The following is a 70983-nucleotide window of genomic DNA, read 5'->3' as shown; positions in this document are numbered from 1 at the left end:
CACCTTTTTTTCCTTCCTCCTGCTCCCCACACAGGGAGGTCCCAGGGCTGACCCAGCCCCATTGCTCTCCCCATAGCCCCTCAACCTCAGGATGGGTAACACCAAGCTGCTCGCTCTCACGCATGCGTACACTTTCAGCAGATGTTTTCCCTGTTCTTCCCTACCCAACTCCTGTTGCAGATACTGTGGGATGTATTTTCCTCTTGACCTGTGATAAAATTATACCCCTGTCCCCGGCCAGATATGAGTTCATGTTGCCAACTTTTTTTAGGCACCTTCAACAATTACCGTGTTTTGTTGTGCTGGGTTTTTTATGTCAAACCTACATTTAACTCAGCCCCCAAAGTTCTGGTGGTGCCTCACGTCCAAGCTGTGCAAGAAGGGGATAAACACCAAGCTGTGCGAACCTGGCTTTTTTATACCACATTTCACTTGCTTACCCCTCTGGCCACCCACCCCCAAGTCACCTTCCTCCTCTCCAGTGGCCCCGAAAATGGCACCAGTGCACCCAACAGCACTCGCTGCCAGAACCCTGACCAGACCCCAAGTCCTTGTGTCCTCCAATAGCCCTGGGTTGAAAGACCAGGTCTGCCCCCTAAGTCCCTTCCAGAGAGCATCCCATATCATCAGCCAGAGTGTCCAAGCAGCTCTGCCTTTGTTCTGCAAGGAAAGGAAAGCCCAGCCCACACACTGTAACCTTACAAAAAGGCTTAAAAAATCCCAACCCCCTAAACCGATAATATTGAGGATTATTGTTTGCTACACCATAGGTGAGAAATGGGCTGGGGTTGGGGGAAGTGGCTGCCCGAACAGTGTTATAAGTGCTACTGTGCATTTCCCCAAATCATCATCTCTCCTGCGACGCTTGGTCCCTGGAGGCAGCCAGGACAAGAAGCAGCAGGGCAAGGAACATAGGGAAACCTGGCCAGGCTAAAGCTGGCACCCGCAGGCTACTGAGGAGGTGGCTAATTCAGACAAGAGGTCTGGCAGGGCTAATGAGAAGACACAGGAATATCACTCTGCTGTTTGACAAGTTGGACTGTGCAGTGTTCATAAGGCAGAGGTAAGATATGAGCACAGACAGCAGGACAGATTAGAGATGCAAAACCAAGACAGAAGTTGGAACGGCAGAGAGTGAACTGATGATGGAGGCACATAACTGCTGCTCTCTTCCACCAACTGAGCCATCTCAGCATTGAAAACTCAAGAAATCAGTATTTAAAGAACAACAACAACAATAACACACTGTTCCCTCTTTTTTTCAGTCCAAGGTATTTTCATAGTGTTTATGTTGCTGGTGCACTTTTCTCTTGGTGACACCCATGGGTTTTGACAGCAGCACCAAAAGAAAAGGATTAATGAGTGAACTGGAGGAGGAGAGACCAGAATGAGAGCACAACTCAAGGCACACATCTCTGTCCCTTTCCCAGACACTCAACACCAGCTCCTGCCTTATGCTTAGATCCAAATCCCTCTGCCAAGCACTTGCTGGTGACAGTTACTACAGTGCAGGGCTGTGTTTTCAATTGGGAGCAGGCAGGAATGCCTCCTATTCATTTTCCCTGTACATGCCACATTAGCAACAGGAATTACCCAGTGCCCAATCCCAAAGGACAGATTCCCACACTGCTCCTCTAACAGGTGCTTAGCCTTGCAAAGCACCCAGATTCCCATGTCACAACCTGCTTTGCAGGTAGACAGACCATAGCTGGTGGCTGTGGGCACAAAGGGGAGAAGCAGCCTGGCTGTGGCTCCTCTGCACATGAAAGGAATCTGAGCAAAGGCATCATGCCTGTTCCCTGAAGTCTGAGTAAATATTACCCGTGTTTCACAGCATTAAAGTAACACACAATGCAGTAGCTACTGGTAACATTTTAGGTGTTTGAAGAACAGCATTGATATTTCAGCTCCCCCCAGCAGCAAGCCTCAAAGCTACAAACACTGTGGTACATGGCAGATGGAAGTTAACGTCATGTTTTTCACAGTGCAGAGGCGCCAACAATACTGGTTCATGCTAAGCTTTTAAAATCCGCTATTTCTTCTCACTGTTAGAAAAACACATCTTAGGTGCTTGAGTCCTGGAGCTCTGAATTACAGACACACACAGGGCCCCACTAATGCTAGACCCCTGCACAAGACCAGCAGCCCTCTGCACAAGGGTAGGATCATAAACCTGTCCTCGGGTGCCACCATGGAGCTTCCTTTACAGCCAGAGAAAACAAGCACTTTAAAGTCACCCATCATTTGCCCTATTTCAACCACCTATTTCAGACTGAAATGCAGCACAGACTGCTTGAGGTCTCCGTGACAATGCCAAAGGAAGGTGACCAGCATGCTGGTCTTGTCCTACCAAGAAGATGCACCATGCTCTTGCCCAATACACATAGAAGGCAAGTTCCCGAAGCCCTGTCTCTCGCCACTTCCGATCAACACTGCTGGCACAGGTACCAGGCAGCCTAGTGTGGCTGGGCTCTCATTAGTTCAGCACAGACAGCAGTAATCATAGTGACAGCAATGGATAATTATGGCTCCTAAAATTTCATTCAGAGTACAATATCTTCTACAATCATTCCCTGCTCAGAAGTCAGTCCACTGGGAGGTGGGAGCAGTGTGTACTTGTCAATCACAAGCTGGAAATGGAACAATAACAGAGCCTTAACTTGAAAAGCCCTCTCTAAGCATCTCTCCGCACTCGCCCCTACTCCACCTGGAATTGCAGATATCTGTGCCAGACTCCGGCAAAGCAGCACAGTGAGAGTGCTCTTGGGAAATAACACAGCAATGATCTGGGGCCAGGTATGCCCTCACATCAGCTGGCAGCTGGTGTGACCTCCTCTGAGCTGCAGGTTTGAGATACGGCCAGCTGCAGTGTGTGTCCTTATCAGAGGTCTATAGCTTCACAGTACCCTGATCTCTTGTTGGAGGGGGAAAATACATCATAAGGAAATGACTGATTGATATGATTGTAAGAAACAGGGACAGCATGAGTACAAACGGGTGTTGAGGAGGCACAGGCTGCCCAGAGTGGGTAGAGAGGTCAGGTCAGGGCTGGCAGCTCGAGGGATAGACATCTGTAGGGACAGCCTGACCCTCCTCCCGGGAGGGCGGTCAGCACTCCTTTGGTTCCTGTACTGTCATTATGGCTCACTTAGTCTAAATTTATCACTGCTTGGTGTAGCTGGGCAGGAAGCATTACCACAATCCCCTGGGAGCCTGGAAAAGCTGCATAGACACTATCAATGCAGCCCTGAGTAAGAGACCAGCGGCAATTTGGCTCATACCTCCAATGGACAGAAGCCAGTTTGTAGCATTTTCCCCACTATAAGCTTCATCACGTGAAGCTGCTGAGCAGCTGTGAGCTGGGGCAGCCCAGCCTTCAGCCAGGCTTCTGGGTACACTACACTCAAAACTCTATTAGAGAATACAGAAACATGGTCCCCATCAATGATTAATCATGTGAGCAGAAAGCCTGCTTCATAATCAAAGCATCATCTGTTGACAAAACCTGTGCACTCCTTGCATACGTGTCCTGTGCCAGGCCCCATTGGAAAGGTTACCAGATCCTTAATGTGGCTGGGAATGAAAAAACATGTCTCCAAATTTGTCCAGTTTGCAATGAGCTAAATCCCTGAAATGCTTGAGCTGAGATGTTCTCCCCTAATGCTGGCATCCTTTTCCTTACTCATCTTCCTTTAATCTTCAGAAAGTTAATAACTTTTTAAAAAGACCAAAAAAGACCAAAAAAAACCCCAAGCAAATATCCACTACCAAAACCCAAACAGCCCAACCTCCCCCCAGAAAGCAGAGAATTCTCAACTTAAATACAGCCATAGAAAATAAAAGCAAGACAGCAGAAGCACTTTCCAACACTCAAAAAGACCTATTACTTCATATGCAAATTTCCTCCTGTGCTTACAAAGTAATTGAACCCTCATTGTTCAAAACCCAGCCCAAGCCCAGCTGTAGGACCACATCATGCATTGGGTGAGTTTCCCTTTGAGCTGAGCTTTTTCAGCCCAGCACCCACACCATGCACAGCCAAACTGCTTGTCCCACAGCAAAGATGGGAGCCAAACCTTCCAGGAAAGATGGTCAGGGCAGAAAAGGCAGGAGAAGTCCAAAGCTGCCTGCTTCCTTGGAGTGTGAAGGACAGAGGAGGGGGAGGAAGGAGGAACCCAGAAGTTTCCTTGATTACCCACAAGCACCCTATGCAGGTGTAAAGTCTACAGATTTCCAATAGCTAAGGAACCCCATTGTTGCCCGTCTGCCCTCTCCAGCCAGAAAGGCACAGTTTTTCTTCTATTTGATTCACCAGGAGCAGCCTCATTTCCAATGCAAAGATGCTTAGCTGATGATCTAACTTCTTATTATTACACAACTCCTGTAGCCAGATCTTTCATGATATTCCAAATTGTACAAGGGTCTATACAAAAAAAACCCACAAACAACCCAGAGAAGTTATTCTACGCTACATAGGAATGTATGTGCCTATGTTAAACCACTTTCAGTGAGAAACAAGTATTAAATCCAATGAAATGTTTCTTGGTTTTCCTTAGTTCCTAAAAGAGTGTCTAAATACTGGTGGGGTGGGGAAACAGTATTTTGCATATCAGAGGGACAAAGGAAAACCTGGAATGGTTAACTGGAAATACTTTTCCTGAAAAAAACATGCGAGGTTGTAGGTGACAAATGACAAAGCCATATGAGCACTCCACCAGCAGCCAAAGTGCTGGTGTGCATGTTTCAGGGGGCCTGTGTACATTGCACTGCCAGCACACTAAAAGGCCACTCAGGAATATTGCTCCAGCACTTGACAGCAGCCATCCCCAGTCCTGAGACAGGAATCTGTATTTCACACAGGAACTGAATCTTGCTGCTTTTAAGACCTAGATTTAGAAGACATTCTATTTATTCACCCCAGCAATCAGTTCACCCAATTCAGATACTGGCTATAGGACTGGACCAACCGTTCACTCTCAACAACATGGTGACTTTAACACTCTTCCTTGTTTGATCTATTCATGAAGAAAGTTTCCCTCCACCCCCCAATTGTTCTTTGTAATTCTGTACCAATCAGCTTAACTGAGCACACTGTAAATGACAGACTGAAGTCTTATACAACAGACTAATTCTGCTGGACAAGTATATTCACACTCTGTTAGACTTCCAGCTGAATTCCATGGTACACCTCCAAGGAGTTACACACATGTGATTGCACATGCTGATGGCAACGTTTTGACTCAGGCTATTTCCTCTTCACTATTCCCACTGGAGACCTCCCTTACCACACAATGTTTTTTTTCTGCATGCTGAATACATGGAATAATATCACACAAAAGATAAAGCAAGCAGAAATCTTAAAAATGCTGGTAGAAATGAATACTCGATAAGCAATTACCCTTGTGCACATAAGTAACGCTTCTGCATAACCACTCACAAACAAAAAGATATGGAGATTTGATAACCAAGCAAGGAAGACTGATGCAAACCAATGCAGGCAAGGTCCTGGCTGGGGAAGCAGGGTCAAGAACTGCTGCCTGTTCCCACCCTATGCGGTCCCACTGCTGGAGCAGGTACACAACACCATCACGATTTATTACTTTTTTAGTAACGTCAAGGCTCAAGTCATTGACAAAAGCTTCCCTGAGGGTTTCTACTATTTCTGCCTCCTGAAATGCCTGCAAGCCTAGGCACTGCCTGCCTTCTCAAGTCACGTATGCTAACTGTAAGGTGCCTGTGTTGCTCTGCCCAGATGTAATTACATGGTACACTTCGTGGCTTTCTATAAGGAAGTGGCATCATCACCTCTGTCTTCCGGCAGGCACCTCTCCAGAGGCAGACCAAATGGGAATGCAGAGCCATGTAAGGACTTCCTCTGTCCGCCCAGCCATGCAGGGTGGATCCCTGGAAACATCACCTCAGCTTACATATCAGGGCATCCTCTGCCTTCAGCAGGGTCTGGGCACAACTCACTGCTCACTGGAGAAATTGGGCCAGCATCATAAAAACTGATTCATTTCACCCGTAGCCCTCTCAGCATTGTGGGTTTAAGCACTTCATTACACAGCCCACATTCAAATCTTGCCCATGCCCACTGCTGTCATCTTTTCATATGACTAATGCGCTCCAACTCCAGCAGGTAAGCTCAAGACTTTCCATTCCCTCCAACACCAACTTGCACAGCTGAAAACCAGGTGGAATAAAGGGAGGTTTCAGTTTGATTCTCCTCCAAATTTTAACTTTTAATGAAGCTGAAACCCAAAATAAAGCAAAAAGAGCTAGTTTAGCATTAATGCAAATAGTATGCTCGAACAGGCACCATCAAAAAACACTCACTTTAGTGAACTTTTCTATAAAACCTATTTCCTAGTGTAGATCCATTAGTAAACGCAGCCCATGATGGCTGTGTGCTGTACAGTGGCAGACTCGCTGCACAGCATCACCAGTGCCAGTGCCAGCCATCAGCTTTCTGCTGAGCTAGCATGGGCTGGGGACCAACACCAGCCAGGCTTGCTCTGGCTGAGCCTTCCCTGACCCGTCTTCAGTGTGTGTTGGACCAGGTTTAGCTGTGATGGCCACTTCTTTAGCTGAACAAGTGCTTATGGCCATGATTCCAACACAAGGATGCAGCATAGTGAAGGTGGTGCCTGCACAGAGCTCTTTGTAATCCCCATTCACGTCCCGAGCACAGGAAGACAGACATCCGTGCCCACACAGGGTGCAGCATCCTTCTCCTTCCCACCACCTCATCCCATGGTAAAACTATAATTTGATTCCTCTCCCAACAGCTATTTTTGGCTTTTCAGCACTGAAATTAGTATGATTTGTTCAGACGGGAAGTTGTTGCTATAGCACTAGAGAAGGGCAATTGGAAATGAACACTGGTCTTTGATTAAAAGACAGACATCTAAAACCCTTTTAATAAAACATACCTAAACAGACATATAAGAGAGGCTTATCAAAAGAATGCTTTAACCTTTTATCCTGACTTCATTTAGGCAAAAGACAAGGAAACCACTTTTACAACAGTACTGTATAATTTACCAAAGGCTTTCTGTAATGGCAAGGAAATGACTGAACAAAGCTTTTTAAATAAAAGAAAATAACAAGAAAAAGATATCAATAGAAATCGAAGCTCTACAATGTGAGACATATCTTGAATATGCAGGGTAAACACAACCATGTGGAGTTATCTACGAAGCCTTCACGCAAAAAATAATTTAGAACCCATACAAAAGAGTGAGATGGTTTTGTAAGAATCCAAGGAATTGACTGAGGACCAGTCAGACACATGTCTTAAAGCAGCTCAACTACATCAAGGCTTCCCTAACCCCAGAAGTTGCCTAAAGGGGAAATAGGCCCATGTAAATGTCTTCTGTATTTCTGGTGCTGGGGGAGCTAGAGACAATGGACATCTTATGGCAAGAGTGTTTTTCTCTCCTCACTCCTCTTTTTCCCACCAGAATGTCCCTGTCACCTACTCATTCCACTCCCAGTTCACCCCATCTCCCCTTTGCTCCCCTGTCCCTGATACTAATTCAGTGACCTGAGCTACTCCAAAGAGGCTTTGGGACTGCAATAAAACCCACCAGACTGTTTCATAATGATGCTGCCCGAGTCTGAAAGATATTTGTCTCCTTTTGTGTCCTTTTCCCTTCATGTATAGTTAATTTTGTTTTGAAATAAACATTTCCCACCAGAGAACTAAAACGTGCAGGGTGTGGATTGCCTTCTAAAACTGCTCCCATCAGGTAATTCACAAGTGGTATTTTTAAACCCATCGCTCACTGAAACACAGACATTACACCCACCCACCCACAGACACTTCTTTGTCTTGTGAGAGGCTGTAGGCAGCGAGACGCCACACACGCAGATGGCACATTTGATAGGAGCCTGACCTTCAGGCTGTCATGAACACACCCTCCTTGGTATTCATTTATATTTGAGAAAAAGGCAATTGTGCCAAGTTGAGGATGCACATGACGAGGAAACAACCCGAGGGAAGACAGGAGCAGTTACCCAGGGCACAAGCTGGGGGCACCATGCCATGGCAGGTACTGAAACTCTCCTGTGCCCTGCAGACCCCCGAGAGAAGCTGCCTGCTCCAGGGCAATGCCTGGCTGCCTTCAGCCAAGTGAAAAACCCCCAAGAGATGCCACACCAGAGCTCCCAGCAGCAGTGGAAGCTCCCTGACATGCTACCTTGGAGGCAGGGTAAGAGTGGCCCAAGAGCATGGCCTGGCTACTTTAGCTATACAAAACCACACTTGGGTTATGTCAATTCCTGAGCGAAAGGGAGGCAACATTAGAGCTGAAATAAGCCACTTGCAGGCTGTATGGAATCTTAGCAGTATAACCAGGACCACAACAGGAGATGTCAATAGTCCAGGCTAAGGCCATGTTATTTCTGAATCAACGAGGAATAGATTCAGTGCAATGTTACACAATTTTCATGTCTCTTTATGGACAAAGGCTTTGCTGCTTGTCATCACCAAAGATCACAGCACTTATTAAACATACAGTCTTGACAAATTCCTTTGTGAGTCTTGACATGCTTTTTACATCAACTTCCCTGTCACAAGCAGATACGGCTTTTTTCTCCACTCACATTTCTTTCATGGCGCTGCCAAACAGCTGCAGAGCTGCTTCACATGGCAGTCGAGTTCCGTACTGCATGAAATGGCATCCATCCGTAATATGAAAAGCATTTGAACCCCTAGTGCTGAGACTTAAATTCCTCTACAGGCAGGCTTAAGGCTTTTACTCAGTGGAACATCAGCAGCAAGGTAGATGAGCCACAACAACACCTGATCCTGTTCGCACAGCAGTCTCTACTGTGTAACTGTCTGCTTCCGCATCACCCTTCCCCGAAAGCCTCTAACTGCACTCGTGTCTGCAGCGATTAAGTGAAATAACCACTGCCTCCCAAGCCACCCCTGAAGATTGCGCAACATTAGTGCTTTCAGCAGAATTGCCCTTAAAATACCTCCAATCTGTGTGTGTCATTATTACAGCAATGTACAGATAAGAGCTTCACAGTTTAGAGCCATGACTACCTCTTGATGGTTTAAGGATTTTTTCTGTTCTTTTTTTCTTCTTCTTTTTAAGAATTTGGTCAAAAAAAAAAAACACCCACCATTTTGAACAGTATAGATCATTAGCTGAGTCTGTCTGTCTGAAAGGCAAAAATAGCCATCCCTCAGTCTGAGCTTTAAAATAGCTCCTCCCCAATGGGAGTCAAATGTTCCCTGGCTGGGACAGATGTTTCTTGCTCTCCCTCTTTTTTAAACATTTAATTTCACCTTATGTAGGCATTGTGGTCAAACATGACACAGTCCAGTGCAGCAGCTCACAGGAGACAGAATGAGAGTCTCTAATACAGTCACTGCATCACGCCTCGAAAGACAAAAGCCTGATTTAGCAGCATTACATGGGCAGCCTCATCAGAGCCTTGTCCTTTTTTGGATCAGTTCCCACTCATCGTAAATGCAACTCGTGTCCATACATTCAGGCAATAAGAGTCTTGGCTGGTGCTTGTTCTTATCTCAGGCATCATGAAAATCATACATAGAAATACATTCAGTACAGCATTTATTAAAGATAGATCAAGAAATAAAGAGCACCAATACTGAGAAAGGCAATATATGGTTTTGACAAATCAGGATTGCTGAAGGACTGGAAAACACCATGTAATAAAATAAAGGAATTATAATGGGCAAGAAGACAGAACTCCTGCTAAACGGATGATGGAGCACTCCTGGACTAGTGTGTAAGATAAACTGTGAAACCACTTAGCCTATATAGCTCTGGAACCTGTTTCTAGATGTAGAACTTACTGAAAAACAGGCTAAGAACACACAAGAGGACTTATAACTTAGTCTCGCTGTGATTTTCTTAACATTTTTAATGATATACCACACTTTGTTGAGATTTTTCATTGAAAACCTCTTAGGAGGTAGCTCAATTTCAAAATATCATCAGCTTATATGCATTTATTATTATGCTCTATCTTAACAGATGCTTGCTAATTTTGAAAGGACCCAGGACATTGTTACCTCTAATTGAGAAGGGCAGCTTTTAGAGTCAAAAAAGCTGTGCTGAAATTCAATTTTTCATAGTATAAATATTTCAGTCCAAATTCAGAACAAGGAGCCTTCTGAAGGCAGTCAAGTTTTCTTTCTTTTGAGGTAAAAAAGAAGGAAGAAATAATGTACTACTATTACTTAGTCCAGAGGATGTAATATATATGCATATATACACACACATATATATTGTATAAACACTATAATTATCAGTGATTTATTTTCAGTAGATAATTTAGAAAACAATGCAAGCAAAATACTTGGGCAAGGTTTCCTGTCAGATGTCTGTCATAAGATACCTAAAGAGCCACAACTGGCAATACACTGACATATCTAGACACTCTCCTGCCTCTTCAAGAGTAAGGGTCAGGAAACCTCTTTTGTTATTCCTTTGGTGCAGCACAACTGAACTGAGGTGGAACACAGCTGGTCAGAGGCACCAGCTGCCTCCTTTTCCTAGCACTGTCTCCATCCAGTTTTTCTACCTGGCTAGCTCTCAAGAAAACTAAACTCTGCATAAAATGCCCTTATGTTTCACACCAACTCAAGCAACTATTTCCAATAGGAAAGGATGAGCAGTAGCTGTCAACATTTCCAGTTGGAGCTGCTACAGGCTGTGGTCTTTTGAGAATCTAAACTATTTGTATAGGTATCCAAAATGAAGGCTACTTCACGGGCTCATGAGAGGCTTAAGGTGTACCATTTGGTAAGGAAGTTACGCAAAGATTTCCCTTAATTTCCTAATCACCTGTTACTTAATAACTAACAGACAACCACAGATGCGCTTAGAGCCCTATCAACACCATTTGGCAGACCTAACAATCTGGGAAGCCATGGCACACACACATCAGCACTGCATGATCAGCTCTGGCTGTAATTAGACTATTTCGTGTCTGTCTCTTGTTTTGTGGCTCTTTTTTTCCCCCTTCAGTAAAAGAAAAACCAGGGACACCTAAGGTAAGCAGGGTATCACGGATACAGCCGCCCGTGTACATGCAGTTTCTTCATCTACTGTAGAAGCCCCACCTGAAATCCAATTTTCTTATATTTTTTCATTTCAGGGTAAAGAATATTTGATGGAACAGTCAAATTTTACTTGTGAATGAGAACTAGCACCAAGGTCAAAACAGACTTTACATTTTAAAGTAACATAAATTGAACCCTTGTACCTGGTGTGGAAGTGGACGGCTCAACACCACTCTCTTGTGGGCAGAGATCTGAAGGCCTATGGCTGTGCCAAGCATGTAGATGTGCAGATGGCTTCAATAAAAAAAAATGTCTTTTCAGTCTAACTTCCTCTTCCCCACAGTCAGTCATGCCCACAGTCCTGCTCTGCCAGGGAATACAAGGCAAGACAGACATATTAATAAATGCAATGCAAACTTCTCAGAGCTTTTCCTTCACGCTTTGTTTCAAGTGTCCATTTAGCAGCTGTCACAGTGAGACACTGAGAAATCAATTTTTTTTCACCTCCCTGTACTCATTTGTCTTCTTTCTTCCATGTTTAATCTTTCTGTGTTGTTTGCTGCGTATTTTCCCTTTTGATTTCCTCTATATGCAATTTTTTTCCTTCCAATAGCCATACTCCTCCTCACTACAGGTTAGACTTCCTAATATTCACCAGGAAGCACTCATTTTGCCTGAAAATACTCTTAAGGAGAACCCCGCATGTCCAGTTTTCCCACCCTCCTGCTGGAAAATGCATGACTTCACCCTAACAGAGTAGGCTGCTGTCCTGGGTTCAGCTTAAACCACGACAGCTGCAATTGAAGAGCCAATTCTAAAACGGAACCAGCATTTCACGTGAGGTACATCAATAATTGCACAGTATAGCAGACAACCAAAATGGGACACACTGATGCACCAATCACAGCGACATATCAATACATCTCTAGCACATGTTGACAGAAGCTCTCATATTCGCTGCTAACTGCAATGCATGGATCAGGCAATTTGTGAAAATATCTAGTCTTAACTCATTAAATCATGGTTTAGGCCAAAGTCTAACAAAATAAGAAAGCGTCTCTCCACTGACACAGGTGCTGAGATGTGTCCCATATTTTTGTGTCCAGCGCACAGGCTCCAAGCACAGCACAAGCATAAATGGAAAACAAAGCAAAGATCAATCCAGGACCTCTGGCGTAATACTGGTGTTAAATGAATTCATGCCCTTCTATTGTTAAGCCACAATTGACGCAGCCGTATACCTCACTAAAAGGTTATTTAGCTATCAAACACACTAGTGCTCAAGTCCTTCCTCCCAAGTAAAATAGAGGTGAGGACAGGATATAATTATTCTACTTCCAAACTGAATCATCTAATGAGTCACAACAATAATAATTTCTAGGTTGTAGTTTTCCTGCACAGCAACAACTTGGCTTCCCCCTCACTCCTATACTTTACCATGATGGTACAGCACCTCTTTCTGGTGAGAGAACTATCAATGCATAAAATGAAAGGGTTTCCAAAAGTTATACTACCTGACACAGTGGGAACGGCTACAGACTTCCTTGCTAGTACTGATGGCTCTGAGACAAGCTCAAGTTGCCTGATGACACCCAGAAGACAACCAGGCATCTTTTCCTAGACAAAGCATTTTGTCCCCAAAGGCAAACCCAGAAATTTTAATTCAATGAAACATTTTAAAAACATGCAACAAAGCTGATAAAAAATGTATAATTCTTCAACATCCTCAAAACCGAAACACTTCCTGTCCTACCATCCTATAAGCCCCAAGAAAGTTGTTTCAACACAGAAACAGGCAAAGCTTAGAAATCATATACATATAATAATACAATAATAACCTTCAAGCCCAACAAATTTCAGGTTCAAGTTCTTGCACAGCTCTTGGCAGTCTGGCACCTTTTTTATGAATTCACAGTTTCAAAGCAGTGTTAATAGCCATTATCTGAAAATCTTATGAGAAAAAGAGCTAAATACTTTACTAGTGTAAGATTAGCAGTGGTGCATTTGTCCTAATTTCTGCTGAGCTACCTGAATATCTTTCTTCTGTCCATACCTGGAATATTTAAAAATCACAGAAATCCATTTATCTTTGATTCTCCAATAAAGCTAATCTGATAGTACAAAGAGGGATGCTCCTGGCACTCCACAAAGTTTCGAATAGATAAAACCAATCATCTTCTAGTAATGCACAACAAAAGAAAAAACAAACAGGAAGTTCTGAAATATCACTGCTCCTTTCAGACGCTGACTGGCTGACAGACCAGCACAATTTCAACTCCAGTAGGCATGAATTAGTTTCCAGGCAAAGAAGCAGAGATAAAAGATGAAAGGATTTAAAGAATTTCTTATGAAGTTTTTGTCAGTTTTGTTTTGTGCTTGGTCTACAGAGAGAGAGCTCAGCTGCGATTTCAGCCTCTTTTTTTCTTTTAATTATTTTATTAACAATACACTTCACTATTGGCCACACAAAACATGGTAAATCTTCACACTGTAACTTGTTTATCTCATCTAACCATCTTCCCAATGCCTATTGCCTTTGGGGATGAGCAGAGTACAAGCTACTAAAACTGCAGCCTTAAAATAAAATGTTAAAACATTATCTAAAATGAGGGACTTTTCAGCATTTGCATTATTGTTGTTACCATTCACACACTTTATTTCATTTTACTTTGACATCTCTAACAATTGTGTCAGTACAATATGCAAAGCAATCTCATTAGTAAGACATGATACTGGCAGAATGGGATATTGGAGACCTATCTGCTGACTTTACTGCACATGCCACTGGAAGTGCCTCTGTTCTTACATCGGTGCATCCGATCCCCTATTTCTGATCTGAGAACCTCCCAGAAAATTTTCCAGTTTGGGAGGTGCATTTCATGGAATAATGAAATAGGAAATAAAAAAGTAAGATTAAATTCATTACTACTGAATAATTGCAAACCCAAGAGCCACAAAGCATCTGCTGCAGGCAGGGATCACTTGGAGTTTTCACACTTACACCAACTTGCTCTACACCATCACTATCAAACATGCAGCACAGCCATGGCAACAGCTTCAAAATAGCTAACTCCTCAGACTTATGCAAGACACACCAACCAATCCTATTTTTCACATTTTTAGTTTAGAGCTTGGCTCTTCAGTTCTCACCTTCTTCCTCTTTAGAGGCTTACACTTCCATGTACAGTACATCAAAACAACACTGAAAAGTCTGGCAAGGGCAGCATTCTCTGTACTTTACTTTTCCTCAGGCCCACAGTATGACCACCTCAACTGATCACTTAGTTCAGCTCTTCTGGGGCCAGCCAATGCAGCAGAAACTATTGCACCCGCTCCCTTTGGCTCCCCTCCCCACAAAAGACTAGATACGTCCTTCCGACACAACGGCTGAGCTCTGCTGGCCTGGAGCCTGGGAACACTGAATGGTCCCTCTGATTCAATTAATTCAGCAGGATCACACTAGCCCATTACCCCTGCCTCATCCCATGGAAGTCTAGGAGACTGTTTCCTCTAGTTCTACCAAGACCCATAGAGTATCATCTTCCTTCATTGAAGCTCACAGCACAACACACTCCATACCAGACACCAAAATTCATCACAAGAAAAGCAGCAAGATTTTGCAGGGCTCAAGGATTTCCAGTTCATCAGTGGCTAACCAAGAAGGAGCACCTCCTCTACTGCTATGGTACTGTTTCTTCTTTATTTTCAATTAAAACCTTAGAATGCCTTGTACCTAACCCTCTGCAAGCTTCTTTCACTTACTGTGAAATAGCTGAATACTCTATTTCATAGAGTACCATTGTTTAAGGATAAATAATTTCAGATATTTACGTCTAGAACAGGAAGAAGTGTTCTTTATAAGATAAAACACCAACTATACGGTTATTGTGTTGAGGGACATATTCTTTATCTTACTGCTGGGACCATTACTTTCCCTGTGATTCTGCAAAGCTATAAAGCATTATGCGATGGTCAAGAGTCAAACAAAATTCCTGCCTTGTGCAGAAGCATACAACCATCCATCTGAAAGCCACAGTGAAACCTGCTTTCCCAACACTTGCCACAGTCTCATGTAATATCAATTCAGGAATCTCAATCGAATTAACATAGCCACAAAAAGCAGATTCATCCTTCTCTTTTCCATAATGGAGAGGAGAGAAACTGCGTCTGGTTTTGAAGAAGCCTTTCACAAAGAGTGTTGTTAGAACTGGTAAAAACCTCTACTGAACAGGGCATCCAGGAAAGAAATGCAGATTCTGGGATATGACAAAGCCCACCAATTGATATCAAATATAGAAAATACTTCTGGCCACTAAAGAGGTCTCATTTTGAACCTTTTTCTAATTAAATTAAAGCAGCTCTTTTGGCTTGAACTGGATTTAAACTACACAGGGCTCTGAAAAACATCTAGATCTGAAAAAACCTCTGATCTCAAGATGTAGAAAATAAAATCAAACAGCAGAAGGGAGTAACAAATCAAACAATTATATTAAGTTAATGTGATTCATTTATTTTAAGACTGTTTTAACATGTCCTGAAATACTTTGCTTTGGGGTTTTGTGCATTCAGGTTTTGCAGCTGTAAAACTGGTAGCATCAGAGGGATTAATATTCATTAGCAGCTATTTACTGGTACAGAATGAGTGGAGTAGTTTCATGCTTTGGTATTTATTTTCTAATTACAATCTCTTCTTGTACTCGGATCAGATTTCTGCCTCAAACTCTGCCTTTTATTTTTATATACGTACATCCATGAACCAGCTTATACACATAAATAACATGTATGCACACACATGCTCCCACAAGACCTTTTGAAACAGACCTACATATAAGAATGTACTGTACCAGTCACAATTTTAGAGTATCATTTGTACATCTTGGTTATAGAAAGAACAGATGTTGCACGGAGAATTCCCCATTTCCACACTCATTAATTTTCCCTTGTACACAAATACTTGCACGCAAACTCCATCCACTCAGAGTATTAATGCTGTGATCATCACCTGGCTATGAGGACTAGATCTTCATAGCATTTATCACTGAGGCTGTGGGCATCAGCCTTTCTTGCTAACAAGCTTGACATAGCACCGAGCAGAGACTGTTTGCAATAATTCCAAGACATCCAATTTAGTGCAGTCCAGAAAGTTTCAATGGGGTAATTAAAATTAAATAAATAAAGAAAAATCGCATTACATGGCAGGGGATTGGGCAGCTTCATCTTCTAGAGTTAGGTCTAATGACAAAAGCCTCTGCAGTTTTCTGCCAAAGTTAGAACTGAAAGTAGGTCAGTCTATGTGATTTCTTCTGTTAAACATAAGGCATTTGTCACTTTCAGGTACAGCCTTTGCAAGCTAATCATTTCTGGGTGGCATTTCCAAAAGTGAGAGACCCTATTAGATTGCAGTTGAATTAGGCTGGCTATCTTGGTGGCTGACAACAATGCTGAAAACAGAATACAGAAGCAGCAGGGAAGACTGCATTTGGCATCTCTCCTATTCCTGAAATTCTCTCTAATTTTCAATTAAAGATGCAGACTCCCTGCTATGAGCAACGAGAAGCAGTAGACCTCAGTGACATTCCTGAGTGACTGAGCTAGACTGCTATATAAAATACATGTGATCAAGCACAGCTGAGCATCGGCAAGACTAGCAGACATGCCAGCTACCAGTACTCCAGGCCGTCTAGACAAAAATAATGTCACTGATAAGTATTTCAAGTGACTGCTGACACACTATTAGAATGGTAGCCCTTGTGCAGTCATCCTGTTAGGGAAGTAATCTCTTTGATCCCCAGTGTTCGAGTTTCAGCAAAGATAACAGCAACTGCAGAACCGTGAGGAGTGACACAAACCCTGCGCAGTAGTCTCCGCAGCTGAAGGCTGAGGGGCACAAGCAGTCATCTCAGTGAAAACTTGACCCAATGAGTTCTAACCTTTTGGTTTCCCAAGAGGAGACACAGAGTCATGAATCTTTAAATGGGACTTTTTTTAAAAGCACTTACCTAAACTAACATTGAATTTGTGAGCTGTGTTTCCAGCTCTCCTTACTGGAGGGAAAAATGTTACTTTTTGCAAGTTCAGCAAACCACATAGATGGATAATCATTCAGTAACTTCATCATTTGCAGATGTTTGCCTACCTGATAACAGGCTGGGACTGACACTCGCCATTGTCCCCAGGCCCTCAGATGCATATAGAGATGACAATGCAGGGTTGCTGTACGTAGCCCATACTCAGAGAGGCAACTCCTCTTCATAAAGCACCTCCACTCAAGTTCTGGCAGAAGCTCTCACAAGCTGGATGTACTTCACTATACATGAAGTCTGCCTTCAGGAGGCAGACTGTACATGAAGACTGTCTAACATGGCCCACTGTATCTATGTTCAGTAAGACTTGAGTTCACCAGAGCCCTCTTAGAACCATCTCAACTCAGCATCTGTGCACTGTCCTCTGAAACAGGGTCATTCAGGGGTTAGTTTACTCAGAGAAATGATCACATCCACATCAAGCAGGTTGCTTCTCCTGCTATTTTAAGCTGAGCTACTTTTACGCCTGCTAGGAATCCACTGCAATGGAATAAACAACTCCTAGCTTTTGCCTTCTCCAAGTTTCAGGCAAAACATACTCTTCTTTCTAACCCTGAAAGTGGTGTGGAGGGCATAGTGTGGTGGGCTGACCCTGACTAGACATCAAGTGCCCACTAAATTTACTCTATCATTCCCCTTTTAGAGAGACAGGAGAGAGAAAATACAACAAAAGGCTCGTGTGTCAAGATAAGGACAGGGACAGATCACTCACCTATCACCATCATGGGCAAAACAGACTCAACTTTAGGAAATTAGTTACCAATCAAATCAGAGTCGGATAATGAGAAATAAACCCGAATCTTAAAAGCACCTTCTCCCACCCTTCCCTTCTTCCTGTGCTCAACTTTTTACTTCCAGTTTTCTCTCCTCTCTTCCAGTGGCACAAGCAGACAGGGGATGGGGGTTGTGGTCAGTTCATCACCTACTCTCTCTACCACTCCTCCCTCCTCACGGGAGGACTCCTCACACTCTTCCCCTGCTCCAGCTTGGGTTCTCTCCCACAGGAGAACGTTCTTCATTAACTTCTCCAATGTGGGCCCATCCCATGGGCTGCAGTCCTCATGAACTGTTCCAGTGCAGGTCCCTTCCATGGGGATTATGCCCCTGCATTTCTGGCAAGTTGCCTGCATGACCCTCAATCTAACAAAACTTGCCTTGAGCTGAAGTGACTGCCCATATACAGTCCAGTGAGGCATTTTGCATATGCTCATTAATGGCTTTGTTGTATTCTGTCTTTCCCTCTGAAAACATCTTAAACAACTAATTGTGGATGCCAAAGAGATAATAGATAATTAGATAAGAGACAATTTGAGGACTACATCAGTTAACTGCAAGAATAATGGTTTGCATACCACATATGCCCCACTAATGAAGTATTTTGCTCTTCATTAACTAAAAGATACTGACATTAAACCATCTATAACACAGGGACCTTTCAAATCTAAGCACAGCAGTAGCCAGGATGCTTTTGCAAGCTTCTACACCACAAATTAATGTAATGTTTAAAGTCCTTGCTTCTTGCTTCAGCAGTCTGGCTCCCACACACACAAGCTCCCCTGGAATTCTCCTTCTGGGGCTTAGAGTTCCTTGCCCTCCCCAAGAAAAAACATTTTAAAACCATACTTTGAGCCTCCTGTGTTTGAATAAGGTTGGCCTAACTGGCTGAAACCACTGCCAGCTTCTTCATACGCCAGGGAGTTTAACCAGCAAAACATACAATGTTCTTCAAGTAAGGACACAGTAATACCCATTTCATTAGGAAAGGCGGAAGCAATGAACAAGGACATATGGTATGCGGAAAGTGAAAATATTTCAGTGGGCAAAGGTGGGGCATGAAGACTGAGAATACAATTTCCAAGGAAGCGCAGGCACTAGAATGAGAGAAGAAACACAAACAGAGTGAAAATCCTACCGATTACATTTGAATACAGAAAAAAAGAACAGGAGGAAATTACAAAGAATAAGAAAGCAATACAGTTAAAAACAAAAGGGGAGGGGGGCAGGGGACAGAAACAATAAGACTTATTTTTGCTTTTCTCAGTCATACAGCTACAGCCATAGATTCTTTCAGTTCATGTGCACTGCAAGAGAAGAGAAAATTTACTGGTAACATCCAAGATAAAAATGAGGTGCTTGTTTTTCACTCACATGAGGATAATAGCATAGACTGAGGAAATTCCTAGTGCATTGCACCATTGCACGTTCTTCCAGCCAGTAGTCTTGCACACTGCCATACAGCAGAGTTGGTTTTGTTGCTTCCAAAGTAGGACAGCACCCATCCATCCAGCAGCTTGGACAGCACTTCTGGGCTTTGAGACCTGCTGAGCAGGACTTCACCACTCAGTTGTGACTACCGCAGCCACAAAGGAGAGCAGCCAGGAGACACCTTGGCCACAGAGAAGCCACAAAAAGGTATTGTCTCAGAAGTAAATAAAAGGGACATTTTTCACAAAGTAGCTTCTGAGAAGGGTACATAAGGATTTACAGGGCTGAATCTGTGTACATTCATAACTCTGGCTTTCAGTAACATCACTAGAGTTTGTGAACACAGCATACAGCTTAAGCCCTGTAAGAGGACTACGACCAACGTATCCTTTAGATAGGCTGGTCTAATACCTGAGTTTACACACAACTGAACACCGAGTGGAAATTCTGCAGGTCTTCAGATTAAGCAAGTTAATGTGGCCACTACATTACCTCCACCAGTCATTTATAGACCATTATACCTAAATCCTAACTTTATTTCTTCTTATGTTATTTGCAGAAAGGAAACCTGTAAACCCTACCACTGTACCATTAACTATTGTCCTCTACGAGATCTGAAAAGCATGAAGGCTGTAGCTCTCTTCATTTGTCTTGTAGGACCAGCTTTTGCTATTCCAGTAAGTCTTCATCACGCTATTATTACTAGGCAGTTAATTTCCCATTCTGTGAATATTCTATGTTATCCCATTGACTTATACAAAATTCTTACTTAAGTGCAGATAATGAATATATTTGTCTATTGTAGAGCCATCCCTTAAACTACAAACTCAGAAACCATGGACAGAAGACTCTAGAAAAGGTACTCCTCTTGTTCTTTAAACATTAAGGGGCAGCCTATATAACGAATCTCAAATATATAAAACACATTAGTACATATGGAGTGATGGCAAATTTTAGGCAAAAAAAAAATGTAGGGCCCTCATCTCATGAATGAGCACCAAGCAACTCATGTCTCACATATTACATAGTTGGAAACAGAATAGGACAAAATCTAAAGCTCACAACAGAAGTTTCACTAATTTGAAAAAGTTACCTTTAATGAATCCTCACATATAATCATTGCACCCACATTTGTACAAACTATGAGCTCCACTGGCAGTTGAACTTGTGGTTATCACTGCTTCAGTGAACAAGGAGGACATGATCCTCTCTTTATCACACCAAGTGATCAAATGCAGTCTCAAACATGTAATTTTATCTACCTTAATTTAAATTATTCACAACACAGAGCATTGGGTACAGCTCATCTTGGAAAAGTACACTGTGGCTGACAAGCCAGATACACAGCCCTGATGGTATTGAGAAAGATGACTTCAGCAGCCCCATCCCATATATGCATCCTAATGACAGAGCTTTTTCATTCATGGTTGACTCAAATTAAAATTCCTTTTTATTGCACCATTCTAGTGAGCATTTGTGGTTCAGACACAATGGACCTTGACTCCAAGCCAATGAATGTTTTGGAACAACAATATTCAGAGCATGCTCTGTAGTAAGAAAAGCAAAATTCCAACTCCCATGTTCACCTTTTTCTTTAATTATCAATTATATCCCACTCTGGGAAGCTTTCCAGATGCATTGCATGTCAATCCAGATGATGCTCTGCATTTAAAAAAAAACAAAAATTCACTTTCCTTAATGAAGTATTCAGCAGAACAAATTAAGAAGCATACACTAGTGTGTGGCCTACAGCTGCGTCCCAGAAACCACTCAGACATCAGACACCTGCATCAAAATAAAACATTGCAAAACCAAACAAATCATCAGTTCCAATACGAAACATCTATCAAAGGCCAGCTGTCCCCTAACAGTAGCTAATTACAGATAGATTGATTGAAATTTACCATCCTATTAAAACTCAAGTATCTTCACAGGTAATCGAGCTCTAAACGTTTATTATACCCTGGGGACAGAGGTCTAACAAAAACTGGCAGCTGAAAGTCACATCTAGGCACAGCTCTGCTTTGAGGCTGTGGCACATAATGAGGCTTCCTGTCAAGACATGAGCCACATCTTCGTCAAACTTCTGCTATACATACAGACACACACAATAGACAATCTTAAGGACCGTTTGGCCATAAAGTTTCTAATTCTATAGAACTGGAAGCCCTTCACAGAAGACTGGGTTTTGCTTAAATTTAAAGACATGTAAAAGTTATATGAAGCAGTGCCCCAAACTCATGTAAACTCATATAGCAGCAGTTACAAAACACATGTAAGAAGACCAAAAACTGATCTTGAAACTTAATTTTCAAGTGTTTTCACATCAGCTTGAGATGCTTGGTAACACACAGATCACTTTTTCTCAGGTCTTCAAGAAATGTGCATTTAATCTGGAAAAGCTCTTCACTGAATTTCTGTTAGATCTGAGCAAATATAAATCTTTCCCTGAAAATTTAGAGTGGGAAATGACAGTGAATACACATTGCAAACACAAAATTGTAACACACTGAGATACCACCTTCACATTAGGAAACAGGATACAACCATCTGCCAAAGGCCATATTAATGTGTCTAACCCTACAATTTATAATATTTCTGTAATAATTTGTTAGTGTTCATTTCCAAGCAGTCATGACTCTGCCCACAGTAAAGGAGATGCTATTCCAGCAACCTGGGTACTGGGAAGGTCTCATCTTCATAAATAAGACATTCCCCCTCTCAAAGCTTTAATGAATATCAGCACCAGATGCCATACTGTAGCAAGCAACAAGCAACAGTAAATATCCACGTTAGTCAGAAATACATCTGGTATTGTTGCTATTGGAAGTGCCTATACTCACCCAGCAGCTGCTGTAATGCTAATAGTAGAAAGCCAATTGCTGCAGCAAGAGCTATGAGTCATTTTAATACCCGTTTTTTCCCTTAGCATTTGAACCTTTTTCACTGAAGTTACTAGTTGTGCCATTGGCTTGACAGCATGTATAAATGAGCTTAGCAAGTTTACAATGCATTAGTTGCCATCAAATACAATAGTTCCCAAAGAATTCAACTAGGAAGCAAATATGTATCAGGCTCAAAGTAGCTTAATACACTGATTAATAGTTAAGATGCAGTGCACTCCTCAGGAATTGCTACCATGACACCTTGTGCAAGGTGGTCTCTCCCCCTCATGCTCTTTTCCTATTTATTTGTGCAGAAAGACTAGCATCACATCCTATTTCTCTGGGGTAACTGATATTTACAGCAGCCTGGAAGTGCCTGAAGTTATGACACTAAATTACTACATTAGTAAGCATTTTGAGATCTCACAAGACATCCATATGCATCTATCTTCTATGGGATCTTAAACAGAGTTGCAGAGACCCCTTTAGAAACTCCATCAATCAAAGAAGGGACAGATAACCAAATTTGCTGAGAAATAGAAGTGACATCAGCTGTGAATTTCATGCTCTGGGCTAGCTTAAAAGGAGCTTTTATAAGGAATACAGTCAGTGTCATGCTTTGCAATACAAGGCAAAAATGAAATAGCACTGACTTAAATAAATTCCAAGATTTATTAATTTACTTGGTTTTTATTTGTTTGTTTAAAGGCTGAAGATACTCACCTTGAAGCCTCAAAGGAAGAGATCACAGGGCATGCTGACAACAGTGATTTGGTGCCCAGCTTCAAAAGCCTAAATCCAGAAGTATCGGTACCAGATGCTGAGCACATAGGTGAGCTCCAGAGTACTAGAAAACAAGGAAGAACTGGTAGTGAGCATCAAGTGAAAAATGCCCTAAAAAGCATCAATTTCCTTGTGATGCACAATAAACCAGGTTTGGCTTCCAATAAGCAGGACAGTGACTCTGGAAGCAGCAGCAGACAACAGTCCAGCTCTGAGCATTACCAGTTCAGGAGGCAAGAGAAACACAGCAATACAGCTAAACCACATGTTCTGGGCAATGCAGAAAATCCAATGGATGCTCTCAGTCTTGATCATGAGCATAACACATGGAAATATAATAAAAATACAGTTGGCCTGTCTGAAAAAAACAGTGAAAGTGATGAAGAACATGTGGAAGAGGAGGAAGAGGAATGGGGTGAAGAAACCGATTACATAGATACAAATTACAAAGGCTACCAGACAAATCAAGGTAACCAACACAAAATACAGCAAAATGAAAACAGTATGCAATCTGATGAAAGCCTGAGAGATTCCAGTCAACCAATCCAGACGGCCAAAAGACATGGTGAGAAATTTGACCTAGAGGAAGAAGAGAGGAAGAAGGGCCAGAAAAGGCCCTATAAAGAAGAAATCCTCTCTCAAAAACCACGCAATGAAAATCAGGATGACAAATGGCAAAGCCAAGAGAAGAAAGACGATATTCAAGTAAACTATCAGAGTGATCACAACACAGTAGTGAACAGACAAGATATAGAAGACGGTAATGTTGACGATGATGGTCATGACAGTGGTGATGTTGATAGTGAGGAATATCTCAGCAATACCTGGAAAGCAGCAGCCTATGAGGAAGAGGAGAGAATCCACAGTAATGAGCAGGAGAGCACCAGTACGGAGCACGAAAGGGAAGAAACCACTAAAGATAACACCGCAGTTTTTAGAGAGACTGAGGATTACAAGGATGTCAAGATTAAAGACCTTATTAATTCTGAACAAGATGATTATGATTATGCACCACCTAATTCTGACAGCAACCAGCAACTAGAAATTACTAGCTCTGTTCAGAGCATGAATTCAATGGAAAGGGAAGATAAGGTAAATTCTCTTTAAAATAAAGTTTGAGTACTACAAGAAGGAGGGGGGAATGACATTGTGAGTCCCAAATTTATATTCCTGATGATTGAAATGATATCTTGGATAAAAGCAGGTGTAATAATTGATATACAGAAGTATCATCTCTCCTCTAATTCACTATTCAACAGGCTCATACCACATCACTTCACATGTAACATTCAGATGAATTGTACCAGAAAGGAAGCGACCACAGCTCATGTAAAAGCTCCAGACCTGATGGGCTGTATGACAAAAGATACAAATAAGTATGGATACACAGATATAAAACCTGGAACTCAGTCTCAAGCCATCTACAAGAACATGTAGTGACAGAACAAGGGATAATGGCTTTAAACTGAAAGAGGAGAGATTTAAGTTAGGTATTAGGAAGAAATTCTTCACTATGAAGGTGGTGAGACACTGGCACAGGATGCCCAGAGAAGCTGTGGCTGCCCCATCCCTGGCAGTGTTCAAGGCCAGGCTGGATGGGGCTTTGAGGGACCTCGTCTAGTGGAAGGTGTCCCTGCCCATGACAGGGGGGTTGGAACTGGATGAGCTTTAAGGTCTTCTCCAACCCAAACCATTCCCCGATTCTGTGACTAGGAAATGCAGGGCTAGAGTTCCTGGAATAATTACTGTGGCTAGAGCACTTGCACAAGATGAATGATGTGGGCTTTGTCGCTTCAGACAAAGAAAGATGCTGCACCCAGATCTCCCATACACCCATCAGCAAGTAGATAACCAGTGGATTATCAAGGTGTTCTTCAATAGGAAAGGAATGAGTTTTTCTATTGCTGTTAAATAAGGACCTAAGCTCCTGTTTTTTCCTGTCCACCCCTACTTCCCCCACCACACTCCAAATAACAGAGTACCTTAATACCACCAGAGGCTTTATGCACTTCTCGCACATTTTGCATAGCAACCCCTTTCTGCTGCAAGCAGAGCAAACAGTGCTTCAGTCAGCTTTCTATTTGTTCCTGAGGAAAAAAAGAATGTCCAAGTATTTTTTTCTTCCCATGGTTTACCACAACTTCTGCTTATGTCTCTGTGACTGCACAGGTTAAGTCTACACGTGGTTCCTATGGCAAGATGGAAAGTGCAAGCAACAGGACTGAGGAGGCTTTCCTGGGTAAGCCACAAGCAGAGCCATCATGTAACTGCTAACTCTCTGCAGCTGGGGAATCTGCTGGTCTGCATTTCTTTTCTGCCTTTGGCAGCACACGATTTCACATGATTGAATTGCGCGTAATCCTGCATCGCAGTTATGTTACGAGAGAATCCCTTCCATACAGCCTTGGATTTACTCATTTGTTTGTGAAAATCATTTGTAGACAGCGCACAAATTTTTGTGTCAGTTATACAGGAGTGAGAATTATTTTGCACTGAAAATATTCAGTTTCAGAACAGTAGCTTGAATTCAGCTTGGAGTGGGACAAGTGCTAGTACCAGATTCGGCAAGGACAGATACGTTTCAAAGGAAGCCAGAAGTGAATGTCAGTTGTTACAGACAAAATTGCTTTTTCTGAGAAATGTATTTCCCCATCAAACTTGGGACTGTTCACAGTCTCACCAAGAAAAAATAATTCTTATTAAAGTTTGGCTTGCTTTATTCAATACAAGATCAGTTGCATTTTAACAAACTTTATAAAACACCTGACTTCTTGGTGAATATTTGGCTGTATTTTGCTTTGACTGTCAGTAGTACCTGACAGAAATGTTTGGTTTCATCCTGTTCCTTCTAACTCCCTCTTGCTATGAACTCCAGACCCATGTAGGAACTTCCACTGCAAAAGAGGTAAAGTGTGCCATGTGGACAAACAAGGGAAACTCAGCTGTATTTGCCAAGATCCTACTGCTTGCCCTTCCACAAAAGACTATGAGCATGTAAGTATTTCATTCAGTGCACAGCATGGGGAAAAAACAACTAAAATGTTTAAAAGATAACACATTCTCCTGCTATTATTTAGAATAGTTCTGCCCTAAAAAGCATGCAGTGGGTCTGGGTGATTCCAGTAATTGTAAAAGCATGAAGTACCCAAACTCACTGATTATAGCTTGAGTATAATAGGAAAACACGTAGCTTATTAGTACCTAAAGTGATTTGCTTCACTTAGTCTCTCAGTGATCATAGATTCCCCTGTCACTATACGTTCTATTTATCTGGTATTTTAGAGCATATACAGAACGCTACACATGTCTAGTGCAGTAATCCTGTACTACCTAAGAAAGTATATTACTAACACACAAAAATAAATTCCAAGTGTGTCAAAACAGGGTAAGTACAGACAACTAATCCTTATGTAGGCATCTAACAACTACAGTTTTCAATACTTCTGATCACACGTATTTCCAGCTGCTACCCCATAGGTTAACAATACTTGTATTATTGCAATGCCTGTATGAGTGACCAGAATTTTTCTCAACAGTGGTGGTGGTGGGGCGGGTTTGTTTTTTCACTCCTCCTCTAGGTTTGTGGTACAGATAATAAGACTTATGATGGCATATGTCAACTCTTTGGCACCAAATGTCAACTTGAAGGGACAAAAATGGGACGTCAGCTGCACCTGGACTATTTGGGCTCCTGCAAATGTAAGGCTTGTTTTACTGTGAAAAATTCACCTAGGTATAAAGAGCCAGCAGTCTTAACTACCAGCTAGCCATAACTTACCTGCTTTCTTCCTCCGCTCTCCCCCTTCTGCATCATTTATCTGCTAATTAAGACCTTCAAACCTTAAACACGTCTAAAATGTCACCTTTTCTGTAATTAAGGGTATTAAAGACGTCCCACTTTTGCTTAGACTGATTTGTTGACAACCCTGTCTTCCCGCTGCACTGTCTTACATGCTCCCATTGCTATAGCATCTGAAGGTGTTTTTTAATATCTCAACCAGAAAACCAATATTTACAGACAGTTAAAAAATTATAATCTCAGGTCCCCCAAAAAACAACAAAACATCCTAAAACTACTTAGATGCCAGATGCAGAAGCCAGGATCTAAAATCCAGAACTGATTTCCAAGTTGTTCAACTGCTGCATACCCTGGGAGGAAAGTGCACTCTCAGCCTTACTATTCCTTTTCTGTCAAGATCTTTGCTTTCACACAACTGGCTAATGAGAGTTTCACTGCACATCTCTGCTCAGAAGCTCTACAGATATATAAAAAGTTGTGGTATCCACAACTGGTTAAGCATGTGCTCCAAAGAATTGTAGATTTATAACTGAACCCATAGGTTGCTTTCCCAAATTTATGCATTAACAGCTCCACCAGTTTTAAGCTTAACTGGAAGTTTGCTAGTGAGAATCAAATCTAACTTGGCTCAGAAATGCCTGAATGGGGACTTAACAGATCACTTGTTAACAAAAGCTTTCCTGTTTGCCACAGACATCCCACACTGTACTGACTATGAAGTGGATCAGTTCCCCCTCCGGATGCGAGACTGGCTCAAAAACATCCTTATGCAATATTATGAACGGGATCTGGATACTTCTGGATTTCTAACTGAAAAGCAAAGGAATAAGGTCAGCAATCCTTTTCAAATGCAGTAACATTGTTAGAGCTGGACTAACAATGTGAAAAAAGTGATTTCACATTTTCTCCCATTTCTATGAGTTCCCCCATTTCCTATGAGCATTCCCTTTCTGGTCAAGGCAATTTAGACTCAATTAGATTAAAAAGTTGCAAAATACGTGCCCTCAACATGCATTTAAGCTGAGACACATTTCTGCTATGAATGCTCCTTTTGTCCAAGCAAATGAAACCCAATTATATTACTTTGAAGTCAGCGTCTACAGACAAGAGGCAGAAAAGTCAGAATTAGCGCATATCTAGATAAACACTGCTCGCTTGAGAAGACACCAAACAGCTTCTGTTCAGGTACGTTCTTTGTGACAGATCTCTTGGAAAGATCAACCAATACATAGATAAGAATGACTCAATTCATGCAGTCAGTGCCATTTTCCAAAGGACTTGAGGAAACCAAGCAGCCAGAAGATAGAGCTAGGTATGGATAGCTAACTAATTAAAATGCAGAATAAGAGGGAACAGCCAGCCAAGAGCTCACACGTGGAGTCCCACGAGTTGAAAGGAATTGTGCCATTCAGCTTTTGTTAAGTAACCTGGAAAAGGAAGGTAGGGGACAAAGTCTGCCGACAATGCATAGGTATTCCAAAGTAAGTAAGGAAGGAAGGACTTAGGCTCACCAGGAAGGAAACTGCTCAAGTATCTTAGGAGACTGGGCAGTCACACAGGAGGGGTTCAAGACAGAACTACAACAGAGAGTTCAGGGGAGCCTCATGGGACAGGGAATCCCTGTGCTGAACTGACCAAAAGTAGCTCCTCTTCTGTTCTTGAGACATACCTTGTACTTGGCCATCAATACAAAATACCTGAAAATAAACTCAACAGTTAAGGGTATCATTTGCACTATTTAATCCAGCCACACCATCTACACCATGACATTTAAGGACTATAAAATTACACAATTCTGACATTCAGTTTTAAGAGAAAAGAGATGCCCTCTACCATCCAGTAGATCTGTAGCATCATGCTACACTGGCTTAAAATAGAGTAAGCATCTATTACCATTGTGCTTTTGTTTGTTTGTTTTAAAGAGAATTATTTATGTCAAGTGAATTGACAGTAGTTTGGTTTTGAAGATATAGATGTCATAACTGCCTAAAAAGCTGTAAGTGTTAGAAATAGTTTAATTTACACCAAGACCTGAGCTGCTCTAAGTCCAGCGTAGGATATGCATGCAGTAGGTCACAGCAATTTTATATAAAATAGGCTTGAGTAACACCAAAGACTACTTACACAGTTATCAAGAGAGACGCTGACCTACTCAGAACATCTCATACTAAATGGTACAAATAAGATGATTTCTGAAAGGCTTATTTCATGCCAAAAGCTGAGTTGCTTGCCTCAGAACAGAAGATCAAGAACTGGTAAAATTTGTTTCATCTCCTACCAACCTGAGGCTACTGCCCTGCTTAGCCGAGTCTGACAATTAGACCACAGGAATTTCACTTCCTTTCTACTTAACTACAAAAGCTGACACGGAGAGCAACAAAAATTACCTGAGGTAAGCTTTTCATGTCGTGTATAGTCACAAACACTAAACCCTATTTCCTCTGTGGTATTTTATCACGTTTCATTTCTCCAAACCACCTCCTTGCTGGATAGTTCTCTTCAGGACAGATCTTCACCCTTAAATAAAAAACCCCACCGATTTCTCTGTTGTGTTCAGGTCAAAAAGATCTATGAGAATGACAAGCGCCTCACAGCTGGCAACCACGCTGTTGAGCTGCTCCTGCACGACTTTGAGAAAAATTATCACATGTATGTGTATCCTGTGCACTGGCAGTTCCATCAGCTTGATCAGCACCCTGTTGACAGGTAAAAAAAAAGATCTCTGTGGTTCAGATTTGCTGCTGAAGTTCAGGCTGTTTCACTTTTCTAAACTACTCAAAGGATTCTCTATCTGCAGGACCAGTCCCTCAGCTGATAGAAGTCCATATCTCCCTCTTTTTAAGGAGGCATTCATCTAACACAGAACCTCCCTCATTGTTTTGCTGAAGCCATGTCTTAGGTCAGAATGTGGTACCCTCTTGCCTTTCATAATCATTATACATTACACCTTAGGGTCTATAGTGTCTTCATAGCTACTAATACCCTGATCCTGAAAGAAAACAAGGCTCACAAGATTCTGTTATTACTGAAGCTAAGAGCAACAGGCTAAGTACAAAGGGCAGAGGCCTGTCAGCAAGAATTCACTAGTGGTATACCCATAGCTTTCAAATAATGCCACGGAAGTCTCACAGTTTAAGGAACACATATGGTAAGACAGCACCAGTGTCACAGTTCAGAAGAAGCCCTCAGCTTCTGAGAAAGTGATTCAGATTTCAGGCTTTTAGTCATGCTACTCACTGCCAGAATTCATGTTTCCAGGCTGCAGGGTCCCAGTACCTCATGCTGATCACACCTACTGTCTTAGAACATAGCTAAGCACCTTTGCAAGCTGATCTCCTGAAGACTAACAGCAAAACTCCACAACTTCTTCTAAAAAAAACATGTTAGCAAACAAATTGCAGTAAAAACATTTTAGTTTAACATCAGGTATAGAACAGCATTGTAATGACCTGGGACAGATTCACTACGGAAGCAGCACAACAAAATCCACCAGAGCACTTGTGTCAAAGCCACCAGTCATCTTCTAGCAGCTTAGATCATCTTTGATGATGCTGATGATTTATTAATGAAATACAGCTCTACATACCTGCTCTTTCTTTCAGATTATTAACACACTCAGAGCTCGCGCCTTTGAGAGCCTCCCTTGTTCCCATGGAACACTGCATAACCCGTTTCTTCCAAGAGTGTGATGGAGACCGTGATAAACTCATTGCTTTGAAGGAATGGTGCCACTGCTTTGGGATTAAGGAAGGTAAACCTAGAAGAACAGACAGATGTATAGGACAAAATGTTCCCATCAATACTAGACACATTTTCAGACCACAACATATGGGATTGTAGCCAGAGGCTCATGGCTGTTGTGCACAGAGGCAACTGGAACAGTAGCAAGACTGCAAGAGGTTCAAGGTTCTGAATTGCTATACAGATAGGAAAAAAAATCATATTTTCCATGAGGAAAAATTTGGGAAGCAGTTTGTATTAAATATCAAATAATTCCTGTGTGATGTCGGAACCTGTATGCTCCACATGTCTGTCTCTTAGAACACTCTATTTTACTCCTTGGTGCCAAAGGAAAGGCAAAGTGAGCATGTGTTTTAAATGAGTGATCAAAACATACTGTTTGAAAATGCCTTTAAAGATCTCAAGCCAAGCAGAGAAAACTACAGAGATCTCTCACTGATCAAGTAACTATGCTCACTTCTAGATTGCTATATACAACACAAATGCTGTCATCACACAACAGTTGAAGGCCAAACCATCTATTTCACCTCATCTGTCAGCTGCAGATGGTGCCCACCAGACTGCACGCATCAGTAGGCTTAGGCAGAGGCAGTGTCAGTTTCTGAATCCCAAATACACTTATGCATGTTTGGTTCAGCTCAATCCACATCCAGACTTCTCTAGCAAAGTGAAAAGCTAGATACCACTGTGCTGGTGATGTCTCTAGAATTAAGCAGCAGCTGAACTGAAGCTGGCAAGATAACAATTTGAGATTTACATACCTACATTTAATGTAGTACATTCTTTTGTAATCCACTGTCTTCTGATCTAACCCTGAGTGACAGCTGAACAATACTGCCAGTCATTCAGCAAGGGTAGCAGTAGCACAGGTTAATCCTAGCTATGTGACAGAAGGCCTTTGGTGAAACGTGCAGACTGAAGTAATGTGTTCAAAATCCTACTATCAACTCCCTGCTTTTAAGTGGAAGCTGATCCCAGCCAGACATGCAGAGCCTTCACTCTCCCCAGAATTTTTCCAAGTCTTCTGATAACAATTTACCAGTCACAAATCACACATGGAAGTAAGCTGTGAGGAGTTAATCATAATATGCATGTACTATGCCAATGATTGTTCATCCAAAGAGGGGTTTAGGGTCAGTTATTTGTGAAGAGTGGGGTGGAAGGGATTCTTGTCTTACAAAGAGATCAAGGAGACCTAACACTAGAAACAAAAAAGCACCTATCTAGAAGGGTCTAAATGGATGTCTCCTGGATATGATAGCAGCAAGCATATTTGGATTTTTGTTAGGGATAGCATTCCCCTACATGAGCCCTCTGAAACTTTAGTGTATCCTTTTTTTGATAGTGATACAGCATAAAAATGTGTCTTTGGCATCAAATGTTACTAAAGTTTTCTTCTTTGTTGCAGAAGACATAAATGAAAATCTCCTGTTCTGAGCCTGGCTGAATAGAGTCCAAGTGCTGCACTAAAACTGGTGAAATAGGTGAATTCCATTTCTTTCGGTAATTAACAGCTTCAGAGTTTTCAAGACACAGGTGGCATAAGGTTCACTGCATTCTTATCTAACCCAAGGCAGTAAAGTATTATATTCAGTAACAGCAGAAAAAAAAATTAACTACTCCAAGTGGTTCATAGATAACTAAGCATTCCCCCGTATGTACTCATGATCTCTCTGAACCAATAAATAGTACTAAGCTGATGACTGAGCTGTTCATAAAACCCTTCAGTAGAGTGCTAGGATGTGGATTTAACTGTACACTTAAGAAAGTTAACTTGAAACAGGACTTGTTTCCTTTATTTACTGTATCATCAGTTTAACATTCTGCATAGAAGCCTCAAATAAAAGTCTACCTAGATAACATGGGTTTTGTCAGAACTTTGTCAAAGAAAGGTTATCAAGGCAACAGTTCAATGGAAATTTCGTTTTAGATTTAAGGCAAGTGAAGAAACTAGAGGGTACATCATATATAACACCAGTCCTAAAACTGTAATTCCTAAAATGCATGAAGAAAAGCCAGAGCTTTTCCAATACTTCTTCCCCCACCTCCTGAAATGCAACAGTAATAATACCAATGCCAAACAGCTGACAAACTGTGTAAAAAGCTAATTGCATGAGCATGTTGATGCGCGTCAAGACAGGCAACAGGCCCACCATCACAAGGAACAGAGGATATAAACAGCTCCAACACCTCCTTGTTCCCCTTAGTAGGCACATTCTTCCTGCCTCCCACAGAAGCAGCAACTACTGCTACCATTTCTCCTGAGAAAAAAATGTTATTTATTTCACCATCTCCCAACTTCGTCTTTCCTAAAGTCAGACACAATTTAGGCATAAAAATCGTGACAGGATGAGATTATTCCTGAATCCCATTCTCTTTGTGATTTTAAGCCAAGCACTTCACTAAAAATGCTCCAGGCATGCTCTGCTGTAAGCAAGAAGCCCCAGATGCTATTCCTACAAAGGAAGGTCAGAAAACACCTTTCGCTTGAAGCACACCACCTTTCAATGAAAAGAAAATGGAATTCAGAAATGCTGTTTGGGTAGCTTAAATAGTGGAAATCTGCTTGCCACTTGTTAGTTTGTTCTTGAACCAGCAAGGACTGCTAACCTGTACAGATCCAGTCTGATGCCCTGGGAAACAATGAATCAAGCTTTGATTACTTTCAACACAGTAATTTCTTAAAAGCAAAAGATTATTTCTCTCCAAAAGCAGTTTCACAAACAGCTTCTCCTATGAGCCGGATTTGTCACCCACTTCACACTCTGTAACATCACACAGCACTGTACATAAATCAACCTCGATTACGCGTACAAAAGCATATTCCCTGTCTCGCCCAACCTGTTTTGAAACTCTGTGATGCTGCCACTTCAGCTTTTTCATTGCAAGGCACAGAAAAGGAGTATTTGCTAATGTAAGCAGAGATAGATGCTACCTACAGTCACAGTACAAGACAAAATTTTCACGTGACCTCATGTAGCCTGTGAAGGGGCAAACACCACCAGTATTTAATCTACAAATTACAAGAGCACTAAGAGTAAGGATGATAAATGAAAGCAAGTTTCCCCATCCATACTTTAACTACGTTATTATTCTATATTAATTTAAAAAAATTTTAATCTTTATTATTTCTTCATTTTGTGAAGTAGATAAGACATTGATGATTTTATTGATCTTCTGTAGACTTGGTTGTTTCCATTTAGTTTTAAATGAACCTAGATTAAAGCATTTATGATGTTTTAGTAAGACCACAGAAGAAACCAAATGTGCAGGAAGAGGTGAGCAAGGACTGAAAGAAAAATTAATAACTCTTAGCATTACTTTTTCCTTAGAAAGTAACATACGTTAACTCTAGAAGATTTCCTGTGTCTCCCCATATAAATGTGTATGGCTTCTCCAGATTTCATTAGCTAATTGGGAAGAAGTGGTGTTGAAAAGGAACAAGCTCTAAAAACATTCATTAATTAAGCAGGATGTGGCCAACAGTCTCAACAAAGCATGAGCATGTCACAGTACCGTTAGAGAAGGTAATTCCAGACCATGACATTTACCACCATCTGACTTCAACACATGGCTCAAAATTCATTAAGATCCCCTCCCCAGGTCTCAACCACAAAATCAAGCTGTCACTGTCACCAACTCTTGACACACAATTAACAGCAATTACCCCTGGAATGAAAATATAGGGAGACATGTCAGCAACTGTTGTGCAGCTATTGTTACCAGCATAAATGTCACAGAAGGCCCACATCAGCCTCCTGACTGCAAGTGACTCACAAAAAAAAAACCACCGCAATTTACAAGATTATACTTTAAGGTTGCTCTTCCCAATGATCCTGTTCATGGCACAGTCCTCCTAACAGCCATAAGCAATATGAAGAGAAGAACCTTAAAACCCAGCTCCCGAAGTTAGTCATCAAGTTACATCCATCAACAGATACTGTTACAGATAGAGACATTCAGATGTGAATACCATCCATACTTTAAACTACAGAGCAAGAAATGTGAAAGCTAATCTCTCAGAAAAATCACTGAAAGGACACATTAAGCAAAACTCAGAAAAGAAATGTCATTTTATTATGTAGCACTTCAATCGAGTTATTATTCAGGCTATCCTCCCACAAGTCTCTCATCCTGTATGGATTCATACACTTACAAGAAATGAGCGCAAAAATACAGAGCTAAAGTGGAGAGTCTCTGAACTACAACCAGTCAGACTCTGTGTTCTCATGCAGATTAGCAGATGATATGAAATTGTTGCAAATAACGAAGACAAAGCAAAACAAGGTAACAGTTCTACATTCACATTATTTCACATTAGGTAAGAAATCAAAAGAAGCAATCTCAAGGTCTCTATTTATCATTGCCAAGTGTTTTAGCCAGATGAATTCTGCAGAACTGTCACTGAAAAGGACACCGTCATCTGTTTCAGAGCTGGAAAATGTATTCTCCCTTTGATGTTCATTGGGTCTTCATTTACATCACTCATGGCACTCAGGACCAGGATTCTCACTCCAGTGGGCTCCCCATTTCTCAGTCACAAGCTTAACGAAGTAGCTATGACTTGCATAGAGCTTGAGCTTCTCAGTTATGTCAACCCACTTGACCATTCCAGCATCATCACCTGCTTCCAGGGGCAAATTATCCAATGTCTCACCTGTTCACAGAACAAGAGTTAGGACATGATACTGCATCTTCTTTCCTGCTTTTTCTTCTCACAACTGATCAGCTCCACCCTTCCACATGGCTCTTTTGCAATCTTCAACTACTTCTCAATCAATTAAGTTGCTCACTGTTTCTGTGCCAGAAACCTTTTTTCATACTTGCACTATTTTAAACCAAATCCGAGTAGCAGAGATGGTGTTAACTCCTTGTCACCACTCCTGGGGTATCATCAGCAGCATAAGTTAATAGAAATCATCATAACAACATGTACTCACTACCACAAGTTTAGCTAATCCCTCTGCCTTGGTTTGTTTGTTTGGCTAACATCTGACTGCTTCCTTTCTCAGGCACTGTTCTACAGGACAAACTGAATTCTGAAACATACATGCTTACGGAAAACCAAAATAATTAAAATTTTACTAAAGGCCCCAAAATCAAAAACAGTACTTAAGGAGGGATGTAGAGAAGCTTCTGAATTGTTCTCCAACGCTTCTTACTCTGTTTCCAAAAAGAATCCCAAGGACTTCAGACAACAACCAAATAAAGGCTTTTAAAAGTATTAGAAAATGTGTATTAGAAACAAAAAGGAACAGTATCTTTGCAGTTTTGAGTGCTGATAAATCAAGGACCAGTGACATGTGAAACTTCACTGGTATCTATTACCCAAAACACAGTGGAAATGTCATTAGATGAAGTCTCTGACTTGTTCACCTAACTAGGTTGACTTACCTTAAAGGCAAAAGGTTAGAATCCACATTAACAGAGAAATCTAAAAGCTAGCAACTTATGCTATGCCCACTCCTACTGATTTATAGAAATAAAATAAAGTCCAACAGTTACTCTGGCACAGTAACCAAGATAAAAGGTCTCAGAGCAGTTACACCAACAAAGCAATAAATGCGGTGAGAATCTGCCAGGAGCCAGATGGAATGTTCCTGAAGCACACACTACCTACTAAAGAAAAAATATCAAGAGAAACAGACTATCCTCTCACCCCAGACTCATTAAAAAGGAAATAAAATGAATTCAAGGTAAACAGTGACAAGAAGAAATCCTTGTCCAATGTCCAATCTCCATATGAAGACTGAGCTTCTTAAGGCACAAAGTCCATAGCTTAGAACTAGCTAACAAACAAATGTATCATTTTCAGGCGACGTCCATATGTTTCATCCTTATTTCATACAACCCTATTTCAAACCAACATACAGAGTAAAAGGCAACTAAAAGCACATATGGAGACACCCACCAGTTTCATCATGATAGTTCACAGCCTCTGTCTCCATCCAGGCATTATCAGTGTTACGAGGGTCATCCACATATCCTCTGTATACCTAAGGCCCCAAACAAACCAAAACAAGCTCAGTGTCAAACAAACAAGGTGGAATGTCTAAGATTTTTTTCCTTTCTTCCTATACATTTGCCCTTACACAGTTTTCAACAGTCACTTCCTACACCCTGACAACCCCAGCATCACAGTTTATTTCCATTTTAGCAACACTCTTCCAAGCTCCACACAGCTGTGAGTTACATGCATAGCTCAAGAGGCTATCACAAGAGACACAGAGCTCACCACAAAGTGTTCCTGGCTGAACAGCTTGTGGAGTTGCTTCTCTAGTTCCGCTTTCTCCTCAGGCGATTTCTGCAAGGAATTCAAGGCCTCCTCCTCAAATTCTCGCTTCAGGGTAGCGCTAATCTTCTCCCCTGGGTCCACCATCCCCTTAAAGGGGAGGGGAGAAAGAAAAAAAAAGAACACAAACATGACTATCCCTCTGATTCCACTTGGACTTAATCCCCTTTAACTGGCTCTTAGTATATTACATCCACCTGCATCATACTCTGGACATGGGAGGAACTGTACACTTAGCTGTAAAGTGAGAGCATGCACGCCCTCCAAAACCCGCAATGGATTAAATTATGCCTACATTAAGCAAAATACATGGTCAGAATTAAATACAAACATTGCCTTGTAATGCAGAAACAGCAGAAGGCATCCCACCTGATGGTTGGGCAAAGTCAGTTTAAGGAGCCTTTCTCCTCACCTCTGTACACAAGGCTGCTCACCAGAAGGCATGCTTTTACTGAACACACACAAGTTATCGCCTCATGTCCTTGCCACAGCAGGGAAATGTCTACTGTTACCAGAACTTTGTTCTTACCCCTGGAATGGCCCACTCCCCACAGTCTCTCCTCTTGATAGCTACAAACTGCAAGATGTTTCTGCCAGTAACTGGATGAGCAACTTTATTACCACTTCCATTTCTCTTCCACCTGCAGCAAATGACAAACAAGAACATGCTTTTTGGCCTCTTGACATGAGGGCCTGGCAGAGCAACAGCGAAGCAACTGCACTGCCATCTGTGCAGGAGCAAACAAAGCAGAAAAAGAACCGTCATGGGGGGCAGATGATGGATGCTGTCTGGCACACTCACAACCCAGGGCAAACCACTTTGTTTTCTGCACACCTCTACCAACTGCATTTTCCTCAGCCAGAAGATCAGAAACTGCCCAAGAGCCACACTTCTGTAACTATACTGATAGCAGCAGCTCCTTTGAGAGCTGCCTCCAGCACATCCTACTAGCTGCAACGCTCCCCAAGCCTGGTGCTTATCCATAATGAGAGGGTAAGTATGCCTTCTGCTAAAACTGAAAGTACATGCAGACTGCAACACCACGTCTAAACTGCTTGCCCAGCACAAGCACAATGCCACAAACAATTCCTTACTGAAGACAATAGTAGATAAAAACTAACAACAGAATCACAGAATAGCTAGGGATGGAAAGGACCTCAAGATTATCTAGTTCCAACTCCCCTGCCATGGGCAGGGACACCTGGCAGTAAACCAGGTCACCCAAGGCTCTGTCCAACCTGGCCTTGAATAGCACCAGGGATGGAGCATTCACAACTTCCTTGGGCAACCCATTCCAGTGCCTCACCACCCTCAAGCAAAAAGCTGTCTAAACAAATACAAAAATCAAACCATCATTTCTTTTACTTTCAACAAAACAACTTGGTGGCATTGACAGCCTTCTGAAAAGGGAAAGAACGAAAATGCATTACACTGATTTTCACAATGGTTCCATCTTCAGCATGGCCCTGCTTTGCTTGCACCTGCATTAACTACACAATCTTTTCTGAATGCTTTCTTTGCGTAAAATAGTCAGTATGTACACACAGATCCTCCTAGCAAAAGCACCATTAAAAGAGCATATACTGACAAAAATATATTTTTAAAAAAAAAGGACGCTAACCCCACCTCCTCCTATAATATACTAGGCCAAGTTAGTATTCCTTACAAAGCAAAAGTAGGCACACCGCTTTTGTTTGCGGTTAAGTCATTGTAACAGAAAAACCTATCCCTGTAATTTAATATGCCTCACCTAAGGCCTTTTGAGATATTATGTATACAGTATTGAAGTATCACATAATCCTTTCAGTTTTTACATTCATTACTAAAGATTATTTGTAAATTGCATTTCTATTTTATCCTCCTGTACTATTTTTTCCCTTAAATCTGTTTCCTCAGCATTTCAGAAACTACTGCTTGTCATTAGCAGCGAGTCCTTATTCTTCTTCAGAGACCAAGGCTGAAAAAAATAAAATTAGGAAATTTTTACTCCAGATGTCTATATATCTCTCCATTCAGCTACCCATATCTGAATGAGCTTACACATAGATAAACACATATAAAAGGCCTATGATAAGTAATAGCCTGTCCAGAGATGCAATGAAAAAGCAAAATGCATGGGTTTTTTATTTCTACTGCCAGGCAGCTTTCTGTCACCTGGCCCTTACCTAGTTACAACAGGATCAGCAGCATGGTTTGGTCCCCAGCGCCCTAACAATCCTCTGCCTGTGAGGCCAGTCCTTCCCACCGGATTTCTGAAATAAGTGGCACAGTACATTAAAGACATTTACTTCTCCATGTTCAAAATATGCTCCAAGTATTCTAAAAAAGCAGCTTTAAAGAAGCCTAAACAACAAAGGAAAGGATAGCAAGATACATTCAGTGCTACCATATGCTTTAAAAAGCAATAGAGACAAAGCATTGTTCTCATCTTTATCAACCTCTTTGCCTTTGACAGTACAGGGAAAGGAAATACACAAAATGGCTCTATCATTTCCTAGATCTTGTGTCCCAAGATACTCTGATTAAGCATTACTCTCATTGTGCCCACAACCTTGTCTGAAAATGGAATCTTGGTTTCCAAGACTACAAATGCACAGAGCATTCAATTACATTCGGAAGACAGAAATAAAAGATGTTATTTTTAGGTGAGATTACCCATCTGTGCTATGCCAGGATTTATCAGTAGAAGGAAATACTCTTCTGCTCTACCACAGCACAGAAGTATTACAAAAGCTGCACAGGCCAACATCTGGTCAAACTGTAGAAACAACTGATTCAATAGACCCTACTATTAACAGATCAGACCTCCTCTGACTCCAGTATCACCACAATGCTCTGTTGTGGCAGTACTGGCTAACCTTTAGTGCCTCTCTGCCACAGTCTTCTTCCATGGCCCTGAAGTATCATTTTCTCTGTCTCTAAAAATGACTATCTCAATTTTGTTCTAGCAGGTGTCATGTATCAAAACTGACAGACCTGTAAGAGGCCTACATCACTGAAATGAATATGTGAACAGCGAGCATACTCACTGGGGCCTCCCATTTTCAACCACGTATGTGCCATTGAGACTCTTCCTGTCCACTTCTCCATCTCTCTCATTGAATTTGGGAGAAAACCCTTTATCACTGTGTGGAAAAGAATAATAAAGATATTTATAAAACTTATCATAGAAGAAGACATGGTAAGTCAAGCACCACCTGCCTTTCATAAACCCCTACTGATTGGGCCTGGTCACCTAGTTGTTCTGTATGCACCACCTGAATACTAACCAAAATTAAGAGCAAATAGAAGCACATGTTCACACAGCAAAACAAACAAGGAAGGCAAGGCTGAAACCTCAAGTAGCACAATCTTCTGATCTTTACACACAGATATGGATGTAGAGGATGTCATTTCACACTATGACAAGTTACACTAGATGGATGGATCTAACTTTCTAGGCAAGAAGCACACAGCATTCCTTGAGAGGAGAACTTATTCACAGAATCAATAAAAATGAATACACACATTCATTAAAAAAAAGAATTAGTCATGCATTCCACCTGTCACATTTCCTGAATCAGAGCACTCAAGAGTCATAATTCTACTTTAAGTCTTTTCTCATCTTGCATTCAATTGTGAACAAGTGTATTATGAAAATGTTCTCCCAAATTCTTAAGAATGAAGAAATTTTTACTTAGCTCACAAGACAGAGAAGCAGCACTACCCAGCATCAACAGATATCCATTACTGCAATTAACATTATTCTTAGCTCTGTAAAATCATGGGTCCTTAAGAGCTAACTCAAATGATTCAGTTCTCTAACCACCATCTTTCTAGGTCTTGACTTTCACACATCACTATAGAATCACATCACTTAAGCTGAGGATTTTATTAATTCAGCTGATCACTATTTCCTACTTCCATGTTCACAGGAGAAAAGAGACACAATGACACTCACTTGATCTGGGGATCTGCCCAACTGGGTCCAGCCAAAACAGATTTTGCAGTATACTCCACAGGATTATAATCTTTCCACTCAGTCAGCCAGCCCACTTTATCTGCAGGAACGTGGCTACGCTCCACGTGTGATCCTGGATACGGGGAGGTGAGAGCTTTGCTGTGGTAGAGCTTAACATTGTAACTGTTGAGCATGTTAACAGGATGAAGATGGGACCAACAATTTGCAGACAAATTACTGAAATAAAGAAAGAAAAAAGGCATCTCATCTGGTAGGTTTTAACCCTCTTCCTTAATCCCAGACCTGCATAGTACATCATAGCAAGCAGAACAGACTAGTCTTTTTCCACAAAACAGCTCTCAGTAATATATTATTACTTCTTTCAGGTATCATGCAAATGCATACCTGGACCAACAAATTCTGAATTTTACCTTCATCTTCCTGATGTATTCTACTAGACACACATGACAATTTCATAGCATGAGTGAGAAGCTGAGAACTACAACTACCCTTCTCGATCGTGGAACACTGACCATAGACAAGGAAAACCTCAAGATACTTACCATAAATGCAGCAGGAAGGCCTGCTTGAACATTAAATCCCTATGTGAGCATTTCATCAACAAGCCAACCCAGCCTTACAACAGTCCTGCTCTCACATTCAGTGGTAGGCCTGGTAAGAGAAGAATGAAACATCCAAACCCCGGAGCAACACAGCTCTGTAAGTTGCCGTGACCACCAAAATATCACTTTGTGCAATACCAAATAGGACAACATATACCTTGTTTTTCAATTTTAAAGAAAGCCAGAACTATCAAACTAGTTAACAGAAAAAAATAATAGTTGATACCTCTAGTGATTTTATTCTGCCATGGGTCTTGGGAGCTGAAAGACTAGTTAACAATAAAATACTTAACAGCAGATTGTGTTACAGTATCTGATCACCAGCTCTTAAAAAGAATCACTTCCAGCATGTAAGGAAACATACATCCTCTTCAAAAATACATTCAGGTTTTAACAACATGACATCTGAGCAAGGTGATGATGGGACCAATGAGTTTCAGGTAAAAAAGAAAGCAACTCATACATTAAGTATTAACCCTGCTGTTTAAACCCAGATGTGAATATTGGATTATAATCAGCAGAATAGACCAGGCTTTTTCAAAACCAGAAGTTCCAGTTCTCAAACACCTCATTCATGCTATGAAATCCTTAGGTGCATCTAGAACACTGAAGTCAAGAATTCCTTGGTCACAATTACAGCATGCACGTGCTCTCACATACACTGCTGAGACAATATTCTCAAGAGCACAAACCAACTCACAAACCACTTGAGGCTCACGACATCTTTAACAGAGATGGGGAAAAGTGCATACTTGATACCAAGGGTGACCTCCACATGAAGATTAACGTTAGACTGCTTTTGTATTTTTCAGTGAGTACATCAATTTAAAGGACAGCCCGATTTTTGTTTCTGCCAGGTCCCAAAGGGACACGCTCAGCTACACAGCACATCCTGCACCAAGATCCCCTCAGCTGGCAGGGGGTGGCAAAACCCTGAGTTCTTGGCACAGCGATGGGGTGGCTGCTCCAAGGGGAACAGAGCACCACCTCAACGGGCCAAACATGAAAAGAACCACGGCCTCAGGCAGGCTCTGCGCCCAAGGAGCGACAGCCTGGCCACTGCTCAGCTTTACCAAGCCACGGTACCTGAGGGGCGGGCGGCGCTGCAGAATACAGCAGGCAGGCGGGGCGGACAGCGCAACCGCGAAAGTGAACACGGCGACTGCCCGAGACACACAGGGCACCATGCATGCACTCAGGGCGCCGGCGAGGAGCAGCACTGACAGCGGCACCGGCCCACCTCGGCTGCGCAGAGCTGAGCACGGGTTCAGGCACATCCGCCCGAGCCTCCAACAAGAGCGCAGGCCAGCACCCCCGAACCGCGCCGGGCTGGGCCGCGCCAGCGGCCCTCTTTACAAGCTCACTGTTCATTGGGTAAGCGCCTCCAATCAGGAGAGCCTCCAGCCCTTCGGCTCCTCCTCTCCATTGACACGCCCCCCCAAACGCCCCTCTCTAATTGGTTGTTGCGCCGCTGGGAGGAGTGGCTGGTCGGGCTGCCCACAGCGGTTACTCCTCACGCCTGGATTGCTGCCGGACCTCGGCGGTTGCGGTCTTCCCGCTTCACGGAGTCCTGCGGGGCGAGGAGAGCCCGGAGTCCGGGTGGAGAGGGCTGGGCAACGCGGGGCAGGCCGCGGCGAGGCAGCGGTCCCTGGCTGTGACTAACAGGACGGGACCAGCAAGCTCAGGCGGGCCGCGGGCGCCCCCTTGTGACCGGAGAGGCCGCCTGCGGTACCCGCGCTGAGCAGGGCAGCAGCGCGCACAGACCGGCCCTGGCGCTGCGCTGCCGTGACATCGTTCGGGAATAAACAGACTCTCAGCAACAGCATGAATCTGTTCGTGGAAATCCTCCTGTTCGTGGTCACGCTCATCTACTCCTACTTAGAAGCGTTTGTGAAGCTTTTTATCCCTGTGAAGAGAAAGTCTGTCAGTGGAGAGCTCGTTCTCATCACAGGTGCTGGCCACGGTATAGGGAGAGCGACAGCCTTGGAGTTTGCCAAGCGTCAGAGCAGACTGGTGCTGTGGGACATCAGCAAGGTAACGGCACAGCTCGTGTCTCGACTCGTCCGTCCCCGAGGGAGGCACTGGGGGTTAATAGCACGGGAAGGGCGGCACACGACTGCATCCACACACCTGCTGCCACGGCCGCTCCTGCAGGCTCACGGATGGGGACGCTGAGCCCCAGCCCAGGGTTTGCCCCATTGCACCAGAGGATGTCAGTGTCTGGGTCCCACAGTCACTCGGTGCTAATCGGCGAGGTGGTATCCACAGCACGGCAGAGAGAACCTGCAAGAGGGAACGCAGGGGTCAGCAAGGTGCTGTGGGAACTGCTGCCTGGGCTGGCAGGAAAAGGCATGTGAGACCAGCAGCCTGTTCCTACAGAGAAGCGGGTTCACCACCTGCTCGCTGCCTCCCTGGCATCAGATATTTTGTTTATGTTGCTGGATTATGCATACGTTGCATTTGTCTCCCCACTCATATCCAGGGGAATCACTACTTTGAGCTATGGGTGAGCCCTGCTGCCCTCCGGCGCAGTTACATGTGTAGGTGGCTCCTTACTAAATGTTGACAAATCTGCCCAAATGCAAGAGATCTTGGCAAGTGGAGGATGGACAGGTACAAACACGCAGGATGTCATTCAATGGCGATTAAGGCAAAGGCACGTTCGTAGGAGCAATTGGCTGTACATGGGGTTGAGTAGGTGGGAAGCTCTGTGTGGAGAGGGCTTCTGACACAGTGGATCAGAAGCTGCAGAGGAGTTCATCATGTCATCCTGGAGCTGCAATAAACAAACAGCCCACCACAAACAAATAAACCCCCAAGCCAAGCCTACTGTAAGGGGATTTATAAATAGGGAGGATATTGTAGAACATTTTTGGTGCCTGTTCATGCTACCCATGATGCCTAAGACCAGAGGCTGGAGTGGGTGGGAGGAGGCATGGCACTGGAATGGGTGAAAAGGAGTAAAATCAAATAGCAAGCTATACCTGGCCTAGGTGCTGGGGAATATGTTGTAAAGATGTGTGTAAGCAGGCATTGAAATACAATTCAAAGAGGTGGTGGATCCCAAGGGTTTTAAGAACATACCTCTCCAGTCCAGCTGCCTTGACATAGGCCCCATTCCTGAGGGGCATCTGCCTTAAGCAGCAGTTTGGGCTGAGCAGAGATGCCCAGTCACCCTCGACCTGCAAAGATTCTGTGAGGCTCTGAGCTGTCACAGGTCATTTGTGACAGCTCAGGTCCACATTGCCATGGGTTTCTGGCTCCTGGGGACAAGGATACAGCTAAGTCACTTTTGCTCTCACTTAGTGGCTTGATAAAATGACTTAGGGGAACTTCTGTTGTGTGTGCGTTGAATGCTGTTCTCATAAGAGAAGTCTCTCTACACTGTGCCCTTTGGAGCAAACCGCTCCTCTCACATCCAGTCTGTGAACACAGAAACGCAAAGGGCCATTTTTACGTCTCAGGGGGTGTCACCAGGGTCTGTGTTTTTAGAGCTCTGAATTCAGCTGTGGAGTCTGCCTGCTGTAGTGGGAAAGCCACCGAGTGCCCCCTTCCTGCCGCCTACCTATGTGTGCTTTGCCAAGGTAAACTTACTCTTGCTGCCACATGCCCTTTCTGGCAGTTACTCTACACAGGGCCAAAATTTGAGGCTGGAATACTGGTCCTGCCACAGTACCCCAGCTGCAGCTTTTTCACTTGGTCCCTATGAACTGTTCGGGGTCTTAGCAGTGGTAATGCAATTGACAGAAGTCTTTAGCCTCTGGCTGGTGTGAACAATGTCTGAGCAGCAACACGTGGGCATGGTACAATTGCACGTCTTTCATTTCTGCCTTTACAGCACAATGTTGAGGAAACGGCAGCAGAATGCAAAAGGCTGGGAGCCACTGTACAAGCCTTTGTGGTGGACTGCAGCAAAAGGGAGGAAATCTACAGTGCTGCAGAGAAGGTAGGGGAGCAGGGGCACTTCCAAAGGCTTACCCAAACATGCTTCATCTTTGGAAAGGTTGGGAAAACAAGAAGTGTTGTACGCAGTTCATGACAACCCCTGGAATCTGCCCACTTCTTGCTGATTTCAGTACAGAGAGCAAAGTAGCATTTCGTTTCCCAGATGGCAGCCACCCTCTTCCTCTTCTGTGAGGCTCTGGCATATCACATGTCATTGCAGGTTTGCTCTTTTGATGTCCAACTCCTGAGGGACCTTCTGCCTTTTAGTTTCCTAAAGAGCAAGGAGAGAGCACTGAGGGCATTGTGTTGTTACTTGAAACAAGCTGGCTCAAAACAGTCTCTATGTCCATAGTCCCAACTAAAACTACTCAGAGCATACTGTGTCTGTAGGCAATGTGTGGAAGACTACAGATACTGGCAGTAATTAACAGGGAGAAGCACCAGATCTAAAACCTATTTCATGGTACTGCTGCAACAGTTCCTACCACCTCTGGAAATGGGACACTACTGTCCTCTCCATAAAAAAAAAAAAACAAAACCCAAACTTATGACACAAAACTTTCTGGGTTTTTTTTTCTGTCTGAAAGGTGAAACAGGAAACTGGGGATGTCTCCATCCTGGTGAATAACGCTGGTGTGATTACAGCTGCTGACTTCCTCTCAACTCAGGACCACCAGATTGAAAGAATGTTTGAAGTCAACATTCTTGCTCACATGTGGGTAAGGACCACCATCAACTTCATACCTATATTTTGAGGGGAGTGTTGTCCAGGACACATATTTAGACTAACAATTCTTTTCAGCTACCAGTGCATTTACATGTGTATAAACTTGATTAACCTCTTGCTAATCTGAGCCTGGCCCTGATTTTCATTTTCTCTTGTCTCTGCAAGAGCCAGCTGGCCACAGCCTCATCTGCAGCATGGGTTTGTCTCTATCAGAAATGTGTTGGGGTTTCCCTTTGTATGGGGTAGTTTGGGCACCCACAGCTGAGCACCAGCACCCTGCAAGTACAGCAACAGGGCAGCTGCCAGCAAACGCTACTTAGCAGGAGGGTTTCAGCTGTTAAGGACTTCTTTTTTTGCAGTGGGAGAAAAGGAAAGCAACAGATTGAAGAGTGTTTTATTGTATGTGCTGGGGTGAGACACCAGCAGCCTTCCTGCTGATACCCAAAATCTGAAAAGCAGCCTGGGACAGATGTGAGAATCACCTCCTGTTGACAGCCAACTTCCTGAAACATTCCAGTTTGGGAAATAGGTTGCCACTTGTACCAGCTGACAGGAGAACGGGTATCTCTGTGGCTCTCAGAATCTGAGGGGCTGTGCAGCACAGAGCATTTATGATGGCGTTTGTCAATTAAATGATAGTGAGGGTCAGTACTGAATACACCTAAGAGAACATTGTTCTTTCTTCCCTTTTCTCCCCCCTGCAATTTTCTTGATTTCATTGATGCAAGACCACAAAAGCTTTTCTGCCAACTATGATCAAAAATGACCATGGTCACATTGTCACGGTGGCTTCAGCAGCGGGTCATTTAGTAACTTCTTTCATGGTGGCTTACTGGTAAGTGACTTTATCATCAGATCCTTTTTTATTATTATTATTTTAATAGCATCTTCTCCATCAGAAAGCATAAAATAACCAAAGTAATCCAACTACTGAATACAGTATGGCCTGAGGTCTGTGCTAAGGAGAAAAGCCTAACTGCCAGAACTTACAGATGCTTGGAGGGTCTCATTAATTTGCTTATTAGCTGTGACTGAATGAGGATCAATGCTTGTATGAAGGAATAATTATATGACACAACAACTAACGAAAGCTTTTCTTTGTTCTCTTCCTCACTGATCCAGACTTTTGCTTAGCAAAAAAAGGTATCCTCTTCCCTTCTCCTTCTTAGAAAGTAGTTCTTCTGTAAGTTTGTGTAGTGTTGTCAAGTATATCCAAATGAATAGCTTTTGATCTTTTTACCTCTGTGGCAGTGACCGTGGTATATAGAAATAATTTTGCCATCATGAGATAAAATGGTTTTTGACTGTAAAATTAACTTTCAGAAAAAAAAAACATAATACTACTTACTGTGTTGTGAGCAAACTGATGAATCTGAGAGGTCAGTGTATTGCCTGTTTCTACTATAAGCAATTGAATCGTGGTGCATGAAGAGCAAACCTGTTAGACTGCATATTGTCATTCTGTATCAGATCCAGCCCTCTATGATAGCAGCTCTGGGAAGAGCAGTCTTCCCCTAGGAACACTCCTCCTTAGAGAGTCATTCACTGGTGGCAACATGAGCACTCCTGTGTCAGGGATTTGATTGGAATTACACTGTCCAAATCAGTAACAGTCAACAAACTGGTTTTACTTTCTTGGGAGTTGATTCATACTCCTGGCCTGCACCATTTTCTGTGGCAGTATGTTCCTCAGCTTTGGCACACATAATGCTCTTCTATTCCAACACTCACACATGACTGTCAGGAGACACTCCTGTGTGGTACGAGGAGCAGTAGAGGGTTGTTCTCCATTTCTACTCTTCCCATCCTTCTGAACATCAGAGCTTCAGGCTGCATGCCTTCGAAGAATCTCCTCACATGGGAAAACCAGCAACGCTATCAATTGATGCACGTTGGTTCTCATTTTCTAAGAATTCCTGACATTTCTCTGTCTGCTCACCGCAAAGGCAACTTCTGAAAGGCACCGCTCTGCATTCCACAGTTACTGCCCCTAATCCAGCACTATGCTCAGGTCCAGGGCAGTTAGAAGCAGTCTCTGCACCATTTCTCAGCTGGATTGTATTTTGTTGCCTCCTAGTCAGGACTGTGTCAGGGTTTTAAGCCATTTCCAGTTGCAGAAAGATAGAAATAGTATTTCTGCCTTCTCATTTGTGCTTTTCTCACTCCTGCAGTTCAAGCAAGTTTGCTGCAGTTGGATTTCATAAAGCTCTGACAGAGGAGCTGTCTACCCTGGGAAAAGATGGCATAAAAACTACATGTCTTTGCCCGGTTTTTGTAAATACTGGATTTGTCAAAAACCCCAGTACAAGGTAACTACTGACTCTCTGCTTTCCTGACCTGCCTTCTGTGCACCAAGACACACCACATTAGCACCAGCTTTAGGCCTTGTGTTCCAACTGACTGTATAAAAACAGTTGTAGCATTGGCTAAAGAAAAGCTGCAGTTGCCTTTAACCCCCATAACAGCTGCATTTGGATTACCTGAGCATGTGCATATGTGAAGCATCATACATCAGCTCATACCTCCCCTGTTTTACCAGTGCAGCTCTTACATGTTTGGTTTCCTGTGCAGGCTTGGGAAGATTTTGGAGATTGAGGAAGTTGTCGAGGCCCTGATGGAAGGAATACTGACCAACAAGAAAATGGTTTTTGTTCCACCACATCTAAACATTGCTTTACTCTCTGAAATGTAAGTAGCAAAAGGGGAATAAAAAGGGGGTGAGAGGGGAAGGAGGGAATATATCAGTGCTAACTACCTGAGCATACAAGCATAAAACTTAATACGTCTGATTCAAGATTACTTTTTATGAGGAACTGCATTTTTCACCTATGTGTTAAAATATGTTTTGGCAGCATAGAGAAACAGTGGAATAACAGCTGTACAGCAGAAGTTCATATTCAAACAAGTTTCGATTATTTTCTGTTATCTTCGGTGTTTGACATCACTATACAGTTACCAATCCAAATCTGACATTATTATGCCTACAGTAACTAGATAATACGTAACTCTCTGCTGAAGAGAATATTATTTTTTAAACAACCACCCATCTGAAATATTATAGTATGAGAAACACATGACAAGTAATGAGATAGCAGTGTTGTTTTTCTAATAACAGCAGATGTCATACACAAAGGCTTTTTTTTTAGCCCTGTCATAGGTCCTTGTGACCCACTCTCTGCTGCTCACTGTCCCCGTGGAGAACTCACCTGTTCTACCAGTTTGTGCAGAAGGAGAGGGAGAACAAGTTAACACTTTTTCTTCACAGACTGCCATTTCCCTTAGGCTTGTGAATAACAGTTCCTCTGAACCAGCAGCCCCGGAGTAGTTTCAGAAAGAGGACCTGCTGCTTAGTGGTGTTTGTTTCTTCATGTCGACACCAAAGACTAAGGTCATAGAAGCTGTGAAAATTGCTTCAAAAAGGCTGTACTTCTTCTTCCTGCCATGTAAAGCAAGATTTGTCCTGTCACATGATTTTAATAGCCGGTGTATCTGCTCTGCTGAGGAGGTGGTTTTACCAGAGGACAGATTCCAAATCTGGAATCACATCAGAACAACTAAGTTAACTTTTCAGTTAACTCCTACAGTATTTCATGAGACACTTGGTAATATCTTATTTGCAAAACCCAGAACAGAGACTGGAAAAAAGCTTTTATGTCTTTTTGCATCTCCAAGAGCTGCATGCTGACAGTGCAAGTTGCAGAAGCATAGACAAGTCAAACTTAATGCTGTCAAAGCCCTTAGGATAACTTTGCTTTTGTGTCTTAATGTGGGAGAGGGAAGACACAGAGACATGACTTGTAAGAGAAGAAATCCTCAGAGAGGAAACCACACCTCAGTTTCACATCTCATCCTTCCACAGGCCAACTGTTTTTTAGAGCATAACACATCCAATATGCACCTAAAACTGACTTTCTTTGGTCCTGCAGCAGGATTGCAACCCAAATCAAGCAGATACACAGACTTGGCAATGTCAAGGACATGACTGGGATTGGAGTTAAACTAGGCAGAGATTAATGGAGGCTATGTATTCTTCAGAAATAACACCCGCCTTAAGCCTGGTCTCAGTCTGTGTGTGGACACTTCCACTCCCAGACCAGCTCTTCCATCACCTGTGGTTCCACTTTTACGCTGATTTTTCTTATCTTACATCAAATCTCCTGTTGTTGTCTCTTTCAGGTTGCTTCCAGAACGTGCCTTGGCTGTCTTGAAAAAGCTCACCAATGTCAAATTTGATGCAGTCATTGGGCAGAGAAGCACCCAGTGAAAAGCAAAAGTTGATTCTCACTTCCCAGTGGCATCAGTGAAAACAGAACATGGGCTGAGTGTAGTTCAGCTGGTTTGATTCAGAGCAGAACTAAGAGATATGCTTCCAGGCCACCACTTCCAAGAACACCCAAGTGTTCATCCCACACATGCAGCAGGGACATACCTGCATAATGCAGTGTTAACAAAGCAGAGAAGCAGCTCTAGAAGTGTAAAGGCTCCTTTGGCTGTACATCATGTTGCTTCTATCTCCTAGAGCTGACGCAGACAGAAATTCCCACAAAGGCACTACTACAGTGCACTCTCAGGAGTGTACTGAGAGTACGTTCATCTGGCCTCATATCTGATCAAAGGGATCTTGGAAGTAGCAGTGTATGGAGGACATGGGTGGCCTGTTTCACCTCAATTTAGCTTTTTAAATTTAAAAAACTCTGTGCTAATGAGCACTCCCTTTTGTGTGCTTTTGTAATGAGTACTGAAATTATACAGCCTTGTTTGTAACATACTACCTAATTATATTAAGTATCAATTATGCATTAGCACCATCAACACTCCTCATTACAAATAAATACAGTTCTCTAACTTAAAGGTGTCTCTTGGCAATAAAAGTGGTAATCAGGTTTAAGCAAGGACAGTGGAGCAGGAGCCACAACAGTGAAATGCTCAGCCAGAGTCTGCCCACCCCACCAGGCTGCAGAGACAGGCAGATCCCCAGTCACACCAGAAGCCACATCAGGATCAGCAAGATACATGCCTATGCATGCCACACCAACAGCACAGCTAGGGCCAGGGCAAAAGAGTGCTTAAACATGGGTACCAGACTGGACAGCAGAGGAGATGGGGGAAGGCTCCAGATGAGCCCTCTCACAGCTCCTCATCACAAGCCAGTGGCCTGTTCTGACAGGACCCACCTTGACCAGGACCCCAAAGGTCTGTGGCCTGTGGTACAAGAGAACAGCACCTGATGAAACACAGGTTAAAGATCTCTTCAGAATGCAGACTGTCATTCCATTCTACTTGTGCAACTCCCAGCTGCACCAGGCACTTGCTGGCTCACAGCCATGCAAGGGAGGCCTCAACATGCTACCACCTTAGGCACAGCAGGAGCCTACACAAGTGATCTTCATACAGCTGACCACAGCTAGATCCAAAATTTGAAGAACAGAACCTCACATCCTGGCTTAGGACTTGTTATGAGTCAGTTGGTGACTCTGGCCTCGTGCTCTGCCTCCCTCTGAGGTATGTCTTGAAGTCAGTGCTTCTCTGCCCTCTCTGCCTCCTCTGGCTTGGCCATAGCATTGACTGGAGCCCCCTGCCAGGAAAATGACAGCACCGCTGAGCTGTGCAATTGGGGCCTGGCCCAAACGGCGATGTGTTAATTAAGAACAGAGCCAAGTTCCAAGAGAAAAGTAGGGAGTGCCTTGCTCTGAATCTCTGCTGGAGCTGACCCAGTCTCCTGCAGACAAGATGACCAACATGGCAGCCAGACCACCAGGAAATTGAAAAAAATCCTTTCCAACAACTCTGATCTTAACTTTAGTCCGATTTTGTTCAGAGGACAGATGTTCAGGCATCCTTCACTCTTTCTCAAGCATCTCGGAGATATCCTTATGTAAAATTATGAGCATGACCTGGGCATATTTAGCTTTCTAACTGAAAAACCAAGGAGTCGTCATCAATCCTTTTCAAGTAAGGCCATACAGTTATGTTCTTAGAGCTGGACAAACCACCTGAAGTTAGTTTTATCCTATTTCCTATAAGCACTGCTGTTCCGGTTAAGGTTCTGTATATTCCATTACACATAAGCAAGTTCAAATGTGAGTTGTGCAATTCAGACTCAATTAAATAAGGATGACCTAATTCATTCAGTCAGCGCCATTTTCTAAAGGACTTGAGGAAACTAAGCAGCCAGAAGATAGAAGACATGGGTATGGATAGCTAACTAATTAAAAGACAGAGAAAGAGGGAACAGGCAGCCAAGATCTCACATGTGGAGTACCTCAAGTTGAAAAGGATTGTGTCATTCAGCTTTCATTAAATGACATGGAAGAGGAAGGTAGGGGACAAAGACTGCTGACAATGCACAGGTATTCCAAAGGAAGGACTTGGACTCGCCCTGAAGAAAACTGCTTAAGGACCTCAGGAGACTGAGCAGTTGGGCAGCCACACAGCAGCATTTGAGATAGAATTGAAATACAGAGGCGAAGGGCGTCACAGAAGCTCTCGGTTTTTTGCCAGTAACTGAAGGAGCAGCCTCATTGCCATTCCCGTCTCTCTCCCACCTGCAGCAATGTTAACCAGAACACGCTTTGATGCTTGCTTACAAGAGGGTACGGCAGAGGAACAGCAAAGCACCCGCACTACAGCCCTCATATAAGCTCGCCTCCCATTGACGAAGCGCCGCCACTCGTGACCGCCTCCAGCCCACTGGGTTGACCTCCCATGGTCACGCCCCCCTCCCAAACGCCGCTCTCTGATTGGCTGTTGCGGCCCCGGAGGTGCGGCCGGTCTGGCAGTCCCCGGCGCTCCTTCTGAACCGTGGAGCCGGTGGATGCCTGTTGGAGCCGTGCAGTATGACTGACCGCTAGGTCGGTGTGTGCTTAGGCGGGCGGCTGGTGAATCATCAACCCGCGTCCTCAGCAGGAGAGGCTAAAGTCCAGTCAGACAACCAAAGGACTGACAGCAACAGCATGAATCTGTTCGTGGAAATCCTCCTGTTCGTGGTCACGCTCATCTACTCCTACTTAGAAGCGTTTGTGAAGCTTTTTATCCCTGTGAAGAGAAAGTCTGTCAGTGGAGAGCTCGTTCTCATCACAGGTGCTGGCCACGGTATAGGGAGAGCGACAGCCTTGGAGTTTGCCAAGCGTCAGAGCAGACTGGTGCTGTGGGACATCAGCAAGGTAACGGCACAGCTCGTGTCTCGACTCGTCCGTCCCCGAGGGAGGCACTGGGGGTTAATAGCACGGGAAGGGCGGCACACGACTGCATCCACACACCTGCTGCCACGGCCGCTCCTGCAGGCTCACGGATGGGGACGCTGAGCCCCAGCCCAGGGTTTGCCCCATTGCACCAGAGGATGTCAGTGTCTGGGTCCCACAGTCACTCGGTGCTAATCGGCGAGGTGGTATCCACAGCACGGCAGAGAGAACCTGCAAGAGGGAACGCAGGGGTCAGCAAGGTGCTGTGGGAACTGCTGCCTGGGCTGGCAGGAAAAGGCATGTGAGACCAGCAGCCTGTTCCTACAGAGAAGCGGGTTCACCACCTGCTCGCTGCCTCCCTGGCATCAGATATTTTGTTTATGTTGCTGGATTATGCATACGTTGCATTTGTCTCCCCACTCATATCCAGGGGAATCACTACTTTGAGCTATGGGTGAGCCCTGCTGCCCTCCGGCGCAGTTACATGTGTAGGTGGCTCCTTACTAAATGTTGACAAATCTGCCCAAATGCAAGAGATCTTGGCAAGTGGAGGATGGACAGGTACAAACACGCAGGATGTCATTCAATGGCGATTAAGGCAAAGGCACGTTCGTAGGAGCAATTGGCTGTACATGGGGTTGAGTAGGTGGGAAGCTCTGTGTGGAGAGGGCTTCTGACACAGTGGATCAGAAGCTGCAGAGGAGTTCATCATGTCATCCTGGAGCTGCAATAAACAGCCCACCACAAACAAATAAACCCCTAAGCCAAGCCTACTGTAAGGGGATTTATAAATAGGGAGGATATTGTAGAACATTTTTGGTGCCTGTTCATGCTACCCATGATGCCTAAGACCAGAGGCTGGAGTGGGTGGGAGGAGGCATGGCACTGGAATGGGTGAAAAGGAGTAAAATCAAATAGCAAGCTATACCTGGCCTAGGTGCTGGGGAATATGTTGTAAAGATGTGTGTAAGCAGGCATTGAAATACAATTCAAAGAGGTGGTGGATCCCAAGGGTTTTAAGAACATACCTCTCCAGTCCAGCTGCCTTGACATAGGCCCCATTCCTGAGGGGCATCTGCCTTAAGCAGCAGTTTGGGCTGAGCAGAGATGCCCAGTCACCCTCGACCTGCAAAGATTCTGTGAGGCTCTGAGCTGTCACAGGTCATTTGTGACAGCTCAGGTCCACATTGCCATGGGTTTCTGGCTCCTGGGGACAAGGATACAGCTAAGTCACTTTTGCTCTCACTTAGTGGCTTGATAAAATGACTTAGGGGAACTTCTGTTGTGTGTGCGTTGAATGCTGTTCTCATAAGAGAAGTCTCTCTACACTGTGCCCTTTGGAGCAAACCGCTCCTCTCACATCCAGTCTGTGAACACAGAAATGCAAAGGGCCATTTTTACGTCTCAGGGGGTGTCACCAGGGTCTGTGTTTTTAGAGCTCTGAATTCAGCTGTGGAGTCTGCCTGCTGTAGTGGGAAAGCCACCGAGTGCCCCCTTCCTGCCGCCTACCTATGTGTGCTTTGCCAAGGTAAACTTACTCTTGCTGCCACATGCCCTTTCTGGCAGTTACTCTACACAGGGCCAAAATTTGAGGCTGGAATACTGGTCCTGCCACAGTACCCCAGCTGCAGCTTTTCCACTTGGTCCCTATGAACTGTTCGGGGTCTTAGCAGTGGTAATGCAACTGACAGAAGTCTTTAGCCTCTGGCTGGTGTGAACAATGTCTGAGCAGCAACACGTGGGCATGGTACAATTGCACGTCTTTCATTTCTGCCTTTACAGCACAATGTTGAGGAAACGGCAGCAGAATGCAAAAGGCTGGGAGCCACTGTACAAGCCTTTGTGGTGGACTGCAGCAAAAGGGAGGAAATCTACAGTGCTGCAGAGAAGGTAGGGGAGCAGGGGCACTTCCAAAGGCTTACCCAAACATGCTTCATCTTTGGAAAGGTTGGGAAAACAAGAAGTGTTGTACGCAGTTCATGACAACCCCTGGAATCTGCCCACTTCTTGCTGATTTCAGTACAGAGAGCAAAGTAGCATTTCGTTTCCCAGATGGCAGCCACCCTCTTCCTCTTCTGTGAGGCTCTGGCATATCACATGTCATTGCAGGTTTGCTCTTTTGATGTCCAACTCCTGAGGGACCTTCTGCCTTTTAGTTTCCTAAAGAGCAAGGAGAGAGCACTGAGGGCATTGTGTTGTTACTTGAAACAAGCTGGCTCAAAACAGTCTCTATGTCCATAGTCCCAACTAAAACTACTCAGAGCATACTGTGTCTGTAGGCAATGTGTGGAAGACTACAGATACTGGCAATAATTAAAAGGGAGAAGCACCAGATCTAAAACCTATTTCATGGTACTGCTGCAACAGTTCCTACCACCTCTGGAAATGGGGCACTCTTGTCCCCTCCATAAAAAAAAAAAAAAAAAACCCAAACTTATGACACAAAACTTTCTGGTATTTTTTTCTGTCTAAAAGGTGAAACAGGAAACTGGGGATGTCTCCATCCTGGTGAATAACGCTGGTGTGATTACAGCTGCTGACTTCCTCTCAACTCAGGACCACCAGATTGAAAGAATGTTTGAAGTCAACATTCTTGCTCACATGTGGGTAAGGACCACCATCAACTTCATACCTATATTTTGAGGGGAGTGTTGTCCAGGACACATATTTAGACTAACAATTCTTTTCAGCTACTAGTGTATTATAAAAGTGTCTTTCAGATACATATAGCACAAGGGCATCGGCTGGACTGACTGTTGGGGGCCTACAGTAACGTCTTGCTCATCTGAGCCTGGCCAGGTGTTAAGGACTTCTTTTTTGCAGTGGGAGAAAAGGAAAGCAACGGATTTAAGAGTGTTTTGTTTTATGTGCCGGGGTGAGACACTGGCAGTATTGTCAGTGTCACCTGAAATCTAAAAAAGCAGCCTGGGACAGATGTGAGAATCAGCTCATGTTGACAGCCAACTTCCTGAAACATTCCTGTTTGGGAAATAGGTTGCCACTTGTATCAGCTGAAAGGAGAACGGGTATCTCTGTGGCTCTCAGAATCTGAGGGGCTGTGCAGCACACAGCATTTGTCATAGCGTTTGCCACTTAATTAATGGTAGTCAGGGTCAGCGCTGAATACACCTAAGAGAACCTTGTTCTTTCTTCCCCTTCCCCCCCCCCCCCCCCGCAATTTTCTCTCTTGATTTCATTGACTTCAAGACCACAAAAGCTTTTCTGCCAACCATGATGAAAAACAACCATGGTCACATTGTCACGGTGGCTTCATCAGCGGGTCATTTTGTTATTTCTTACATGGTGACTTACTGGTAAGTGAGTTTAAAAACAGCTCTCTTCATTATTTATTTATAATAGTATCTTCTCTGTTAGAAAGCATAAAATAACCAAAATAATCCAACTACTGAATACAGTATGGCCTGAGGTTTGTGCTAAGCAGAAATGCCCAATTGCCAGCACTTACCTGGAGCTGCACAGCAAGTTTCTTATTAGCTTTGACTTAGCTTCCCTTCTCTTTCTGAAAATGTACTGCTACTGTGAGTTGTTGTAGTGTTGGCAAGAAAACTCCTAATGAGTAAATTTTGATCTATCTTTGTGGTAGTGATTAGTTTGATCATGAGATCAAATTGGTTTTCTACTTGAAACTCATCTAGAAAATCATGGTGCATGAACAGCAAACCTGTTAGACTGCATATTGTCATTCTGTATCAGATCCAGCCCTCTATGATAGCAGATCCGGGAAGAGCAGTCTTCCCCTAGGAACACTCCTCCTTAGAGAGTCATTCACTGGTGGCAACATGAGCACTCCTGTGTCAGGGATTTGATTGGAATTACACTGTCCAAATCAGTAACAGTCAACAAACTGGTTTTACTTTCTTGGGAGTTGATTCATACTCCTGGCCTGCACCATTTTCTGTGGCAGTATGTTCCTCAGCTTTGGCACACATAATGCTCTTCTATTCCAACACTCACACATGACTGTCAGGAGACACTCCTGTGTGGTACGAGGAGCAGTAGAGGGTTGTTCTCCATTTCTACTCTTCCCATCCTTCTGAACATCAGAGCTTCAGGCTGCATGCCTTCGAAGAATCTCCTCACATGGGAAAACCAGCAACACTATCAATTGATGCACGTTGGTTCTCATTTTCTAAGAATTCCTGACATTTCTCTGTCTGCTCACCGCAAAGGCAACTTCTGAAAGGCACCGCTCTGCATTCCACAGTTACTGCCCCTAATCCAGCACTATGCTCAGGTCCAGGGCAGTTAGAAGCAGTCTCTGCACCATTTCTCAGCTGGATTGTATTTTGTTGCCTCCTAGTCAGGACTGTGTCAGGGTTTTAAGCCATTTCCAGTTGCAGAAAGATAGAAATAGTATTTCTGCCTTCTCATTTGTGCTTTTCTCACTCCTGCAGTTCAAGCAAGTTTGCTGCAGTTGGATTTCATAAAGCTCTGACAGAGGAGCTGTCTACCCTGGGAAAAGACGGCATAAAAACTACATGTCTTTGCCCGGTTTTTGTAAATACTGGATTTGTCAAAAACCCCAGTACAAGGTAACTACTGACTCTCTGCTTTCCTGACCTGCCTTCTGTGCACCAAGACACACCACATTAGCACCAGCTTTAGGCCTTGTGTTCCAACTGACTGTATAAAAACAGTTGTAGCATTGGCTAAAGAAAAGCTGCAGTTGCCTTTAACCCCCATAACAGCTGCATTTGGATTACCTGAGCATGTGCATATGTGAAGCATCATACATCAGCTCATACCTCCCCTGTTTTACCAGTGCAGCTCTTACATGTTTGGTTTCCTGTGCAGGCTTGGGAAGATTTTGGAGATTGAGGAAGTTGTCGAGGCCCTGATGGAAGGAATACTGACCAACAAGAAAATGGTTTTTGTTCCATCACATCAAAGTGTTGCTTTACTTATTGAAAGGTAAGTAAAAAAAAAAAAAACAATGCCAAAACCTCTCTTCAAAACACCCCCAGCCATGTATCAAATACAATTTGCTGAGTGTACCACCCTTAAACATGCAACATCAAAATGCTTAGAATGCATCAGAATGTAACCAAACAGTGCAAATGCGCTACAGGCTGACAGGGAGGGAAGGGAGAGAATAAAAGAACACTTTTTCTTTCCAGATTGCTGTTTCCCTTTTGCCCAGAAACGCTTTATCTACCAGGAGTCCCAAAATAGTTCCAGAAAGGGCTGAGAACCTGTTGCTTATTATTGTTTGTTTCTTCATGTAAACACCAAAGACTGGGGTGTCAGAAGCTGGGAAAGTTGCTTCAAAAGGCTCTACTGCTTCTCTCTGCCACATACAGCAAGATTTGTCCTTTCACGTGGTTTTACTATCCTGTGTAGCAGCTTTACTGAGGCAGTATTTTTACCAGAGCATCATTTTAAAGCTAGAATTAGCATCAGAAAATCTGAGTTTTCAGTTAACTTCTACAATTTCTTATCCTACATTAAATTTCCTGTTGTTGTCTCTTTCAGGTTGCTTCCAGAACGTGCCTTGGCTGTCTTGAAAAAGCTCACCAATGTCAAATTTGATGCAGTCATTGGGCAGAGAAGCACCCAGTGAAAAGCAAAATTGATTCTCACTTCCCAGTGGCATCAGTGAAAACAGAACATGGGCTGAGTGTAGTTCAGCTGGTTTGATTCAGAGCAGAACTAAGAGATATGCTTCCAGGCCACCACTTCCAAGAACACCCAAGTGTTTATCCCACACGAGCAGCAGGGACATACCTGCATAATGCAGTGTTAACAAAGCAGAGAAGCAGCTCTAGAAGTGTAAAGGCTCCATTGGCTGTACATCACGTCGCTTCTATCTCCTAGAGCTGACACAGACAGAAATTCCCACAAAGGCACTACTACAGTGCACCCTCGGGATTGCCTGAGAGTATGTTTGTCTGGCCTCATATCTGATCAAAGGGATCTTGGAAGTAGCAGTTTATGGAGGACATGGGTGGCCTGTTTCACCTCAATTTAGCTTTTCAAATTTAAGAAATGCTTTAATGCACACTGAATTCCATGTGATTTTGTAGCAAGTACACGAATTAATACAGCATTTTTTGCAACATACTACCTAATTACACTGAATATAAATTCTGCAATAGCACCATCTATATGCCTTATTCTGAATAAATACAGTTCTCCAACCCAATGGTTTCTCTTGGCAGTCAAAGTCATAACCACGTCCTGGAGGTGCACTTAAGGTACAGTATCAAATAATACACCCTTTCCTGGTATCATTTCTCACACTGTTCATCTCCAAATCTCAGATACCTTTGAAATGCCTTACTGTGAAAACAGTGCAGTATTTCTCCACAAATTTCCAAGTTCCTTCCTCCATTTCATGCATGCCAGAGAATAGTATTTGTTACATGAAACACAGACCAATCTGGACTATATTTCTCCTTGCAATACAAGGCAAATAATCCAGCCTAATAAAAATTCTGCAGACCATCTGCTTCAGTATTCATAAGTCAGACTCATCTATGAAAGAAAAGAGCAGGGTTATGCTGAGCCAGGAAAGCCTTCATTCACATGTAACAGTTGAGTGTAAGTTGAAGTCCACAGAGCCTCTGCATCTGTGTACAGTGCAAGAGAAGGCCTGAATACATCTTCATTTCATCTATTACATTCAGCATAACACAAAGCTATACCCATACAGACACTGGGTATTGCATGTGTATTCCATGTACAAAAGCATGCACCAGAGGGTTTAAGTATTCCACTCCCGAAATGCTGTCTCACTGACTGGAAAAGATGCTGCAGCAACAACATCCCTGTGTGATCCCCAGCTTTTCCTTCCCAACTCTGCTCTGCCCATTGCAGGTGCATAGGAGCATTGGAGGAGAGATTTTTGGCAGGAGGAGGGACATCAGGTACCACAGGTTGGGGTGAGGCAGAAACCTCATTGATGGAGCACCGACCCACTGCTCCCAATCAAGGATGGTGGAGCACGAGACACAAGGTGAAAAGCTCAGCTGGAGTCTGCCCACCACCCCACCAAGCTGCAGGGACAGACAGGTCCCCAGTCACACCAGAAGCCCCATCAGGATCAGTGAGGTACAGGCCCATGCATGCCACACCGACAGTGCAGCCCATGCAAGGGCCAGGGCTTAAATGTGGGTGCCAGGCTGGGTACAGAAGAGCACAGAGAAAGGCTCGAGATGAGACCTCTCACAGCTCCTCATCACAAGCCAGTGGCCTGCTCTGACAGGACCCACCTTGATCACGACCCCAAAGGTCTGTGGCCTGTGGTACAAGGGAACAGCACCTGATGAAACACAGGTTAAAGATCTCTTCAGAGCACAGACTATCATTCCATCTACTTGTGCAACTCCCAGCTGCACCAGGCACTTGCTGGCTCACAGCCATGCAAGGGAGGCCTCAACATGCTGCCACTTTTGGCACAGATGAGATGGGTGCCTTCCAGTAGAATCCATCCCACTCACCTGTGAATTTCATGTTGTCCTGTAAACTGAGGTTCTTCAGGAAGGGGAGGGTCCTCGTCATCCAGGTCTTCTTGCTCTTAGGTGGCAACGAGTGGAGGTTTGTGCTGCCAGCAGCATGAATGGCTGCTAAATGTGCTAAATGATACAAAAAGGTTCCCTTTTTTCCTCATGGAACATTCTTGTAACAGGACATTCAGGCTGTGTCAAAGCCAAAGTTCCCAGCTTGGGAACTTCTGTTCTACAGTGCAAGATTCCTGTACCCAATAAAGGACAGGAAAAAGGGGTTTGCTAATTTCAGGGAATGAGAAAAAATAAACAATTTAAAAGCCAATTAAAGAGTATTAGACATGTTTTGTATTTAAAACCAAGACCCTTCAAACCCTAAAACATTACAGAGAAGCACGCTTTGAGTCCCAAAGGATAAAGGAGACTAATTGACATGCATATTCAGTGAGTTATTTTGTAAGTCTGTTTTCCTTGCCTCAGAAACATCTCCCAAATCAGGAGCAATGATTTAATGTCTACTCTGAAAGAAGTTCCTTGTTTTATGCAGTTTCTATTTGAGCTATATATAAAGCTCTTGCTAAGAGGTCAGGCCTGTCACAACAGAGAGCCTCTTACTCTTCTGAATGTTGCCTGAGACTCCCAGTCTTCTGCTTGGCATAAAGAAACAGAGACAAATGCAAGGATTTAAGCCTTCATCTCCTGAATACCAGTGACAGAATTGAATCATCAAGCCTCCTAGGCTCTTCAGTTCTCTTTCTGGTCACAACAGACAACTGAAGCTTATCCCAAAATCTGGTAACTATGGCTGCCTAACAGGAACCTATGCAAGTAAGCTTTACATAGCTCCCCACAGCTAGGTCCGAAATTTGAAGAACAGAACCTCACATCCTGGCTTAGGACTTGTTATGAGTCAGTTGGTGACTCTGGCCTCGTGCTCTGCCTCCGAGGTATCTCTTGGAGTCGGTGCTTCTCCGCCCTCTCTGCCTCCTCTGGCTTGGCCATAGCATTGACTGGAGCCCCCTGCCAGGAAAATGACAGCACCGCTGAGCTGTGCAATTGGGGTCTGGCCCAAACACCAATGTGTTAATTAAGAACAGAGCCAAGTTCCAAGAGAAAAGTAGGGAGTGCCTTGCTCTGAATCTCTCTGCTGGAGCTGACCCAGTCTCCTGCAGACAAGATGAGGAACAGCACAGCTAAAGCACTGACACATTGGCTAGAAGCCTGTGGAGATCCTTCCAGCTCCTGCAGCTGTTCCCTTTTCAGAAAGCACAGGCATAAGAGGACCCCACAGAGATTTTATGTACCAGATGCACTACATATTCCATGAGCTCCCAGCATGCAGCTGCCACTGCTGTGACTGCTCTAATAGCTGACAGTGGCTCTGTTCCCCAGCACAGAAGGCCAGAAAGAGAACCAATAGTATCACAAACCCTATGGCTGTGTTTGTAAGCTATGTGGCCAGGCACCATGCTAATCCCCCGCTTTGCTATCATCTGTACTGTTGAAGTGCTAGCATGCTTCCTGGCATAGTTTTGGTCCTTATGGGGCCCTTATGCTGTGTCTGGCAATGCCTCCCTGGCTGTGAACCGCTGGGCACATAGTGTGGGTGAGACCATCTGCTTTGGAAGAGGAGTGGAAGTTTATGGACACAGAAGCCTTCAAAGGACACCATCAAAATCAACACTCAATAACACAAAGGAGAAGCTGTGACAGTTTCTCTTTGTCCACTGTATATGCAGACATGACTGGTCAGAAATTTGAGAGGTTCATTCAACTTTTAACAACGATATTTAACGACAATATTTAACATAATTACTGTCTTCATCATGATAGGTGAAATTTTCAGTCTCTAAGGGGCTTCATCTCACCTTAGTCACATCAAGTCTTACTGAATTTCTGATAGCAGAGATTAAAACTTCCCACAGCACTTGAGCATGTAGCTAAGTCTGAGCATACTTCTTCAGAGACTGCCTCTGCTGCATTTTTCCAAAGTCTTTGATTTATAAGGATTATTTTGTTCCTAACCCATATGGCTAATCAGTAACTTGTATAGGGGCATGAATGGCTGTAGCTCATTTCATGCTCTCTGTCCTCGGAACAGACAGAAAGGAAGAAATGGCAGCATGTGTCAAACAGAGGTGTATTCTCCCTTAGCAGGATGACGTAAGTCCATGTATACCCCAGGCCTATAAAAAAGCAATAGGACAAATTTTTCAGCTAGTTATTTTTCAAGCCATGGATTATTTCAATCTTGCCCTGTCATATATAATGTTGTATTTACATCTACAGCCTCAGAAGTCATGAAACTGAGGATGCTCCATACAGTTACATGAAGCACAGATCCCCTCAAATTCTTAAAAAAAAATCTTAAAATAAAAATCCAAACTCATTAAATAGTTCTGGTTTAGATAGTAATGATTATCCCCATCTTCCCACGGATGAAGTTCTGGTTCTTTCTCAAATAGGCCAACTCAAATAGCAGTGTTATTTAACTGAACATTTTTGCCTTTAAAAACTCAAAAATAAACGTGCATCTCCTCCTAATCGTAGTGTATGTGTATTCTGTTTGGAACTGTAAACCTCCAGCCACTCATTCTTAGATAAGCATGGATTTATAAAACACCTTCCTGCTTTTCAGCAGAATTGTGTTGTATTTGGGAAAAAAGCAAATCCTAGGATTATTACGCGTATCTATAGAGGTGAACCTGGCACGGAAGCATGAAGCATGAGATTCCAGCTGCCAACTCTACAGTATGTATCTGGGAAAACTATGTAGTTATTTAGCTGTGGGGCTGGAGGCAGAGGGCATTTTCAGCTGGCTAGCTGTGCTTGCTTTTGTGCAAGGCAGTTATTTAAGAAGAATGTACTTCCCAGGGCATGTCTTTCTTTAATAAGGTCTTTCTTTGGTTCTAACAGCCCGTAAAATATTCCTAGCTAACTCTTCAAGTTCTTAAGTTGAACTTTAAGCAAAAGAGGACCAAGGCTTACCCTTATTGCTCCACAGGCAGAGAGAGACACTACAAACAAATAGAGATTGAAACAAACCTGAGGGGAAGCGTTTAATGTGGAAATATATTCCTGCACTGAAGGGAGTGTAAGGCAGCACTGTGTGAGATATGTACATACATACTGGGCACACAGGTGGGGAAGAAGAAGCTGGTACAGCCTTTTCCTCTCTCGCCTAGGTCCTTCTCTCTCTGAACTCAAAGAGAGAGGCTTCTCCAAAATCTGAAGTTGGATTGCTCTGATCTGTATTACCTAAGAGACTGCACTAATTTGGATTTGGAGGGGTCAGGGTGATGGTATTTCTCAGGAACTGTTCTGCCTGCTGCTGCTTGCCACTGAATGGCAGCTTTTTCACATGCCAAGAGGAAAGGAGTTAAGCTTTGGTACATAGCATTGAACCAGAAAAGGGAAACACGTTTATGAGAAAATAGCAAGCCAACAGACCCATTTTCACAGTGAGCCTGTCCTCAGATGTAGTGTGATCCAGCAGCACTCGTGTGCCTTTACTCAAGTGGAAATCTCAGGGTTTTTTTAAAATTGGCCTGGAAAATGTATTTTCCACAGAAACCACTCTCTAACAGAAAGAGACCAAATACAGCAAGAAGAGCAACTATTTTCATCTGGCACTTGATACAAGTGGAGCTGGCACAGAGGATTAGATACCCCATGTAGCCATTGCCTCTTGCCAACCTCTTTTCTCCTCTGTCCAACAAGATGAAGCCAACCACAGCCAGAGCAACTCCTGTCAGCAATGCTGCACCAAAGCCTCCCCCTGGAGCAGCAGCAGCTGCTTTGTGCCATCACCATGAATTGCCTGAGCCAAAATAAACCCTGCTGCTGGCCCACTGTTAGATAGCAATGGAGCACATGTTCCTGTTTCCACTGCAGAGCTTGCCTTCTCCCCTCTCCAAACCCCCACATGCAGCTGCCTTCCCTCAGTGTGGGTTTTTTTTGCCCATGTTTGTTCAAAGACAACCCTTGAACTACAGGTGCCGCAGCATGCTCCAGCCCTCACAGCACCGAATTGCCTGGTCAGATAAAGCACAGCTCCAGTGAAATGCCAAGAGACACAAGAAATGCTGTATCAGCTTGGACACAGGCCAAACCCTTCCTTCTCACGCCTAGGTGGCGACCAGTCATTAGTGGTGTCCCCCAGCGCTTGGTATCACAGCCACTGTTGTTTAATATCTTTATTAATGATCTGGATGGGGAGATTGAGTTCACCTTCAGTAAATTTGTGGACAACACCAAGCTGAGCAGGAATGTTGATCTGCTGCAGGACAGGAAGGCTCTGCAGAGGGATCTGGAAAGGTTGGATCCATGGGCTGTGGTCAGTGGTATGAGGTTTATCAGGGCAAAGTGCCGCGTCCTGCACTGGAGCCACAACAGCCCCATGCAATGATACAGGCTTGGGAAAGAGTGGCTGGAAAGCTGCCCAAAGGAAAAGGACCTGGGGGCGCTGACTGACAGAACTGAACATGAGCAGCTTGCGCCCAAGCAGCCAAGAAGGGCAGCAGCATCCTGGCCTGTATCAGCAATAGCGTGGCCAGCAGGGCCAGGGCAATGATCATCGCCTGTATTGGGCACTGGTGAGGCTGCACCTTGAATCCTGTGTTCAGTTCTGAGGCCCACACAAGAGAGACATTGAGGCGCTGGGGGGAGTGGGTCCGGAGAAGAGAAATGGAGCTGGTGAAGGGCCTGGAGTGCAAGTGTGATGAAGAACGGTTGAGGGACCTGAGGGATTCAATCTGGAGAACAGAAGGCTCGGGGGGGGGACGGGACCTTATCACTCTCTACAACTACCTGAAAGGAGGATCCAGGGAAGTGAGGTTGGTCTTTTCTCCCAAGTCTAAGAGGTAACAGCCTTGAGCTGTGCCAGGGGAGGTTTAGACTGGTTTACTAGGAAAAAATTTCTTCACAGAGAAGGCACTCAGGCATTGGAGCAGGCTGCCCAGGGAAACGATGGAATCACTGTCCCACGGAAGTGTTTGTAAACTGCATACGGCCCTTAGTGATACGGTTTAGTGGTGGACTTGGCAGTCCTGGGGCAAAGCCTGGACTTTATGATCTTAAAGGTCTTTTCCCACCCAGCTGATGCTCTGATTCTCATAACGGGACTCTCGGGGGGTGTGTGGGAACACTGGTATCCCACAACATCGCAGGCCCGGGACCAAAACCACACAACCCCTACCGATCCCCACCGCACCGCGCAGTTTAAACCCTACACAACCCCCTCGCGGCAAGCCCACCCCCCCGTTCCGCCCCCCCCGGGCCGCGCATGCGCCCCGTCCCGCCGTCCCGCCCCGTTTCCCCCTTCCTCCCTCCCCCCTGGGCAGGCGGCACTCCGCCGGACCCGGCTCCCGCAGCGGCGGCAGGTGAGCGGGGCGGGCAGCGGGAGGGGATCGCGTCTCTCGTCCCACCCGGCGGGGCTGCATCTCACGTTCCCGGGCCCTTCCCCCGCGGCCGCGCTCCCGCCCTCCGCCGTCGCACCCCTCTCGTTCTCCGTCAGGGCCCGCCGCCGCCATGGTGGGTTGCCCCTGCCTTTATGTAATTCACGCCCCTCCCCTCAGGTGTAGCGGGAGCGGCCCTGCTTGCTGTGGCGCGGGGGGCTGTCGGGATGGCTTTTTCTTCTCCTTATAGCCCTCTGGAGCACCCCTGCCCGCCCAGCCGCTCGCCTCACGGTAGGGCGACCGGACTCCGCTCCTTCGGCCGCGGCAGCAGCGGGCCCGGGCCCCTTTCACTGCAAAGTATTGGCCCCACCGTCTTCAGAGATCCAGACCGAGTGTGGGTTCTTGTGAATTAACCTAGAATTGATTCAAGTCACCCAGGGCTGGATTATGCCCCTTAGAAGAGTATCCAAGGGCAACACGCTGCCCAGGCTAGTCTCCTCAGCATCAGTGGTCTTATTCTGTGGGAGGCACACATGTAGTCCTAAGGTTAACAGAGCTCTTGGATTGTATGCTTGCCATAAGATTCCAGCACAGAGACAAAATCAGACGAATAAACCGAGCTGGGAGTCCACATGTTTCAAGATGCTGCATGTAATTCACTGCTGTGGAGACTGCAGCCCAAGAAACTAGTGCATTGATGAGCTTACTGCTGACATCTTGTAGCAGAAATGCTTAAGTTACCCCGAGCCAAATATTTCTTGTTTTAAAAAATAGCAAGAAATTACCTGTTGCCACTCCTAAGTGGCCTTAGGAGTTCCTAACCTCCCCCTCCCTCTCTTTCTTCTCAGATAAGAATTTCAGATGCACAACTCCACCAGCTCTTTATATTGCCTACTTGAGTTTCCTTCCTGCTTTGATAGGTGCCACTTGCCCATCTCCACTCAAGCCAGTTGCTTACTGGCTGCTGGGAAGTATCAGTTAATGAAGCCCTTATCCATAAGGGATATGGAGATAGTTCACAAATCAAATCCAGCCTGATAGTTCATAGATCCACATTTCCTCCTTTGCCTAGTTGTTCCTATGTATTCTGCTGTAGTGAAAGTTATAACACTCAGAGGTACTGACTTTATGTGCGTATTGCAGAGGCTTCTGGCATTATAATTAAGAAACTATTCATGTATGTGACTGTAGAAAAGTACCTCAGTAGGTAAAACAGCTCATCAAATGTTAACAAGCTGAAATAACAACACGTGTGTCACACAGGCTTTGTTTGCTTATAATGGAGAGTAACCTGCAAAAGGTTCAGACACGTTCTTTACACAATTGATTCTGAGGGTTTTGAGTTAGTTTGGGCTGATTGCCCTGTAATATTTGTGTGCTATGTAAGAAGATGTGTCCGCTTTGAAATGTGCCAAGATTGTACCTGTAGTTTCAGTGCAGCATGCTTTTAGCAGTGTACTCATGATCTGGTTTATTTTATAAATGGTTAATAAGATGTCAGGAGCCTAGCATTCAGTTTTCTAGTTGGCCACTTCATTTGTAAAAACAAGTTTAATCAGTGTGGTCACAAGAGGACACAATCATTGTGTAATTACTGCCAGTAATTTGATGTGAGGCAGCGTAGCACCATGTTAGCCAACATCTTAGTTCTTCATCAGCAGGTTTCAGCAAACAGATTTTGTAATAATAGTTTCCTGCTTCTTGGGTTATGAAACCTTTTATCTTGGATTACTTCTGTCCCCTCCTGATTTCAAACAGATTTTAAAGGAGTCTTACAGCTCCAGGATAAAAGAAAGATGATACTGCTTCATGGTTTGAGCTGTTTGATTTGTGAATGTAACATGAGGCTGCAGCCTCAGTGAATCTCAACTCTAGATGAGAGAATACGACGATTGGCAACTAAGGCAGACAGCCCTGAGAGGATGGGGCTGGTTAGTGTGTGGGAAATGGTGTTGGGCTACAGCCCTGGGATGCTCTGGTGGGTACCATGCCTTGATTTACATGTCTAGAATAAAGTGCAGCTGATAAATTACTTAAAAATTATTTTACACTCTGTTAACACTTCTCAGGAAGGGCTGAACTAAACTGCTATGGAAACCATTAAACTATTGTTATTTTTAATCAGGTCCCTCAGAAAATACCATAGTGCGTCTCCTTGGTAAGGGCCTGTTCTGTGCTCTTAGGAATGTAAGGTAATAAATAAAAGTTTTATTACATAACTATCAACTCTTCCCTATGCTCCCTAGAATTGCAGTGGTTTTCTGTTATGTTCTACTCTTCGGATATTCTCAAGGTTACCCTGAATAAATAAAGCACTTCTTAAGTGAAGCGATACCTTTATCTGTAAAGCAGAGTCCTTCCTGTTTTGGGGCTTCTGATGGTTTTTGATGGTTGTTCTGAAGCAAAAGTAAGTCAAATATAAGTAAATCGTGGCATAGTTTGATATTAATTATGCAGAATTGATCAGAATTGTCAACCTGTCATCCCATAAAGCCCAGAGGACATGTAGCCGTGCCATATAACATATGCCATATAGTTTCTGTGGAAACTGGGATTAAATTTCATCAGAACTTTGCTGAGCGTTTCCATGTTGGATCAAAGAAAGGAGGGAAGAAGCTACCTCAAAACAGGATTAAAGGGTTGCCAGGCAGAATTATTTCCAAACTGATATTTTATCTGACTGTGGGTTTTTATGCTCTACAAAACACCTATTTGGTCCTTTTACTGTTGCATTTTTCCAAGAAACAGCAGTCCTCATTCACTGTTTGTGTGTCTGCAGCACTGATGGGATTTTGGTTATGGAAGCGGATGAAATGTGGTGCCAACAGTACCCATTTCACTGTTTTCTGAACTACCTGTGTGACAAGTAACATGGAACAGTAATACATACCAGGCTTTGCTATAAGGAGCTTTTGGAATACTGAAAGGATCTAGAAATTTTATATTAGTGTTGTTTAACAAAATCTTTAATGAATTTCTGCAGAAGAAAGCCTTGTAGTTTTAAACAAGCTAAACTAGTTAGATGTGTGGTTTCTGATTTTTTTCCCCATTAAATTATTTTTCTGCTGAGAAGTACAGTAGGCTTAGGCTTGAAGCTTGAACTTTTCCGTGTTCTCCAAACTTGTCTGTTTTGATCTAATTAGCCTGGGCATCTGAGCAGTTTTGCGTGAGGTTTCCATAACTCCTTTGATGGGATTGGAGAATGGAGAAGGGGAGAGCACTGTGTTTTTTCTACACTATTGTTTTTATCTATCAGGTTTTTTCCCCTATGTTCCTTCTTGGTGATGCAGCTGTAACCAGATTGAACAGCAAACAGCTGCTTGTGCAGTCCCTGCCAGAGCTGCTGCTTGGCTGCAGTTTGCAGTGCAGCTGCCTCCTGCCTTTCCCACTTCCTTCCCTCTGTCTCTTCCTTAGCTCTGCCAGCTGCCCTCTTTTCAAATGTTCAAGTTTTCTTAGTACAACACAGGACAACAGCTCAACTTGTTCTGTTAGCTAGATTAAGTTGGAGAACTTACATATGCTTACCTAATCTTGTGGTCAGGAGGACCAGCACATAATTACCTTCAGAGACTTGTCAGGCTCTGTATTAGACAAGTTAGTTTTACTCAGTCACATGAACAAACTTGTATAGATTTATATGCATGTGGTCTGTTTGTACTAGAGCCACTTCCAAAACCTCCCTGCTCACAGGGCTACAAACTCTGCTTTTACAGAAGGCAAATTTCTCATCTTCTTTAATTAAAAGGCCCTTTTGTTTCCTGAGTGAGGCTACCTGCCCTTTTCTGCACAGATCATGATGTGATTTTTGTTAATTTTATGGGTGGATAAACAAAGTTACGTACAGGATAGTTGGTGAAACTTCACCTGTATCTTGACTTCTCCTGGGGTTTTGCCTTCTTTTTTTCCAACTTCAATACCACTGCTCATAAAAAGCAGTGGATTTATAGGTATCATAATACCTATCTTAACACCTCCTAGTCACGGTTATAAAGGTTTTGTTTCTGTTCTGTGTCACTGAAATGTCTTCCTTCCTTGTGTCGGTGGAAGAACAAGGGGGATCCCCTCTTTCTGGGACACTGTCTCCCAGGGTAGCTGACCAGGGAGGAGGCCATGTACTCCAGCATCTAGGTTGGCTTTTTGGCCAAGATTCCTGGTGTTTAATTTCATGACAGGGGAAAACAGAGCAATGTTCATTCATGTCCTACCAGCCTACCACTGTCTAATGTTTTCTGTTTCTTTTTGTTTCAGAATTATTTGAAGCATTTTACCTCATACTGGAGGAATTTTACATGTAATTCAGTTTCAGATTTAGGTAGAATCGAAATTGCTTCATTTAGGATTTTACTGTTGTTTGAATTGTTGGAGATATAAGATAACATGCTTGTGCCCTGACCTCTCATCCCTGCTTGCTTTTCTAAGTTTGATAGTGAGGAATATCTAGGGACCAGAATACCAACTCTGCAGTCTGAAACAGCTGCACTCTGGGAACAGCAGACATACCAATATTTCTAAATGTTTAACTTGAACAAGAAGATTGCTGACTTGCTCTCAGCAAACAATGGTGAGCTGTAAACAATGTGTGCTTTGTTTTTTTATTCAGACAGTTACCCCTTCATGGGAAGTGTGAAGCAGCTGTCTGCAACAAATAACAGATGATGTTATGATTGAGGCACTTCCTTTAGTTTCCTTAGGATCAGTCACTTTCCTTGATGGTCACTTATACTCTTAGTATAGTCTCTTTCAAGAAGTGTTGGCAACAAGTTCACAAACAGTGGCTTTTCCTAAAGCTCAAGCATAAGATTCCTGACTGTGTCTTTTTCCCCCTTCTCCTCCCACCTTCCTAAGTAAGATTATAGGTACATATTTATA

The 70983-nt window shown here is 43.5% G+C and overlaps 4 protein-coding genes across 4 annotated transcripts; 3 read left to right on the top strand and 1 right to left on the bottom strand.

Annotated features, from left to right (window-relative positions):
- Positions 1–14424: 14424 nt before the first annotated feature.
- On the top strand, positions 14425–32090 carry SPARCL1 (SPARC like 1). Its single transcript, XM_057401996.1, has 11 exons — positions 14425–14732; positions 19895–20012; positions 20141–20194; positions 22929–24095; positions 25173–25242; positions 25879–25997; positions 26582–26702; positions 27496–27632; positions 29360–29508; positions 30405–30553; positions 31952–32090. Exons 2-11 carry the CDS (start codon positions 19959–19961, stop codon positions 31978–31980), a joined length of 2049 nt encoding a protein of 682 aa, XP_057257979.1. The 5' UTR covers positions 14425–14732; positions 19895–19958; the 3' UTR covers positions 31981–32090.
- A 2508-nt stretch (positions 32091–34598) lies between these two features.
- On the bottom strand, positions 34599–42697 carry NUDT9 (nudix hydrolase 9). Its single transcript, XM_057401995.1, has 8 exons — positions 42486–42697; positions 40777–41013; positions 39866–39961; positions 39002–39088; positions 37365–37476; positions 36779–36925; positions 36455–36539; positions 34599–35200 (listed from the first exon to the last, which is right to left on the bottom strand). The coding sequence occupies exons 1-8, from the start codon at positions 42674–42676 to the stop codon at positions 35025–35027; spliced, it is 1131 nt and encodes a 376-aa protein (XP_057257978.1). The 5' UTR covers positions 42677–42697; the 3' UTR covers positions 34599–35024.
- A 489-nt stretch (positions 42698–43186) lies between these two features.
- LOC130595366 (estradiol 17-beta-dehydrogenase 11-like) lies at positions 43187–50922 on the top strand. The gene is made up of 7 exons (XM_057401994.1): positions 43187–43433; positions 45238–45345; positions 45932–46063; positions 46800–46906; positions 48243–48380; positions 48643–48759; positions 50248–50922. Exons 1-7 carry the CDS (start codon positions 43224–43226, stop codon positions 50333–50335), a joined length of 900 nt encoding a protein of 299 aa, XP_057257977.1. The 5' UTR covers positions 43187–43223; the 3' UTR covers positions 50336–50922.
- Positions 50923–52962: 2040 nt separating this feature from the next.
- Positions 52963–59415, top strand: LOC130595365 (estradiol 17-beta-dehydrogenase 11-like). The gene is made up of 7 exons (XM_057401993.1): positions 52963–53234; positions 55035–55142; positions 55728–55859; positions 56460–56566; positions 57668–57805; positions 58068–58184; positions 58746–59415. The coding sequence occupies exons 1-7, from the start codon at positions 53025–53027 to the stop codon at positions 58831–58833; spliced, it is 900 nt and encodes a 299-aa protein (XP_057257976.1). The 5' UTR covers positions 52963–53024; the 3' UTR covers positions 58834–59415.
- Positions 59416–70983: the final 11568 nt, after the last annotated feature.

Source organism: Pezoporus wallicus, unplaced genomic scaffold, assembly GCF_028554395.1.
Source record: "Pezoporus wallicus isolate ANWC-B61680 ecotype Strahan unplaced genomic scaffold, APGP_CSIRO_Pwel_v1 contig_7178, whole genome shotgun sequence".
Lineage (NCBI taxonomy): Eukaryota > Metazoa > Chordata > Aves > Psittaciformes > Psittacidae > Pezoporus > Pezoporus wallicus.
This window is presented reverse-complemented; position numbering and strand designations above follow the sequence as displayed.

Bases quoted from the DNA above. Each gene is read 5' to 3' on its own strand.
- SPARCL1 (XM_057401996.1), top strand. From the start codon at position 19,959: ATGAAGGCTGTAGCTCTCTTCATTTGTCTTGTAGGACCAGCTTTTGCT. The intron at 25,243-25,878 runs GTAAGCCACAAG...TATGAACTCCAG, and splicing joins GACTGAGGAGGCTTTCCTGG to ACCCATGTAGGAACTTCCAC. The intron at 30,554-31,951 runs GTAAACCTAGAA...TCTTTGTTGCAG, and splicing joins CTGCTTTGGGATTAAGGAAG to AAGACATAAATGAAAATCTC.
- NUDT9 (XM_057401995.1), bottom strand. From the start codon at position 42,676: ATGTGCCTGAACCCGTGCTCAGCTCTGCGCAGCCGAGGTGGGCCGGTG. The intron at 39,962-40,776 runs GTGAGTGTCATT...TTTTCCACACAG, and splicing joins TGGGCAGATCCCCAGATCAA to TGATAAAGGGTTTTCTCCCA. The intron at 35,201-36,454 runs GTGGGTGTCTCC...TTCTGTGAACAG, and splicing joins GAACTATCATGATGAAACTG to GTGAGACATTGGATAATTTG.
- LOC130595366 (XM_057401994.1), top strand. From the start codon at position 43,224: ATGAATCTGTTCGTGGAAATCCTCCTGTTCGTGGTCACGCTCATCTAC. The intron at 45,346-45,931 runs GTAGGGGAGCAG...TCTGTCTGAAAG, and splicing joins TCTACAGTGCTGCAGAGAAG to GTGAAACAGGAAACTGGGGA. The intron at 48,381-48,642 runs GTAACTACTGAC...TTTCCTGTGCAG, and splicing joins GTCAAAAACCCCAGTACAAG to GCTTGGGAAGATTTTGGAGA.
- LOC130595365 (XM_057401993.1), top strand. From the start codon at position 53,025: ATGAATCTGTTCGTGGAAATCCTCCTGTTCGTGGTCACGCTCATCTAC. The intron at 53,235-55,034 runs GTAACGGCACAG...CTGCCTTTACAG, and splicing joins TGCTGTGGGACATCAGCAAG to CACAATGTTGAGGAAACGGC. The intron at 55,860-56,459 runs GTAAGGACCACC...ATTGACTTCAAG, and splicing joins ACATTCTTGCTCACATGTGG to ACCACAAAAGCTTTTCTGCC.